Source organism: Oncorhynchus masou, chromosome 31 (genome assembly GCF_036934945.1).
Source record: "Oncorhynchus masou masou isolate Uvic2021 chromosome 31, UVic_Omas_1.1, whole genome shotgun sequence".
NCBI classification, from domain to species: domain Eukaryota; kingdom Metazoa; phylum Chordata; class Actinopteri; order Salmoniformes; family Salmonidae; genus Oncorhynchus; species Oncorhynchus masou.
In genome coordinates this window covers 26,793,101-26,860,258 of record NC_088242.1, presented here as the reverse complement: position 1 = coordinate 26,860,258, position 67,158 = coordinate 26,793,101, and the positions used below count along the sequence as shown (strand labels likewise).

The window sequence follows — 67,158 nt, the reverse complement described above, 5'->3', positions numbered from 1 at the left end:
CTAATTTGACAACTAAAATAACAGCAACTGTGTTTTTCAGCCATCTGAGGGAGGGAGAGGTCTGGAGGGACCACAGGTATACTACATCTTCTCCAGGAGTATGGCACAGGGTTTGATATGTTCTGGAGTGACTTACTGCAGTCGCAGTGAAATCTTAGTGGCCAGATGAAAAATCCCCAAATTCTTGTTTTCATTAAGTCTGTTTCCTGACCTACTCTTTCCTTTCCTATACTGCCATGGGCTTAATGGAGGAAAGGTTTGTGTGTGTTTGTGTGTGTACTTGCGTGCGTGTGCAAGTGTGTGCCTATTTATATGTTTACATTCACATCATGAAAGAAACTTCTCTATATCAACGTTCTGTTTTTCTAGTCTCTGAACAGCAGGGACATCAACAGTTAACATGTTGGGTAATTTTCTCCTTCTTTTGTTTTCCCAGAAAGCAAATATTTATGTAATGGAGCAGTCAGAGCAGCCAAAGCATAGACCCAGAGACCCTTGGCCATGCAGCCGTGGTATTTGAGCTCTATTAGGAGTTGAGAGCAGAGCTGGATTTGGTTATTATAAATCCCAGATGTTGCCTTCAGAAGGGAAGGTGGGAAGTGGAGGGGATGTACAGGAGAGGCCTGTATCCCTGGTACCCAGTCTATATCCCTGAGTCCAATGATCTGCTGTGGAACCTCTCTGGGTGGATGGTGCCTGTACGCACAGATCTAGGATCAGTTTACCTTCCTCAAATCCTTACCTTGGATTAGGACCAAACAAGCTACATGGGCTACTATTGAATATCACAGTCTTGGTTTCATTTTAAAACCCTCATCCACCCATTTTTCTCTATGTACCCAAGCCCAAGGACAATCGCATGTGGCTTTTTCTCAGGTCAGGGTGCGACGTTGATTAGCTTCCTCTGGGGAACAAGACCCCTGTAGGCACGCGGTTCCTCTAGCAACGCAGTAGTGAGGTAGGGATGGAGGTGTAGCTGTTGGTATTTGTTTGGACTGTGTCCCTATTTCCGTGAATTCTGATCTGGAAGGAAATGTGGCGGGGACCAGAGACAATGGGCTATTATAAGGTCCAGCTATATGCTCATGCAAGACTAAAACAGGAAAACGGACTGAAACACACACCCACCCACACTCTCTCTCTCTCAAAAGACCCACACACACAAACAGAAATCGTCTGACACATACCTCACAGTCTCCAAATAGCTTTGGATCTCTCCCACAATAGATCTTTCATCCTTTCGTACTCATCCTAAACAAATGGATTATCCCAGCCCCAACCCTCCTCTATTTGTTGTAAAGGTGACGTGTCTGAGTTCACAGGACTATGCTGAGACTTTAGGTCCCAGTTATCAGGGATCTTATGGAAAAAGCCAGTGTTGTCCTCTAAGCCTGTATCTGTCCATGTGATAACAGAGAGAAGGGGAGCTTTGCTACATAAAATGTATGTGTTTATTTAGTTTGAGCCGTATATCCGAGGAGCAGGGGACAGGAGGGGTCAAGAGTGTGTGTCTGTAGTGGATCAGTGTGTGTGTAGCAGACACATAAAGGCTCAGCCTCTCAGGCCAGTGGTCCACAGAATGTTTTATTTTTTATTTAACTTAGGCAAGTTAGGCAAGTTAGTTAAGAACAAGTTCTTATTTACAATGACGGCCTACCTCAGACAATACTGGACCAATTGTGCAACGCCCTATGGGACTCCCAATCACAACCAAATGTGATTCTGCCTGGATTCAAACCAGGGACTGTAGTGTTGCCTCTTGCACTGAGATGCAGTGCCTTAAACCGCCTCGCCACTCAGTAGCCCAAAAGTCGTGATCACAGACACTCCTTATAGCATGCACAGTGGTGCACGCACACACACACACACACACACACACACACTAGGCACACTCTTGACTCCTCCCTGCGTGTAAAGGACATGCAATATACTGAAATGTAATGTGTGTGTTTGTACGTCAGTCAACATTTGGATAACACTCTCTCCCATTCTGTTTTGGAGACAGTGTCTGTGTGTGTTTGTATTCACCTCAGGGTAATTAGTACTCAACATGTGGTGAAGAGTGGCATCTTAACAGTAGAGTGTGTGTTTGTGACAGTGGGCATGTAAGTGGAAAAAGAGGCATGCGGTCACCCATTCTGTGGTGGGGGTAGAGATTGGACCTTTTTCTATAAAAAATGAGGGCACTAAAAGGTTCTTGCTCTCCAGAATTATAGAAACAACCAACAGAAGTTTTGTTGCCATGAGAAACAAACAGCTGGACTTGTTATCTTCCTCCAATAGGTCCTTGTGGTCTGAGCTTTTCTGTGCTGGTTGGTATGTGTCTCTGCATCTGGTCTGTCAATTATGTGAAGATCCATGCTGGTCTTTGCTATTCTAACTAGTCCTCTCTGGTATCTGTACTGGTCTGTGCTGGTATCTCTTCTACTCTGTACTGGTCTTTGTATTGGTGTATTCTCAGAAAGACAGATGGTGGTGTAGGGATGATGCCAGGCCAGGGAGGCAGACAGAGACAGAGACAGGGCCTGATGTGGACTGACCTTGAGAGGAGACTGTGGTAGTCCTACTACTGTGCTGTGACAGCCGGTCTCTGCATGGCTCTCTGCCCAAACCTTCTACCCAGACCTAGCCACCACTGGGTAGCATTCCTTACTTACCATGAGGCCAGGTCCAGAGAGAGAATCTGCATCTCAAATGGTACCCTGTTCCCTATATAGTGCACTACTTTTGACCAGGGCCTTATATAGGGAATAGGGTGCCATTTGGGACAGAAACAGAGTGAGGCACAGGAAGCCTCCTTATATAGAGACCCAACTCTCTCCCCTCTCCACAGAGACACTGGTTTAACTGCATGTAAAATCCACATTGACCCTACTGAGAGGTTTAAACACATTTTTTTAATGTCTTAAGTAATTTTAAATATCTTGATAGTGCTTACTTACCATAAATGTTCCTTTCAACAGCTGTTTATAGATCGCATCTACTCTCCTAAAACAGCCACTCAAAGCACTGCTTGTTACTGTATACACAGATCTGCCACATGACCACACAAATGAACGGCAAAAATGCTATGAAAACACACACAGGGAGGAAAGCACACATGCATGCACACACAGACACGAAAGGAAGGAATGTTACATCTTAGGTTTGATTTATGATGTACAGGGCAGTTTGGAACTAATTCAATGTAATGCTGAGATTGCAGGAGGGACTCTGTTATACACTTACCATTTCTTGAGGAACTTAGTTTGAGTGTGTATGTGCAAGTGTGTGAGATTTTGTGTTTGTGTATGTGTGTATGGTATCTTCATTGGGAGCTGCTGGCATGGGGACAGTCAGATTGTGGATATGGAACTTGGCTTGGTGCTAAAGCCTGACTATAACTGAGGAGCCACGTATGCAGGGCCTTTACTGCCCAGCTAAAGACGATTCTGCCCCTGCCCTCCTCCCCTCTCTCACATACAAACACACACTAATTCGGACGCTTATAAGAAATCCCACCACGACCCCATCAAACAGTCAAAATGTCAATACAGGACTATGGCAGGGATGTGGCAGGAATTGCAAACTATCGAGAGTTAGAAAGGGAAAACCCAGCTGCGAGCTGCCCAGTGACAGAGGCCTACCAGACGAGATAAATTCCTTCTATGCTCGCTTTCAGGCAAGCAAAACTGAACCATTAATTAGAGCACCAGCTGTTCCGGACTACTGTATAATCTCCCTATAAATAGCCAATGTAGAAAATAGTACAAATAAAGAAAAACCCTGGAATGGGTAGGTGTGTCCAAACTTTTGACTGGTACTGTATGTATAGTTGAACTATAGTTTTGGCAAGTCGGTTAGGACATCTACTTTTTCCGACACAAGTAATTTTTCCAACAATTGTTTATAGACAGATTGTTTCACTTATAATTCACTGTATCACAATTCCAGTGGGGCAGAAGTTTACATACACGAAGTTGACTGTGCCTTTAAACAGCTTGGAAAAATCCAGAAAATGAAGTCATGGCTCTAGAAACTTCTGATAGGCTAATTGACATAATTTGAGTCAATTGGAGGTGTACCTGTGGATGTATTTCAAGGTCTACCTTCAAACTCAGTGCCTCTTTGCTTGACATCATGGAAAAATCTAAAGAACCAGACTTGTAGACCTCCACAAGTCTGGTTCATCCAAGGGAGAAATTTCCAAACGCCTGAAGGTACCATGTTCATCTGTACAAACAATAGTACGCAAGTATGAACACCATGGGACCACGCAGCCATTATACCGCTCAGGAAGGAGACGCGTTCTGTCTCCTAGAGATAAATGTACTGCAAATCAATCCCAGAACAACAGCAAAGGACTATGTGAAGATGCTGGAGGAAACGGGTACAAAAGTATCTATATCCACAGTAAAACGAGTCCTATATCGACATAACCTGAAAGGCCGCTCAGAAAGGAAGAAGCCACTGCTCCAAAACCGTCATAAAAAAGCCAGACTATGGTTTGCAACTACACATGGGGACAAAGATCGTACTTTTTGGAGAAATGTCCTCTGGTCTGATGAAACAAAAATAGAACTGTTTGGTCATAATGACCATCGTTATGCTTGGAGGAAAAAGAGGGAAGCTTGCAAGTCAAAGAACACCATCTCAACGCAAGGAGGCCTACAAACCTGACTCAGTTACACCAGCTCTGTCAGAAGGAATGGGCCAAAATTCACCCAACTTATTGTGGGAAGCTTGTGGAAGGCTGCCTGAAACGTTTGACCCAAGTTAAATTATTTAAAGGCAATGCTACCAAATACTAACTGAGTGTATGTAAACTTCTGACCCACTGGGAATGTGATGAAAGAAATAATAGCTTAAATCAATCACTCTCTCTACTATTATTCTGACATTTCACATTCTTAAAATAAAGTGGTGATCCTAACTGACCTAAGACAGGGAATTTTTACAAGGACTAAATATCAGGAATTGTGAAAACGGAGCTTAAATGTATTTGGCTAAGGTGTATGTAAACTTTTGACTTCAACTGTACATACACTATATATATAAGTATGTGGACACCCCTTCAAATTAGTGGATTCCGCTATTTCAGCCACACCTGTTGCTGACAGGTGATAAAATCGAGCACACAGCCATGCAATCTCCATAGACAAACATTGGCAGTAGAATGGCCTTACAGAAGAGCTCACTGACTTTCAACATGGCACTGTCATAGTATGCCACCTTTTCAACAAGTCAGTTCATCAAATCTCTGCCCTGCTTGAGCTGCCCCGGTCAACTGTAAGTACTACTTTTGTGAAGTGGAAACGTCTAGGAGCAACAACGGCTCAGCCATGAAGTGGTGGGCCACACAAGCTTACAAAACGGGACCGAGTGCTTAAAACTCGCCTGTCCTCGGTTACAACACTTACTACTGAGCTCCAAACTGGAAGCAACGTCAGCACAAGAACTGTTCGTCAGGACCTTCATGAAATGGGTTTCCATGGCCGAGCAGTTGCACACAAGCCTAAGATCACCATGCGCAATGCCAAGCGTTGTCTGGAGTGGTGTAAAGCTCACCACCATTGGACTCTGGAGCAGTGGAAACGCGTTCACTGGAGTGATGAATCAGGCTTCACTATATGGCAGTCCGACGGATGAATCTGTGTTAAGGCGAATGCCAAGAGAACGCTACCTGCCCCAATGCAAAGTGCCAACTGTAAAGTTTGGTGATGGAGGATTAATGATCTGGGGCTGTTTTTCATGGTTAGGCCTAGGCCCCTTAGTTCCAGTGAATGGAAATATTATTATAAATATTATTATATTCTTTACCTCTTTTTCGTGATATCCAATTAGCAGTTACGGTCTTGTCCTATCGCTGCAACTTATATATGGAAACACGACCCTGCCAAGCTGCACTGCTTCTTGACACACTGCTCGCTTAACCCCGAAGACAGTCGCACCAATGTGTCGGAGGAAACACTGTCAAACTGGCGACCATGTCAGCGTGCATGTGCCCTGCCCACCACAAGAGTTGCTAGAGCTCGATGGGACAAGGACATCCCGGCCAGCAAAACCGTTCCCTAACCTGGACAACACGGCCAATTGTGCACTGTCTCATGGGTCTCCCGGTCGAGCCACTCAGGAGGCCAGTGAAGGGAAATCTTAATGCCACAGCATACAATTACATTCTAGACGTTTCTGTGCTTCCAACGTTGTGGCAATCGTTTGGGTAAGGCCCTTTCCTATTTCAGCATGACAATGCCCCAGTACACAAAGTGAGGTACATACAAAAATTGTTTTGTCGAAATTGGTGTAGAATAACATAAATGTTGAAGTAATAATACTTCATCCTTTGAATTTGAATGATACTTATATTTTAATAGGAGTGTTTTGTCAATGAGATGCAGATGGAAACTGAGTCAAATGACTAATCATCCAATGGTTGGTTAGTCAGAATCCTTTTATTTATTGTGTCTAGTGGTCTTCCACCATGACATTGAATGGTCTAACCAAGAATATCTGGAAGTATTTACAATGTCTTATAATTAGATTGGTGGCTTTAGGCTGCTATGGAAAATACTCTCATCAAAATGTAATGACAGAGAGGGAAGACTACTCACTGAGCTGAACTTGAGCTTCCAAGTATCAGAGGGCACATTCAGCTCAAATACCTCCATGTTTCCAGAGGAAGAATAGGATTTATGAAGGTAGGACAACGTCATGTAGTATCTTTTATGAATTCCTTCACATTTGGACATATACCCTAAACCACCAAGTGGGTCACAATAGCAGAGGATGTGTACCGATATGTGGTTGCGTGTGTGTTACTACTGTTCCCCTACCCCTCTCCCGGAATATCACACCCAAACTATAAGAATGTAACCCAGCCTATTCTGCCCCCTCACTGGGTCGTAGCCATTGCCCTGCCCTCTCACTTCAGGGTTAGTCCTAAATGGTACCCTATTCCTTTTATAGTGCAGTACTTTTGACCAGGGCCCAAACGGCTCTGGTCAAAAGTACTGCACTATATAGAGGATAGGGTGTTATTTGTGATGCACTCCAGTCCCCTGTCTAAGGACCTCCAGAAGCCTGTTGATCCAGACACGCAGCGGACTGGCATTTCCTGTGGGCGGGGCCAGAGAGGCAGAGACATTCCTGGGCCAGGCACCTCCACTTCCTGTCTCTGTTCACACCCCGCAGAAAGACGTGTTTCCTGCCTCTCCCTCAACGCTCAATGACGCTCTGCAGAATCAGTATAGAAGACAGCTCAGACTGGCTGTAGGTGTAAAGCCTGCTCTAATCAAATGTATTAGGGTGAAAGGAAGTATTCATGATGGAGTGTTTCTAAAGTATCAGGGAGATATTAGATATCCACCCCATACAGCACTGTAATTGTAAAGCCTGCTTCAGAGTTACAGGGCAGGAGGCACTTATATGTTAGCCATAGCCTTCACTGCTCGGGACTTCATTGGTCTTGCCTTTCTCTGACTCAATCATTGCTATCCAGTAGCCTATATACTACTCTTTGTGGAAATGGTTTCACACTGTACATGATAGAGAAATTATGTCCATGGCATATCTCCCATGATGTATAGATGTACATCTAAACATACCTCCCATGCCAGTATGGTGTGTGATGGTGTGTCTCATGGGGGAGGTGTTATGTAATCTGGTGTGACTGTGCTGGACCTCCTGCTATGGGCAGCTGTCTGCACCAAAGGGTGGGTATGTATTCAACAGCTGGCCAGGGGGGAGGGGGGGACAGAAGAGTACAGTAGCCAGGGTCTCTCATTTCACATTTTATAATGATGAGAATAGAGAGAGGAAGGGTAGTGAGTGGGAGATAAAGAAATTGTTAGATGAGGGTAGAATGACTATATCAAACATTAGGCATAGGATCCTATAACAGGTTTTAAAATATTTTTGCCCTGCTAGAGACTGACTGGATCCAAAAGGTCCCTCATATAAAAGTTCCTATGCCTAAATAACGAGTATTTACCGCCTTAACCAGCACTCATGTTACAGTAAACAGAATGCTTCAATGGCTTATTGGTCTCGCATAATAGTGTATTTCTGTGTCCATAGCACCCTCTGCTGGTAAAGTTAGCTGTGAAGGAACAACTGACCATTTGAATGAAGTAGCGTTAAGATTTCCCTTCACTGGAACTAAGGGGCCTCTTTACAGTTGGCACTATGCATTGGGGCAGGTAGCATTCTCCTGGCATCTGCCAAACCCAGATTTGTCCCTCTGACTGCCAGATGGTGAAACGTGATTCACTGTTTACACTGTTCCAGAGTCCAATGGTGGCGAGCTCCAACCGATGCTTGGCATTGTGCACGGAGATCTTAGGCTTGTGTATGGCTGCTCGGCTCGCAACAAACAGTTATTGTGCTGACAGTGCTTCCAGAAGCAGTTTGGAACTCAGTAGTGAGTGTTGCAAACGAGGACAGGCAAAGTTTTACGTGCTATGCGCTTCAGCACTCGGCAGTCCAGTTCTGTGAGCTTGTGTGGTCTACCACTTTGCGGCTGAGCTGTTGTTGCTACTAGACTTTCCACTTCATAATAACAGCACTTACAGTTGAACGGGGCAGCTCTAGCAGGACAAAGTCTTGACGAACTGAATTGTTGGAAAGGTGGCATCCAATGACAGTGCTTCGTTGAAAGCCACCAAGCTTTTCACTTATGGCCATTCTACTGCCAATGTTTGTCCTTGATGTTATCGTCACAAATAATCCGGATAGGTATCAGTCTGGTGTTTTCTGTAATTACCTTAGTGATCACTGTTTTACAGCTTGTGTTCGTAATGGCTGCTCAGTGAAACAACCTGTCCTGATTTGTCATAGACGCTTGCTAAAAAACTTGAATGAGCAAGCCTTCCTTCATGACCTGGCCTCTGTAAATTGGTATAGAATCAGCTTGATCCCCTCTGTCGAAGACGCTTGGACCTTCTTTTTTAAATATTTTCAGTGGTATAATACACCCCATAAAGATGAGAAAAAAACAGGTTCAGCCCGTTTCGACAGTCATCTTCAATCAATCAATCAAATTTTATTTGTCACATACACATGGTTAGCAGATGTTAATGCGAGTGTAGCGAAATGCTTGTGCTTCCAGTTCCGACAATGCAGTAATAACCAACAAGTAATCTAACTAACAATTCCAAAACTGCAGAGTTACTCCAACTCAAGAATTCCATTTGGCGAAAGGCTCGGCACACACATACTCAGGCTGACTGGCTCTCGTTCAGGCAAATGAGAAATAAGTGCACTCAGGCTATCTGGAAGGCCAAAGTTAGTTACTTTAAGGAGCAGTTCTCTCTCTGTGGGTCTAACCCCAAAAAGTTCTGGAAAATGGTTAAAGACCTGGAGAATCAACCCTCTTCCTCACAGCTACCCATGTCCCATGATGTGGTTGTTACTGACAAGGAGCACATGGCTGAGCTCTTTAATCACCATTTCATTAAGTCAGGATTCCTATTTGACTCAGCCATGCCTCATTGCCCATCCAACATTTCCTCATCTCCCACCCCTTCTAATGCAACTAGCCCTGGTGCTCCTCCCTATTTTTCCCCTGCTACAAAATTTCACCAAGTCTGGGGTGCTAAAGGAGCTCCTTAAACTTGACCCCCCAAAAACATCTGGGTCAGATGGTTTAGATCCTTTAAGGTTCGAGCCCCTATCATTGCTAAGCCTGTCTCTCCTCTCAGGGGTGGTTCCCATTGCTTGGAAGGCAGCCACGCTGCATCCTTTATTTAATGGGGGAGATCAAGCTGATCCTAACTGTTACAGGCCCATTTCTATTTTGGGTCTGGCTCCCAAGTGGGTGGGCCTATGCCCTCCCAGGCCCAACCATGTTGGCACCCCTGCCCAGTCATATCAAATCCATAGATTAAGGCCTAATTAATTTATCTAAATTGACTGATTTCGTTAAATTAACTGTAATTCAGTCAAATCGTTTAAATTGTTGCATGTTGCTTTTATATTTTTGTTTTTCCCATGTTCCTGACTTTCCCTGGTCCTTATTTCCTCTGGCCTGTCTTCTGTTGGTTCACCTGCTCAATCCTTTTCTTTGTCCATCACTCCTTATTTCGTTTTCCTTGCTTCTCTCTTTCTTGATAGACCAAAGATAAGTTGAAGACAGCATCCAAGTAATTAAAGAAGACAACTGTACTTGTACATTTGAGATATAGTTATAATCAGTTCAAATTAGAATTTCACCACTGTTGCAACCAAAATACTGTATCCCTGACAAGTTCAACAAAAAGGAACACAAACGCCTCGCACAGACAGCAAACGAGGGGATTATTTGGGGGAGAAAATGAACAAGAAATTGCGCCACTCTCAGGGTTTAGTCAATACTGCAGCACAAAAAAGTACATCTACAATCAATGCCTCTAAACGTTTCAGTTAGAATACCAAATCCATGAAATTAAAACATTTTTATGGCAGACATTTTTGAAATACGACGTCATTACAAAGACAGGCCTTAACAGCACACAGTGTCCATACTTGATCAACCCATGACATTCATTAAAACTGGTATTTTATTTGACGAAGGAATTATTGTCTAACGGTAATGATGCTGTATGAAACTAACTCCACAGTTGTCTAATTGAAGGACAAAAATCTCCCTCACCCCCACCAGAGAGAGCTTACTGCTGGCGAGACATTCGATTCATAGCTGCAAAATGGCCGACCGTCAACCAACTGACTTTCCAGCGCTTTAAAAACGAATTCTTCTGCACATTAGCTAGGTTTACATTATCATAATACTTACATAGAAATCAAGAGCACCAACAAGTATATTTCTTTGTTAGCCACATAACGTTACTTCATTATTCGTTTAGGGGCTGTTGATTTTCAAGTAGCCTCGAATGACAAAAAACCCCCGAGGATTTCGCACTGAAGCACTTTAGCCACAGATGAAAGAGGAAATAATCTTAGCTTTAGTTAGCTAGCTCTATTTTATATGTGATTCCTGAGGTGAGTATATCTTCGTCACTATTTGTAAAGTTGTTGGTTAACTGCATGCATATTTTGCAATAATATGCATATTCCATAGATAAGAGGCTATTGCTAACAGTCTTGCAACGCAGCAATTTTCTGTCGACATCGGTGCTAAAATATGTCTAGCTAGCATGCTACAGAGTTGATGTCGTCGCGCGAGTAAGCCTCTGGAGGAGTTCTCTTGGCGCTCACTTCAGTCACGAGCAGACCAATGTAGCAATATAAATCCGGAGTCTGGGTAGCAATCCTGCAGAAAATAATGCTGGCATACTTGTATTTAAAAAAATTAATAATAATTTGGTGTTAGCTTGCTAGCTAGTTTAGCAACTAGGTACAGGGTGTGTAGTTGGTCGACACAGCAGATAGCTAATTTAGCTACATCTTTTACCTTGCTAGGTCGGTGCAAGACCTCGCGTACACTAAAATTAAGATGTTGGTCCATTTACCGTTAGTCAGTGAACTACCTGTGTTGCGTTGATAGATAACGTTAGCTCCTCGGTTTCGTGATCTGAGCCTGTTGTCCTTGTCGTGTGTCCATTTTTAGCCCGCCATAGTTTCATAACGATGGCTAACATCCATCGACAGGCAGCGTTTTGGTTGTTAGCCACGGTTGCTGAATGGCCACCATCGGCAGGGTTTAGCATTAGCTAGTTACATTGTAATCATTGTTGCACCTTCATACTTGCAAAGGTAGCTAGCGAACTATGTTGCTTATTCCCATGCACGAAAGGTTACGTGCGTGAACGAAGGATAGCTGTTGCAGCTAACGTAACTAGCTACAGAAGGCTGGCAGTAGTTACCCCGAGCTCCCGAAATCATGACAACTGTGGCTCATAGTGAGCCCCCATAGCCTCTAACGTTAACTATGCCACTGATAAATAAGGGCCAGATAGCTGCACATTCGCATCATGATCAGTTTTGTTGCCTTTACAGGTCATTTTCAGAGCATTGTGTCCATGGCGATGTGTCACCTTGACTCTTATCAACAATGAGTGTGCTGGCTGTTCATGTATTTTTTGTGATGTAACGTTACATGCCCCGTTTTTTATTTGAATGCTTACTTATGGGTTCCTTAAGAGAAACATCAACCCGTTTAGTATATCTGGCCTTTTAGAAACAGTAACTGCATTTTAATAGGTGTGTCAAGGCAGCCATACTTCAGATCCCTTACAGTGCTGTCATGGCATAGGCTAGCTACTGTTAAGTCATAGTTTGAAAACAAGGCATTAGAAAGTGTGTCCCTGCTTTGTCAACAGGACTGGGCCTTTAGCATTCGAAGCTTAGAACAAGACCTAAACACTCCATCCTTTTACTGGCTAACTCACAAGGCTTGGAGGGGAGGATAAGCCAGAAATTTCCTGCAGGTGTATTATGTGGATAATTACCCTATGCACAGTACAGCACCTGCCAAGCAATCTTCTGAACCCTAGGCTTGTAAATCATTGTGGCTCAAGCCAGTATACAGATTGTTCTAAGGACAGTTGCACTGGTTTGCGGTTTATAATGTGTTTCTTCTATTTCCTCTCACCCCAGAAAAGAGTATCAGGACAGGGAACAGTAGTTCATGGAAGACAAGAAAAGGAAGAAAGACGACAAAAGGAAAAGGGAAGCATCTCAGAAGGTAAAGATGTATTTCCACGCCAGCATGCAACTTTGCCCAGAATGATGCTCAGTTTAACTTGTTGCAGTCTTATTGTTTTTCTTAGAACTTTTGTTTTGACACAATAGTATTCTGATGAACCAGATTATAGGCTACATGATATCACCAAGTTGTGATGACCTGGCCAGCTGGGGTATATTCAGTATTGCAAAGTTGTATACAATACACACAACAATTCTCAATAAATGTAATGAATAATAGATTTTTGATTAGTGTTGTTATGCCTGGCACTCTGTCCAGACCACAGTACTCCAACCAGCCAGTGCCACACCACACATTTGACTCTTTCATTGTCCTACTTTGATGTTCATACAGTTATGTTTTTCTTTCACTTGAATGTCTTTAACAAATTAATTAATATCTCCATATTTGGCTTTTGATGTACTTTTGTCTTATTTCAGGTTGCAGAGCAAAAAAACAAAGGTGAGTGGTGTCTTTCTGTCCTCTGCTAGATTCACCTGGTTGCAATGTTCACAGCGTCGCACCTGTTTCTTTGTCTGCTTATGGCGGTCTTGTCGTTCTCATCGCGAGCATTTTTTTGTGACACCTAATGAGGAACTTAGTACTGTTCCAGTATGCAGATTTTTCGTCACTGATCATTTGTACTAATCACGATTTCGCAAGTGCTTGAATCTTTGGCTCATAGACTTGCCCAAAACTGTCTGAGTTTCTGTTCGGAGGGGTGGAGACTTTGCTAGAGACTTCGCTAGTCTCATTAGTACATTTTCTAATATTTCTCCCACCAGAACTTAATCAAGCATCTGATGCAATTACGCAAGATTTTGGTTCTGGGTGCCTGAGCTTTGTTTGTTTATGAGGTTGGCTTTGTGCTTTGTCACTCCAGTGACACACTATCCAGCAGATAAAGAGCACCGTTTCTTTCCCTCTTTCATCCTTCTCACAAGTAACTGAATATTGGAATATATTAAATCAAATCGTATGTCACATGCGCTGTACACAACGGGTGTAGGCCTTACAGTGAAATGCTTACAACCTTAACCAACAACACATTTTAAAAAATAAATGTGAAAAAAAAAGAAGAAATAAAAGTAACAAATAATTAAAGAGCAGCAGTAAAATAACAATAGTGTGGCCAGTACCCCCTGTACATATTAGGGAATGCATTTGGAAAATATTGACATGCATTTGAAAATACTCATACAAATATTGCAATACTCCATGCATTTTAACTCCAGGTCTGATTTGCTCTAGGGTTATTTGAAATGTATTTGGAATCCTTGTGTGATCCCAGGATATTTGGTAATACTGGCACTGAACACAAGGGGTGCTATTTTCGAACCCCAAAGGTTAGCAATGCTAACAAGTATATGTAAAATCCTATAGGGAATGCTAGCTAAATGCTCATGAACACATTGAAAACATTTTATGCAGTCTCTGACAAATAATTTGCAGGACAGACATCCCAGCTCTTAAAGTTATACAAGTAACGCAAAATTGCTACTCAGTTTGCTGTACGCACAAAGCAAATATTAGACCGTAAGCGTCTAGATCCAAGAGGGGATTCTCTGCTGTTACCAAGACTCTTAACTTTGCAAGAAGCTAGCTAACTAGCAATTAGCACATGTTAGACAGTTAACTTAGTTATAAGATATCTAGCTGGCAAAGTTGTAATTTCCATACTGTAACTAGATTTCCTGACGAGTGCTGCACAACAGTCAACGGTCTCGTTGTTATGTGCTTGAAAACATATACCATATGACTGGGGACTACCGGTAAGCTTCGAAATGAAAAATGTGAAGGGTGAAATGAACAACGCAATCTGCTTTATCTCCTAACTTAGGGCAGAAGTTGACTGCAGTTATTTACTTAAAAAGTAGCTACAGATATTCCGATAGATAAAGAATCTTAAATAGTTTCAACGGTCATCCCGTGGCTATTTCCAAATACCCCTGTCCAAGCCAATTTCAAATAACCCAAGCCAATTAATTCAAAATACTTCAAATGAAAGTAGTATATTTGGCTATGTATTTGATGTATTTGAACCAGGTCTGGTCTATTGTTTAGATGTATGTGGCAATTTGACTCTATTTAACTTTATTGAACTAGGCAAGTCAGTTAAGAACAAATTCTTATTTTCAATGACGGCCTAGGAACAGTGGGTTAACTGCCTGTTCAGGGGCTAAACAACAGAGTTTTACCTTGTCGGGGGTTTGAACTTGCAGCCTTCTGGTTACTAGTCCAACGCTCTAAAAACTTGGCTACCCTGCCGTACGATGATGGCTAGATAAAATGTTTTATTATCCACTAGGAAATATTATTTTAATTTCATATCACCATTTTTATGCTGAATGTCCCCTATACTCCTTACTAACTTCTCTCTGTCTTCTCCTTCACCATGCAGTGCCAGAATTGACCAAGCCCTTGTCCACCCAGTCTCCTGCTGCCCCCAGCCCTGGACCCACCCCCTCGGCATCCTCCTCCCCTGCCACCGCGGCTGCAGGCGGCGCCCCCCCTCAGGGCGGGAACAATGCGAAGCGGCCGGCGGTGGCCAACGGACAGCCCCCCACAGCAGGCACCCAGGCCCCCCAGCGCTACATGCCCCGCGAAGTGCCCCCGCGATTCCGCTGCCAGCAAGACCACAAAGTGCTACTGAAGAGGGGCCAGCCGCCGCTGTCCTCCATGCTACTGGGTGGAGGGGGCGGAGGGGGAGACGGCCTCAACGCAACCATGGCTGCTGCCTCAGGTTGGTGTCTGGCACGAGTCGACATGGGGCATCATGCGAAGTTAGGCTCTGTTTGAATACTTTAGAAGTGCATCCCACTTTACTCGCTTTGTCTTGGTAGACCGTTTTGGGGAAAACTGTTCTTTCTTTGTCCAAGTCCATAAAAATTGGGCGGCAGTCAATGTGTGTGTCTCTCGTGTCTTTGTTGTTTCCTGTCCAGATTCCAGTCCAGGCTATGTGGGTCCAGCTGCACCCTCACTGCCCCTCACCTCATCATCCTCTTCATCATCAATTGCTGCTTCTTCTACTTCTTCAAATTATGCAAATTCCACGTGGGGGACGGGCTCTGGCAGCCTGCCCTCCTCTCAGGGCAGGGAGAAGGTCATTGTGGACGGCTCGGACCTAGAGGAGTGGCCTAACATCGCCCCTGGCGACGGGGGCGGAGGAGGTGGAGCTTCAGGGCCAGGAAGCGGTAGTGAGTCGTCGGTGGAGGGCGGTGGTGGAATGCCGAACAGCTGTGCCTCATGGAAAGGTGGGGATCCTGGCAGTCCTTCACCCACTTCCTCGTTCTCAATGTCCAATGAATGTATGCTGTCCGGCAGTGTGGTGTGGGGGTCTGCTGCCTCACAGGGTCCTGTAGAAGGGAATGCAGCCCCAGGGACGTCATTGCCACCCATTCCCAAATCCTCCCCTCTGCCAGTGGGCCCTGATGGCTCGCTTGGTTGCAGTGGGGGGATCCCTGGTGCCAACTTCAACCCAAATGCCAACCCTTCTGCCTGGCCTGCCCTAGTGCAGCAGGATGGAGCTGGGGCAGCTTCCTCTGAAGGTGCCCCCCCCTCTTCCTTCCTCCAGAGCCAGGTTGGGTCTCTGTCTGCCAACAACCCTCCCACGGCCCTGGGGAACCCACCTCTAGCTTTGAATCAATCTGCTCATCAGCACCAACTTCACCAAATGCAATCCAGAGAAAGAGAGCACCCGTTGGACGGGGGCTGGGGTGGAGCGGCGCTGGAGACCGGAGCAGGACCAAAAAATGCGGGGACAGGGGAGGGAGCCAATATAGACTGTGGGGGAGGAGGCAACGGGGGAGACAACCTCTCTGCTTCCCAAACCTCTTCCTCCTGGGGAGGCCAGCCTTTCCCCGCTGCTAACTCCAAAACGGGTGCCTCAAGGACTGATGGTTGGGAAGGGGGAGCTGCTGAGGGTGGTGGAGGCTCGCGGTGGGGGTACAGCGCTCAGGGGGTAATGGAGGGAAAGCCTGGGGCGCTGGAAGTGGGGGTAACACTCAGACCGCCGGGGTATCTCAGGGAGGGTGGGGAGGAGAGCGAGGGTCTTCAGTTGGAGACTGGGGAGGTAATTCAGGTGGGATGGGTGGAAGTGGTGGAGTTGGCAATTCAGGAGGGGAGGCTGGTGGTGTCGGCGGCCGCAGCAGTAGCAGCAGCAGCAGCGGGGGCAGCATCGGCAACCCCCCTGCCGCCGCCTCTTCTTCTCCCAAATCATCCACCACTACAACAAGAGCTTTGGACAATCAGAAGGGAGTTGGAGTGGGGGACGGAGGGACAGAGGGGGACACAGGGGAGTGGGGGGGGGGGCGGGGTGGAAGAGGTCATTCTTCATCCAGCGGTGGAGGAAACTCCAGAGGTGGCGGCAATCACAATCAACACCATGGGTATGGCCACCACAGGTATTCCCATCCCCCACCACCCAACCCTGAAGTGGCCTTACAGGCAATGCTCAGCCGCAATGACCTGGACCCGCGCGTCCTCTCCAACACGGGCTGGGGCCAGACCCAGATCAGACAGAACGTGGCCTGGGACCTAGAACCAGGTAAAGGAGGTTCTGGGTTGTCTGCTTCATCCAAAAACTCTCCACCTCCCATTGGTCCGTCTTCTCAGTACTCCACTGGCTCTGCTACAACTACTGATTCTCCTTCCCTTCTCCCTGGCTCAGCTCCAAACCTGAACTCCAACCCTTCCCTGGGGACCTCTGGTGGCTCTGGGGAGGGCTGGGAGAGTGGTGGTAACAGCAGCAGCGGTTGCAGCAACTCCCTACCCAACCGAGGACCACCTCACCCGGGATCCAACATGAGGAATGTTTCTGGTGTCACACAATCTGCGTCAATGACCACTGGAGCAGGTATGGGAGGAGGAGGAGGCCTTGGACCAGGCCAGGGGAAGCCTACAGGAGGCTGGGGTGGGGTAGGACCAGGGGAGAGCCAAGGAAAAGGATGGGGGAACGAAGGATCAGAGTGGGGTGGAGGGAGGGAACGTAGTAGTAGAGGAGGTGGAGGAGGAGGGTGGGGAGATAATGGACAACAGGGTAACCAAGGTGGAGGAGGAGGAGGAGGTGGCTGGGGAGGCAGCCAGGAGGAGAAGGGGACAGGAGGAGGATGGAAGGAGATGGGGAGGGATGGAGGAGGGTGTGGTGGACAGAGGGAGAGGGGTGGGGGGGACTGGGGAGAGCGAGAGGCCAAATCAAGCAGTGGAGGAGGAGCATGGGGAGAGGAAAGGAAAGGTGGGGGAGACTCAGAAGTCGGTACGTGGGGTAGCTGGGACGAGGGAGCACCTAGGAGAGCCTGGGGGGCAGGAGGTACATGTGGAGGAGGGGCAGGTGTGGACATAGGGGGCAGCAAACCCCACCAGGGGCGTTGGGGTGGAGGGGGGTGGAAAAATGCACCCGTCACAGATGCCAAACAGCCAGACAGCCTCTGTGAAAGGCCCCATGGCACAAAAGCAGCAGCACCAATCACAGCCCCAGCAGCAGCCGCTACCACTGCAAGCACTGGACCCAGGGGACATGCAAGGAGGAGAAGGCTGGGGGAGACCATCGGGCCCCCAGGCCCAAAACCAAAGCAGCTCAGGCTGGACGGCCGGACCCATCCCCAGCGGTCCTAATGGAGGAGAGGGGCCGCAGTCCAGCGGTTGGGAGGAACCTTCACCACAATTCATTAGCAGGAAGATGGACATTGACGATGGGACGTCGGCTTGGGGAGACCCCAGCCAGTTTAATAACAAGACTGTCAACCTGTGGGAGAAGAACGGCGTTCCCACTGGTCAGCAGCTGCCAATGCACGGCCAGGGACCAGGACCACCGCCCCAACAGCAGCAGCCTGGGCCTCCAGCTCTACAGCAGCAACCTGGGCCTGGGAGGCAGCCCACTGGGATGGGAGGCAGGGACATCAACCCTGGCCATGGACCTGGACCTGGGAAAGCTCCAGGGATGGGTAAGAGACTAACTGTTAGGCTGATGTGCAGGACCGTTCGCATAGATTTTTTAAATATAAGATTTAAGCCTATTACCTAATAGACATGCGGAGTGGAATGCTTATAGAACTGTCTTTCCCATCAACCTATAGAGCACAGTACATAAATCACACCACTGTATCACTGATGGATACATCCCTATCCCTGCCCATGTGTGTAGCTCCATCGTCTGGCTGGGACGGTGGCTCTTCCTCAGACCCCCCGGTGGACAACGGCACCGCAGCCTGGGGGAAGCCCACTGAGACCCCCACCAGCTGGGGAGACCCTGGGGAGGAACCTGGGAAGAACACCTCTGGCTGGGGAAACCCCTCACCCAACCCCATCAAATCTGGTAAGGAAACTAACTACTGTAAAGCCTCAAAAAGACATGACGATGTCTGATTAGGTTCAGTGCATTCAGAAAGTATTTAGACCACTTTACCTTTTCTACATTCTAAAATTGAGTATATTGATTTTTCCCTTCATCAATCTACACACAATACCTCATAATGTAAAAAAAAAAAATAATAATAATTTTTTTGCAAATTACAAATAAACAAATGTACACATTTTCATAGTATTCAGACCCTTTACTCAGTACTTTGTTGAAGCACCTTTGGCAGCGACTACAACCTCAACTTCTTGGGTATGACACTACAAGCTTGGCACACCTGTATTTGGGAAGTTTCTCCCATTGCTGCACAGCTATTTAGCAGGTTTTCATCAAGGATCTCTCTGAACTCCCTCTGCTCTGTTAATATTTCCCTCGATCCTGACGAGTCTCCCAGTCCCTGCCGCTGAAAAACATCCCCACAGCGTGATGCTACCACCATGCTTCACCGTAGGGATGGTGCCAGGTTTGCTCCAGACGTTATTCTTGGCATTCGGGCCAAAGAGTTCAATATTGGTTTCATCAGACCAGATAATCTTGTTTCTCATGGTCTGCGTCCTTCAGGTGCCCTTTGGCAAACTACAAGCGGACTGTCATGAAGTTAGTGCCATTCTGCCCACAGAGCAGTGACGAGTTCTAGTGAGCAGCGACCATTTATGTCCATGGCCGTTATAATATTCTATTCACTCTGATCATGCTAAATTCTCAGAGTAAATTGTCAGTAACTTTTTAACCATTAATGGTGGAGACATAGGGTTTGTTTACAAAATGTCTCCCAAAAAATCCAGACACAATCACAGATTTGCAGTGTCGTCATAACACACAGCATATTATTGGTGTAATAATGCTACTCATTGTTATTTCCATAGCAGGTTCAAAGTCTATGCAAGAAGGAGGCTGGGGTGAGGGAGACCAGGGCTCGGTGGCGGCCTCGCGTCACCCCAGCTGGGAGGAAGAGGAGGAGGGAGGAGCAGGGGTGTGGAACAGTGTTGGGTCCCAGGGCAGCAGCTCGTCCTACAACAGTGGGGGCTGGGGCCAAGGTCACGGGGGCAAGAAGCCCAACAACAAGGTAGGACAGCATCCACAATGGGTTAGGTTAGGTTTTCTATGGTGGTTGCCTCATTCAGATACTTGAGAGGAGTTGGATTTTTGATGAGGCCTTTTGGTGGGAAAATGGCCTTTGTTTGTGCCAGAAAACCTACTGCCAGAAGTGTTATATCTGTATGTTTGTCTCTCAGGCTCCCCTGAAGAGTGGAGGAGGAGACTCCTGGATGAACCCCATGAACAAACAGTTCTCCAACATGGGGCTCCTGGTAAGTTTCAGAGAAAAGGCTAAGTTTAGAGCCCACAGGCATCCACTGTGTGTTTGAGATACTGTATGTAGTGAGAAATGTGTTGTTGTATCTATTACAATGAGCGTGACATGCCAATAGGTGTGGTGGGGTTGATTTATGATGGTGGTCGTGATGAGGATATGTGCTGTGTTTGCAGGGTGATGATCCTAGTGGGCGGCCTCTGGACTTGGCCCCTGGTCCTCCTCAGGATAAGAAGATGGAAGGAGAGAAGCGAGGGATGGGCCTGAATGACTACAATGGAGAGATGCGTAAAGGAGGGCAGAGAGCCATGGGAGGAGGAGGGATGGTCTACCGTTCACCTGGTTCCAAAGAGATGGGGCCTGGCGACCCTGGGCCTTACTATGACAAGGTTGGTACCTCAGACCATTGCAACGCTCTGTGGGTGTGTCTCAAATGGCATCCTATTCTCTTTATAGTACACTACTTTTGATAAGAGCCCTATAGGTATTGGTCAAAAGTAGTGCACTAAAGGGTACATGGTTCTATTTCGGACACAACCTCTGTGACTTTGACTTCTCCAAGTACCACTTGTCTCATTAACACTTTATTCTATGTCTCTTTCTTCCATCCCCTCCTTCTTTTGGTAACCTTCTTCCTGTTCCCTCCTTATTTTGGTGCCCTCCTTCTTTTGGTGTCCCTCTTCCGGTCCCTTCCCTGTCTCACCTACTTCTTCCCAAATATTGGGAAACTACTTTGATTGGCTGTCACTGTGATCAGCAGACCTTGCCTTTCACCAATCAGGATGGGTGCCTTGGGGAGGAGTACTCTCCACCCTCTGTCTACAAGCCCTCCCCCCTCTACAACCACACTATCCCCCCTAGACAAGTAAGGCTGTGTCCCTCTGTCTCCATTAGACCATCAGCTCATTGCTTCACCACTAAGCTGGTCCCAGATCTGTTTCTGCTTTAGCCAACTGACTATTGTTGTTATTCCATAAGATCTGGGACAGGCTACTTCACCACATCTCCCTGTACATAAAAACGTATCTTACTGTCCATCCCTCATAAATTGTGTTCTTTAAAAATCAATGAGTACATATCATTTAATAGAAGAAAAAAAATGTATGGAGCAATTGCGGGATTTTCCCTTGAAGCATCAAGTACAAAGTCCCCCAAAATCATTTCCTCTGTGTCAGTGTTGTATTGTCTCATTTCCCACCCTATCACCCCCATCGTTATGTCTGTCAAAGAGTCAGCCATGTTTGTAACCCACTCCCCTCTGTTTCCTTGTCAGGGTGGTCATAACATGTTTGGCAGCAGCGGTGGTGGGATGCCCCCGTCCAGACACCAGCCCGGTGTGCCACCCATAAACCCGTCCGCAGGGATACGAGCACAAGTGCCTCATCAGTTCCTGTCACCTCAGGTACACTTTTGTTTATTATTTATATGTATTTTTTTTTTTCCATTTGATCGGACTAGAAGTAGTCAGTTGTAAAGGTGAACGTAAAAACAAGGCTTTTTTCAAGGGACTCCCTTATGTAAATCAGTCTCCTATATGCCCAAACCTCTGCTCAGAACAAAAGATTTTTGGTCCGTTGGTTTCTTAGTAAGTTCTTTCTGTGAAATGTTGTTTCCAGAGATGTGATTTATTTCACCAGCTTGCTCTTGATCATAGGCTAATGGGAGTATTTAGGTGACTATACTCAATGGATTAAAAAAAAACCTCAGCAAATCGATGAGGAGTGCACTCACTGATTTTCTGTTTTGAAATGGAATGTGCTAGACAAGATGCTTTATATTCCACGTTCCCATGGTAACACGATGGTCCGTGTTCCAGGTGCCAGGTTCTGTGCTGAAGCAGATGCCGCCTCCCAGCGTGGGTGGAGTCGGAGGTGTGGGTGGGGTGGGGGCTGTAGGAGGGGGCGTGTTCCCCCCTCAGCTGTCCCCCCAGCACATCGCCATGCTGAGCAGCATCTACCCTCCGCACATCCAGTTCCAGCTGGTGAGTAGCTATACTCCTATGCAAAACTAGAATGATCACAGTAGTGGTCAGAGAACAAAGCCTTGAGGAACACAAAAACGTACCTTAGATTTGTTCTGATTAAAGCCATGTTGGTTGAAGCATCAATGTTTTTATATACAGTTGAAGTCTGACGTTTACATACATTTTAGCCAAATACATTTAAACTCCGTTTTTCATATTTCCTGACATTTAATCCTAGTAAAAATTCCCTGTTTTAGGTCAGTTAGGATCACCACTTTATTTTAAGAATGTGAAATGTCAGAATAATAGTAGAGAGAATGAATGATTTATTTCAGCTTTTATTTCTTTGATCACATTCCCAGTGGGTCAGAAGTTTACATACACTCAATTGGTATTTGGTAGCATTGCCTTTAAATTGTTTAACTTGGGTCAAACATTTTGGGTAGCCTTCCACAAGCTTCCCGCAATAAGTTGGGTGAATTTTGGCCCATTCCCCCTGACATAGCTGGTTTAACTGAGTCAGGTTTGTAGACCTCCTTGCTCTATGGGATCGAGGTCAGGGCTTTGTGATGGCCACTCCAATACCTTGACATTGTTGTCCTTAAGCCATTATGCCACAACTTTGGTAGTATGCTTGGGGTTATTGTCCATTTGGAAGACTCATTTGCGACCAAGCTTTGACTTCTTGACTGATGTCTTGAGATGTTGCTTTAATATATCCACACAATATTCCCTCCTCATGATGCCATCTATTATGTGAAGTGCACCAGGCCCTCGTGCAGCAAAGCACCCCCACAACATGATGCTGCTTCCCCCGTACTTCACGGTTGGGATGGTGTTCTTTGACTTGCAAGCCTCCCCCATTTTTCTCCAAACATAACAAAGGTGATTATTGCCAAACAGTTCTATTTTTGTTTCGTCAGACAGGAGGACATTTCTCCAAAAAGTACGATCTTTGTCCCCATGTGCAGTTGCAAACCTTAGTCTAGCTTTTTATGGCGGTTTTGGAGCAGTGGCTTCTTCCTTGCTGAGCGGCCTTTCAGGTTGTCGATATAGGACTCGTTTTACTGTGGATATAGATACTTTTGTACCTGTTTCCTCCAGCATCTTCACAAGGTCCTTTGCTGTTGTTCTGGGATTGATTTGCACGTTTCGCAACAAAATACGTTCATCTCTAGGAGACAGAACGCGTCTCCTTCCTGAGCGGTATGATGGCTGCATGGTCCCATGGTGTTTCTACTTGCATACTATTGTTTGTACAGATGAACGTGTTACCTTCAGGCGTTTGGAAATTGTTTTCAAGGATGAACCAGACTTGTGGAGGTCTACAAAAAAATTCTGAGGTCTTTGCAGGTTTCTTTTGATTTTCCCATGATGTCAAGCAAAGAGGCACTGAGTTTGAAGGTAGGTCTTAAAATACATCCACAGGTACACCTTCAATTGACTCAAATTATGTCAATTAGCCTATCAGAAGTTTCTAAAGCCATGACATCATTTTCAGGAATTTTCCAAGCTGTTTGAAGGCACAGTCAACTTCTGACCCACTGGAATTGTGATACAGTGAAATAATCTGTCTGTAAACAATTGTTGGAAAAGTACTTGTGTCATGCCCAAAGTAGATGTCCTAACCGACTTGCCAAAACTAAAGTTTGTTAACAAGAAATTTGTGGAGTGGTTGAAACACTTAGGTTGGAGTCATTAAAACTAGTTTATGTAAACTTCTGACTTCAAACTCTCTGTGTGTGTGTGTGTGTGTGTGTGTGTGTGTGTGTGTACACTGCTCAAAAAAATTAAGGCAACACTAAAATAACACATCCTAGATCTGAATGAATGAAATATTCTTATTAAATACTTTTTTCTTTACATACAGTGGGGCAAAAAAGTATTTAGTCAGCCACCAATTGTGCAAGTTCTCCCACTTAAAAAGATGAGAGGCCTGTAATTTTCATCATAGGTACACTTCAACTATGACAGACAAAATGAGAGAGAAAAAATCCAGAAAATCACATTGTAGGATTTTAATGAATTTATTTGCAAATTATGGTGGAAAATAAGTATTTGGTCAATAACAAAATTTTCTCATACTTTGTTATATACCCTTTGTTGGCAATGACAGAGGTCAAACGTTTTCTGTAAGTCTTCACAAGGTTTTCACACACTGTTGCTGGTATTTTGGCCCATTCCTCCATGCAGATCTCCTCTAGAGCAGTGATGTGTTGAGGCTGTTGCTGGGCAACACGGACTTTCAACTCCCTCCAAAGATTTTCTATGGGGTTGAGATCTGGAGATTGGCTAGGCCACTCCAGGACCTTGAAATGCTTCTTACGAAGCCAGTTCTTCGTTGCCCGGGCAGTGTGTTTGGGATCATTGTCATGCTGAAAGACCCAGCTACGTTTCATATTCAATACCCTTGCTAATGGAAGGAGGTTTTCACTCAATCTCACGATACATGGCCCCATTCATTCTTTCCTTTACATGGATCAGTCGTCCTGGTCCCTTTGCAGAAAAACAGCCCCAAAGCATGATGTTTCCACCCCCATGCTTCACAGTAGGTATGGTGTTCTTTGGATGCAACTCAGCATTCTTTGTCCTCCAAACACGACGAGTTTTTACCAAATAGTTATATTTTGGTTTCATCTGACCATATGACATTCTCTCAATCTTCTTCTGGATCATTCAAATGCTCTCTAGCAAACTTCAGATGGGCCTGGACATGTACTGGCTTAAGTAGGGGGACACGTCTGGCACTGCAGGATTTGAGTCCCTGGCGGGGTAGTGTGTTACTGATGGTACGCTTTGTTACTTTGGTCCCAGCTCTCTGCAGGTCATTCACTAGGTCCCCCCGTGTGGTTCTGGGATTTTTGCTCACCGTTCTTGTGATAATTTTGACCCCACGGGGTGAGATCTTGCGTGGAGCCCCAGATCGAGGGAGATTATCAGTGGTCTTGTATGTCTTCCATTTCCTAATAATTGCTCCCACAGTTGATTTCTTCAAACCAAGCTGCTTACCTATTGTAGATTCAGTCTTCCCAGCCTGGTGCAGGTCTACAATTTTGTTTCTGGTGTCCTTTGACAGCTCTTTGGTGTTGGCCATAGTGGAGTTTGGAGTGTGACTGTTTGAGGTTGTGGACAGGTGTCTTTTATACTGATAACAAGTTCAAACAGGTGCCATTAATACAGGTAACGAGTGAAGGACAGAGGAGCCTCTTAAAGAAGACGTTACAGGTCTGTGAGAGCCAGAAATCTTGCTTGTTTGTGGGTGACCAAATACTTATTTTCCACCATAATTTGCAAATAAATTCATTAAAAATCCTAGTGTGATTTTCTGTAATTTTTTTTCTCCTTTTGTCTGTCATAGTTGAAGCGAACCGATGATGAAAATTACAGACCTCATCTTTTTAAGTGGGAGAACTTGCACAATTGGTGGCAGACAAAATACTTTTTTGCCTCACTGTAGTGGAATGTGCTGAAAACAAAATCACACACAAATTATCAATGGAAATCAAATTTATCAACCCATGGAGTTCTGGATTTGGTGTCACACACAAAATTACAGTGGAAAACCACACTATAGGCTGATCCAACTTTGATGTAATGTCCTTAAAACAAGTCAAAATGAGGCTCAGTAGTGTGTGTGTGTGTGTGGCCTCCACGTGCCTGTATGACCTCCCTACAACGCCTGGGCATGCTCCTGATGAGGTGGCGGATGGTCTCCTGAGGGATCTCCTCCCAGACCTGGACTAAAGCATCCGCCTACTCCTGGACAGTCTGTGGTGCAACATGGCGTTGGTGGATGGAGCGAGACATGATGTCCCAGATGTGCTCAATTGGATTCAGGTCTGGGGAACGGGTGGCCCAGTCCATAGCATCAATACCTTCCTCTTGCAGGAACTGCTGACACACTCCAGCCACATGAGGTCTAGCATTGTCTTGCATTAGGAGGAACCCAGGGCCAACCTCACCAGTATATGATCTCACAAGGGGTCTGAGGATCTCATCTCGGTACCTAATGGCAGTCGGGCTACCTCTGGCAAGCACATGGAGGGCTGTGCGGCCCCACATAGAAGTGCCACCCCACACCATGACTGACCCACCGCCAAACCGGTCATGCTGGAGGATGTTGCAGGCAGCAGAATGTTTTCCACGGCGTCTCCAGACTGTCACGTCTGTCACGTGCTCAGTGTTAACCTGCTTTCATCTGAAGAGCACAGGGCACCAGTGGCGAATTTGCCAATCTTGGTGTTCTCTGGCAAATGCCAAATGTTCTGCACGGTGTTGGGCTGTAAGCACAACCCCCACCTGTGGATGTCGGGCCCTCATACCACCCTTATGGAGTCTGTTTATGACCGTTTGAGCAGACACATGCACATTTGAGACTCCGTCTCATGCTACCACTAGAGTGAAAGCACCGCCAGCATTCAAAAGTGACCAAAACATCAGCCAGGAAGCATAGGTACTGTGAAGTGGTCTGTGGTCACCACCTGCAGAACCACTCCTTTATTGTGGGTGTCTTGCTAATTGCCTATAATTTCCACCGGTTGTCTCTTCCATTTGCATAACAGCATGTGAAATTTATTGTCAATCAGTGTTGCTTCCTAAGTGGACAGTTTGATTTCACAGAAGTGTGATTGACTGGGAGTTACATTGTGTTGTTTAAGTGTTCCCTTTATTTTTTTGAGCAGTGTATATACATACATACACACACACACACATATACATACCCTGACTACACCGCTCGCTCCGCGTGCGTTGCAAAATAAATGTAGGAATCTATGTTATTCAATTATTGCACCCACACTGCTCGCGCTTGTCAATGAGCGTCTGCTTTGCCAAGGGCTAAAATTAAGTCATTCCTATTTCTGATGCAGATCGCACTGCAAGTCCTGCCTCTCCCATCTCCTCATTGGTTTATAGAATCAGGTACCCATGTGCCATTGGTTATACCCATTGGTTATAGCCATCCTCATTGGTTATACCCACGTGGGTGATTTGAAAGACGAACTGTTGCCTGTTGTCGTGCTAATACTATTACATTTACATTTAAGTCATTTGGCAGACGCTCTTATCCAGAGCGACTTACAAATTGGTGAATTCACCTTATGACATCCAGTGGAACAGCCACTTTACAATAGTGCATCTAAATCATTTAAGGGGGGTGAGAAGGATTACTTTATCCTATCCTAGGTATTCCTTAAAGAGGTGGGGTTTCAGGTGTCTCCGGAAGGTGGTGATTGACTCCGCTGTCCTGGCGTCGTGAGGGAGTTTGTTCCACCATTGGGGGCCAGAGCAGCGAACAGTTTTGACTGGGCTGAGCGGGAACTGTACTTCCTCAGTGGTAGGGAGGCGAGCAGGCCAGAGGTGGATGAACGCAGTGCCCTTGTTTGGGTGTAGGGCCTGATCAGAGCCTGGAGGTACTGCGGTGCCGTTCCCCTCACAGCTCCGTAGGCAAGCACCATGGTCTTGTAGCGGATGCGAGCTTCAACTGGAAGCCAGTGGAGAGAGCGGAGGAGCGGGGTGACGTGAGAGAACTTGGGAAGGTTGAACACCAGACGGGCTGCGGCGTTCTGGATGAGTTGTAGGGCAGGGAGCCCAGCCAACAGCGAGTTGCAGTAATCCAGACGGGAGATGACAAGTGCCTGGATTAGGACCTGCGTCGCTTCCTGTGTGAGGCAGGGGCGTACTCTGCGGATGTTGTAGAGCATGAACCTACAGGAACGGGCCACCGCCTTGATGTTAGTTGAGAACGACAGGGTGTTGTCCAGGATCACGCCAAGGTTCTTAGCGCTCTGGGAGGAGGACACAATGGAGTTGTCAACCGTGATGGCGAGATCATGGAACGGGCAGTCCTTCCCCGGGAGGAAGAGCAGCTCCGTCTTGCCGAGGTTCAGCTTGAGGTGGTGATCCGTCATCCACACTGATATGTCTGCCAGACATGCAGAGATGCGATTCACCACCTGGTCATCAGAAGGGGGAAAGGAGAAGATTAATTGTGTGTCGTCTGCATAGCAATGATAGGAGAGACCATGTGAGGTTATGACAGAGCCAAGTGACTTGGTGTATAGCGAGAATAGGAGAGGGCCTAGAACAGAGCCCTGGGAGACACCAGTGGTGAGAGCGCGTGGTGAGGAGACAGATTCTCGCCACGCCACCTGGTAGGAGCGACCTGTCAGGTAGGACGCAATCCAAGCGTGGGCCGCGCCAGAGATGCCCAACTCGGAGAGGGTGGAGAGGAGGATCTGATGGTTCACAGTATCGAAGGCAGCCGATAGGTCTAGAAGGATGAGAGCAGAGGAGAGAGAGTTAGCTTTAGCAGTGCGGAGCGCCTCCGTGATACAGAGAAGAGCAGTCTCAGTTGAATGACTAGTCTTGAAACCTGACTGATTTGGATCAAGAAGGTCATTCTGAGAGAGATAGCGGGAGAGCTGGCAAAGGACGGCACGTTCAAGAGTTTTGGAGAGAAAAGAAAGAAGGGATACTGGTCTGTAGTTGTTGACATCGGAGGGATCGAGTGTAGGTTTTTTCAGAAGGGGTGCAACTCTCGCTCTCTTGAAGACGGAAGGGACGTAGCCAGCGGTCAGGGATGAGTTGATGAGCGAGGTGAGGTAAGGGAGAAGGTCTCCGGAAATGGTCTGGAGAAGAGAGGAGGGGATAGGGTCAAGCGGGCAGGTTGTTGGGCGGCCGGCCGTCACAAGAAGCGAGATTTCATCTGGAGAGAGAGGGGAGAAAGAGGTCAGAGCACAGGGTAGGGCAGTGTGAGCAGAACCAGCGGTGTCGTTTGACTTAGCGAACGAGGATCGGATGTCGTCGACCTTCTTTTCAAAATGGTTGACGAAGTCATCTGTAGAGAGGGAGGAGGGGGGGGGGAGGATTCAGGAGGGAGGAGAAGGTGGCAAAGAGCTTCCTAGGGTTAGAGGCAGATGCTTGGAATTTAGAGTGGTAGAAAGTGGCTTTAGCAGCAGAGACAGAGGAGGAAAATGTAGAGAGGAGGGAGTGAAGGGATGCCAGGTCCGCAGGGAGGCGAGTTTTCCTCCATTTCCGCTCGGCTGCCCGGAGCCCTGTTCTATGAAAGTTTAGATGCCAATCACCATATGTTAAACGATGGAAAGGCCTGAAAGGAGGAGAGATGACTATAAATGATTTGGTTGACCATTTTATGTGTGGATTAATTGTTGGAGTAGGGAACCTTGTGCATTGCAGGTAAAATAACAACCTAATGTTTATATCCCTGGACAAATTAGCTAGCAACTGCAAGCTAGCTAAATAGGACAAATTAGCTAGCAAGTGCAAGCTAAATTGCCATAAATGGTTAATGCTTTTCGACCTGTACCCAAATGAATGTCATTGGTTCAGAGTTTGTTTTGATATTTTAACCTGCGTGTCGTAATCACGTTTGTTGGAGGGGGACAAAATATATTTATGCACGATGGCGTACACGCTCAGCCGGTTTGAATTCCATGTTAGGTTGGAGTCATTAAAACTTGTTTATGTAAGCTTCCGATTTCAACTGTACCTATATAGACTAGAGGTTGACCAATTGTTATGATTTTAACGCTGATACCGATTTATTGGAGAACCCCCCAAAAAAAGCATGCCAATTGAAAAATAAAATAAATGTAATAATGACAATTACAACAATACTGAATGAACACTTATTTTAACTTAATATAATACATAAATAAAATCAATTTAGCCTCAAATAAATAATGAAGCATGTTCAATTTGGTTTAAAAAATGCAAAAATAAAGTGTTGGAGAAGAAAGTAAAAGTGCAATATGTGCCATGTAAGAAAGCTAACGTTTAAGTTCCTTGCTCAGAACATGAGAACATATGAAAGCTGTTCGTTCCTTTTAACATGAGTTTTTAACATTCCCAGGTAAGAAGTTCTAGCTTGAAGTTATTATAGGAATTATAGGACTATTTCTCTCTATAAGATTTTTATTTCATATACTTTTGACTATTGGATGTTCTTATAGGCACTTTAGTATTGCCAGTGTAACAGTATAGCTTCCGTACCTTTCCTCGCCGCTACCTGGGCTCGAACCAGGAACACATCGACATCCGCCACCCTCAAAGCAGCGTTACAACTACTCCAAGTCTCAGAGCGAGTGACGTTTGAAACGCTATTAGCGCGCACCCCGCTAACTAGCTAGCCATTTCACATCGGTTACACCAGCCAAATGTTTTGCTGTGCCATGTTCACTACTGTCTTGGTATGTTTGGACCATGATAGTTCGTTGGTGATGTGGACACCAAGGAACTTGAGGCTCTCTACCCGCTCCACTACTGCCCCGTCGATGTTAATGGGGGCCTCTTCTGCCCGCCTTTTCCTGAAGTCCACGATCAGCTCCTTTGTCTTGCTCACATTGAGGGAGAGGTTGTTGTCCTGGCACCACACTGCCAGTTCTCTGACCACCCTATAGGCTGTCTCATCGTTATCGGTGATCAAGTCTACCACTGATGTGTCGTCAGCAAACTTAATGATGGTGTTTGAGTCGTGTTTGGCCACACAGTCGTGGGTGAACAGGGAATACAGGAGGGGACTAAGTACACACCCCTGAGGGGCCCCAGTGTTAAGGATCAGCGTGGCAGACATGTTGTTGCCTACTCTTACCACCTGTAGGCGGCCTGTCAGGAAGTCCAGGATCCAGTTGCAGAGGGAGGTGTTTAGTCCCAGAGTCCTTAGCTTGGTGATGAGCTTCGAGGGCACTATGGTGTTGAACACTGAGCTGTTGTCTATGAACAGCATTCTCACATAGGTTTTCCTTTTCTCCAGGTTAGAAAGAGCAGTGTGGAGTGCGAATGAGATTGTGTCATCTGTGGATCTGTTGGGGCGGTATGCGAATTCGAGTGTGTCTAAAGTGTCCGAGGGGATGCTGTTGATGTGAGCCATGACCAGCCTTTCAAAGCGTTTCATGGCTAACGACGTGAGTTCCACGGGGCGGTAATCATTTAGGCAGGTTACCTGCGCTTCCTTGGGCACAGGGACTATTGTGGTCTCTCTTGGTATTGGGGAGAGTTTGAAAATGTCAGTGAAGACAGTTGGTCCTCACATGCTTTGAGTACACGTGCTGGTAATATGTCTGGCCCAGCGGCTTTGTGAATGTTGATCTGTTTAAAGGTTTTGTTCACATCGGCTAGAGAGAGCATTATCACACAGTCATCTAGAACAGCTGGTGCTCTCGTGCATGCTTCAGTGTTGCTTGCCTCGACGCGAGCATAAGAGGCATTTAGCTTGTTTGGTAGGCACGCGTCACTGAGCAGCTCGCGTCTGGATTTCCCTTTGTAGTCCGTAATAGTTTAAGCCCTGCTACATCTGACAAGCTTTTTAATCCTACTACACCGGCTCTATCTTAATCCTTTATTGACACTTTGCTTGTTTGGTGGTTTGTCAGAGGGCATAGCGGATTTGTCCGAAGTGTCCGGATTAGTCTCCTGCTCCTTGAAAGCCGCAGCTCTAGCCTTTAGCTCTATTTTCAGGTATCTCCAGCGATGTTCGATCGGGTTCAAGTCCGGGCTCTGGCTGGGCCACTCAAGGACATTCAGAGACTTCTCCCGAAGCCACTCATGCGTTGTCTTGGCTGTGTGCTTAGGGTCGTTGTCCTGTTGGAAGGTGAACCTTCATCCCAGTCTAAGGTCCTGATTGCTCTGGAGCAGGTTGTCATGGATCTCTGTACTTTTCTCCGTTCATCTTTCCCTTGATCCTGACTAGTCTCCCAGTCCCTGCCACTGAAAAAAATCCCCTCAGCATGATGCTGCCGCCACCATGTTTCACCGTAGGGATGGTATTGACCAGGTGATTTTATTTTAACCTTTTCTTTAACTAGGCAAGTTGGTTAAGAACAAATTCTTATTTACAATAATGGCCAAACCCGGACGATGCTGGGCCAATTGTGCGCCGCCCTATGGGACTCCCAATCACGGCCGGATGTGATACAGCCTGAATTCGAACCAGGGACTGACCGCTTTACCATTCAGGAGTGGTGATGAGCAGTGCCTGGTTTCCTCCAGATGTGACTCTTAGCATTCAAGCCAGATTGCCGATTGCTCAGTTTGGCCGGGCAGCCAGCTCTAGGAAGAGTCTTGGTTGTTCAAAGCTTCTTCCATTCAAGAATGATGATAGTCTCTGTTCTTGGGGACCTTCAATGCTGCAGAAACTTTTTTTTTGGTACCCTTCCCTAGAGCTGTGCCTCTGAGCTCTACGGACAATTCCTTCAACCTCGTGGCTTGGTTTTTGCTCTGACATGCACTGTCAACTGTGGGACCTTATATAGGCAAGTGTGTGCCTTTTCAAATCATGTCTAATCAATTGAATTTACTACAGGTGGACTCCAATTAAGTTGTAGAAACATCTCAAGGATGATCAGTGGAAACAGGATGCACTTGAGCTCAATTTTGAGTCTCACAGCGAAGGGTCTGAATACTTATGTAAATAAGGGATTTCTGGCTTTATTTTTAATACATTTGCAAAAATGTCTAAACCTATTTTTGCTTTGTCATTCTGGGGTATTGTGTTTCGATTGAGTTTTTAAATAAATAAAAAAAATCAATTTTAGAATAAGGCTGTAACGTAACAAAATGTGGAAAAGGGGAAGGGGTCTGAATACTTTCCAAATATACTGTAGGCCCAATTTTGTTTTTAAAACATATTTTGAGATCTTACAGCTTTATCAGACATCAACCTCTGTCCATACCCCTCCTCTCTCTATCTGCTGTGTTCAAACTGCCCTCCTCTTCTTAGGGTGTTGTAACAGGTGTTTACAGTCGTCTATCCCTCTCCCCCAGGCCTGCCAGCTCCTCCTCCAGCAGCAGCAGCAGAACCCCCAGCAGCAACAGCTCACCTCACCACAGCAGCTCCAACAGCTCTTACAGAACCAGAGAAAGTTCCCCCAAAACCCACGCCAGCAGGCTGACCCACAACAGGTAATACTTTTACTGTTACTACTACTATTATATTGGAGAGATGACAGGTCTAATACAGAATCATGTCTGTCCAATGCAATATATTCCCAAATACACTGAACAAAAATATAAACGCAACATGTAGTGTTGGTTTCATGAGATTAAATAAATTATCCCAGAAATCTTACATACGAACAAAAATGTATTTCTCTCAAATTTTGTGCACACATTTGTTTATATCCCTGTTGGTGAGCATTTCTCCTTTGGGAAGATGATCTTTCTACCTGACAGGTGTGGCATATCAAGAAGCTGATTAAACAGCTTGACCACTACACAGGTGCACCTTGTGCTAGGAATAATTCATTCCTCAAATGTGCAGTTTTGTTACACAATACAATGCCACAGATGTCTCATGTTTTGAGGGAACGTGCAATTGGCATGCTGACCGCAGGCATGTCCACCAGAGCTGTTGCCAGAGAATGTAATGTTAATTTCTCTACCTTAACCCTCCTCCAAAGTAATTTTAAAGAATTTGGCTGTACATCCGGCTGGCCTCACAACCGCAGACCACGTGTATGGCATCGTGTGGGCTAGCGGTTTGCTGATGTCAACTTTAAGAGTGCCCCATGGTGGTGGTGGGATTAAGGTATGGGCAGGCATAAGCTACGTACACAATTGCATTTTATTGATGGCAATTTGAAAGCACAGAGATACTGTGAAGAGATCCTGAGGCCTATTGTTGTTCCATTCAGCATGAAAATGCACAGCCCCACGTTGCAATGGTCTTTATACAATTCCTGGAAGCCTGTATAGTCACCAGACATTTTACCCATTGAGCATGTTTGGGATGCTCTGGGTCAATGTGTACGACCGCGTGTTCCAGTTCCCGCCAATATCCAGCAACTTCGCACAGCCATTGAAGAGTGGGACAACATTCCACAGGCCGCAATCAACAGCCTGATGAACTCTATGCAAAGAAGGTATCATGCTGAATGAGGCAAATGGTGGTCACACCAAGGTCTGTTGCGGTGACCGTATTACCGGCTGTCACCAGTCATGAAGGCAGTCAAATTCCACATGACCGTTTAGTCCCGGTAATTAGGCTTCTCCAAGCTCTGATGCTGCTGCTGGTCATTAGTACTCTACCAAACTTGCCAACTGCCTGGTACTCAGCACTCTATTGTCCCTCAAATCACTCTGACATCAATGCAAATGTCTTTGAAAATCTAATCAAACACTTCATGAGAGCCCATGAGCTCATGTTGAGCAACATTTCTATAGGCTATGTAGTTGCGGGAGAAAGCCGAGTGATGGCCGGTAATAAAAATAGGATCCCATCAGCTTTCTATAGGATAGGCCTACTATATTTCTTTCTAATATTAAGTACATTGCTTATATTTACGAAAGGAGAATACCCTACCTGGCTGGCATGAAAATAAACCACAGGGAGAAGTCCTCCGTTCGCTATTTAAGTGCATAGATGACATGTATTTTTTCCTCTGCATGGTTTTGATACAGGTGCATGATAATGGACAATTCTAAATCAAAACACATGTCACATATATTACTTAGTATATGTAAAGACGAGATTAAATCAAGAATAGTGTGATGGGTGACAATATTAGCCAATCACTTGTGAATGATGCCCAGCATAAGAAACAATGCCTATTCTTGTCAACTTGTTTGAATCATATTCGCTCACCTCATGTTGCCTCTTTCGAAGATAATTCCTAAAAATCCAAATAACTTCACAGATCTTCATTGTAAATGGTTTAAACGCTTGTTCAATGAACCATAAACAATTAATGAGCATGCACCTGTGGAACGGTCGTTAAGACACTAACAGCTTACAGACGGTAGGCAATTAACATCACAGTTATGAAAACTTAGGACAGTAATGAGGCCTTTCTACTGACTCTGAAAAACACCAAAAGGAAGATGTCCAGGGTCCCTGCTCATTTGCGTGAACGTGCCTTAGGCATGCTGCAAGGAGGCATGAGGACTGCAGATGTGGCCAGGGCAATAAATTGCAACGTCCGTACTGTGAGACGCCTAAAAAAAAGCACTACAGGGAGACAGGATGGACAGCTGATCGTCCTCGCAGTGGCAGACCACGTGAAACAACACCTGCACAGGATCGGTACATCCGAACATCACACCTGCGGGACAGGTACAGGATGGCAACAACAACTGTCCGAGTTACACCAGGAACGCACAATCCCTCCATCAGTGCTCAGACTGTCCGCAATAGGCTGAGAGAGGCTGGACTGAGGGCTTGTAGGCCTGTTGTAAGTCAGGTCCTCACCAGACATCACCGGCAACAACGTCACCTATGGGTACAAACCCACCGTCGCTGGACCAGACAGGACTGGCAAAAAGTGCTCTTCACTGACAAGTTGCGGTTTTGTCTCACCATGGGCGATGGTCGGATTCGCGTTTATTGTCGAAGGAACGAGTGTTACACCGAAGCCTGTACTCTGGAGTGGGATCGAGGTGGAGGGTCCGTCATGGTCTGGGGTGGTGTATCACAGCATCATCAGACTGAGCTTGTTCTCAGCGCTATGCATTACAGGGAAGACATCCTCCTCCCTCATGTGGTACCCTTCCTGCAGACTCATCCTGACATGATACTTCAGCATGACAATGACACCAGCCATACTGCTCGTTCTTTGCGTGATTCCCTGCGAGACAGGAAATTCAGTGTTCTGCCATGGCCAGCGAAGAGCCCGGATCTCAATCCCATTGAGCACGTCAGGGACCTGTCGGATCGGAGGGTGAGGTACAGGGCCATTCCCCCCCCAGAAATGTCTGGGAACTTGCAGGTGCCTTGGTGGAGTAAAATCTCAGAACAAGAACTGGCAAATCTGGTGCAGTCCATGAGGAGGAGATGCACTGCAGTATTTAATGCAGCTGGTGGCCACACCAGATACTGGCTGTTACTTTTGATTTTGACACCCCCCCCCCCCCCCATTTGCTCAGGGACACACTATTCCATTTATGTTAGTCACATGTTTGTGGAACTTGTTCAGTTTATGTCTCAGTTCTTGAATCTTATGTTAATACAAATATTTACATGTGTTAAGTTTGCTGAAAATAAACGCAGTTAACAGTGAGAGGACACTTTTTTTTCTCCTTTTTTTTTGCTGAGCCACAAAGGGCATGCTGTCGTGAAATTCGAGGCATTATCAAGTGCTTGTCAAATTGTAAATGAGACTATTGGAGTGTGTACACCCTTCGCAAAAAACAAAGCCGAACTAGTCCCTTTCAATCGACTTTTTCAAATCATCATTAGTCTCATCATGCAGCCTTACAATGTATTAAATGACAAAACATATAGCCCAACATTTGTAGAACTAAAGTTACATTAACTCTACATTAAGCATATTGGAGTAGCTGTTTCTTTAACTGCTCAACACAGAACAGCTGCATGTGTGCACTCCCTCAAATCGTCTGGAGAAAATATTTATATTTTATTCAGACCACCAGGGGTCAATGTTTTTAGATGGGATATCCAGTAAGCCTCCTTTTGTAAAAGTAGGATCTCAACGTTATCTCCTCTCCTTGGTAGAGCAACATGCTCAATGCCTGTGTATTTGAGGGAGGAGATGGGATGGTTAGCTTCAACAAAGTGAGCTTCTACTGGATAGTCAAATGTTCTTACACCTGATTGGGGCTGCGGTGTTCAGCTATGTGTTGTTTTAATTGCCTTTTCGTTTGTCCTATGTAGGCTTTCCCACATGAACAAGTGATAAAATAGATTACTGCCTTGGTCTTGCATGAGATACACCTAACAGGGATTTTTAGACCTTATAGCCACATTGTAGTTCCCATTTGGAATGGGTGTCAAGAGTGTCTGAGTGGGCAGGTCAGATCTCACCAAGCAATCTCCAATATTGTGACCACGCTTCTAGACCACCAGTGGAGGTTCCTTGAAGAGTTGCGTGATTCTTTTTTTATATATATTGTTTTGTCTGATTGCAGAATATGCCAGTGCTTTTTCACAATTTCTTTAATGTCCTCCATACACTTGGTGTACTTGGTGAAAAAAGCTGTTGTGTTGTTTTTCTTCTTTGGTTGGGTTTTTAGCATTTCCTCTCTTGGTTTTTGAGAGATTTTCATCATTGCAGCATCAAGAGTTTTGTCCTTGTAGCCTCTCATTTGGAATTTCTGTCCTTTTTAGCATTGCTGTCAAAATATGTCTGGTGACCACAGATTTGTTTAACCCTGCATAATTTGCTAAATGGTAGACCTTTCTTTAAGGGAAGGGGATTCATACTATCCACACATAGCAGGGTATTGCGGTCTGTGGGCTTTGTGTAGACGTCTGTGTGTAATGCTCTTTTATGATCCATAAGTTCAGGTAGTTTATTTCTCATCAGTCTGAATGGTGAATTTTTAATTATTCAGAGCGAGTTTGGAATTAATTTAGTTACTGCTGATTTCCTTCCCAGAGCACAAAGACATCTATGCATCTCTTCCATAGGAGGATTTTAGAAAGTAGGGGGTGTGTCTGTTGGATGGAGCAAGGGTAGAGTCTCTCTGCTTGAAGGGAGTGTTGTAGTGCCTGCAAGCCTCCAGTGTGTGGGATGTTGGTGTACAAGCTCTCCACATCAAAAGTGGCCAGCAGGGTGCCCTCGGGTATCCTTCCTCAGCCCTCTATCAATGAGATCTTGTGACTAGTGTCTGAAATAAGATGGGAGATTCTCAACCATCGGTTTAATATGGTGATCCACAAACTTAGAAATGTTGGACATCAGTCGATTGCTGCTACAATGGGTCTACCTGGGGGAGGAGACTTTCTTTTGTAATTTAGCGACTGTATAAAAAGTTGCTATCTTAGGAAATTTAACACAGAAATTCACATAATATTTTGGTGATTTGGCCTGATTCCAAAAAGCTTTCCACTGTGGATGAGATATTATGCTGGAATTCTAGGTTAGGGTTATAATTCAGAAGTCACCTTTAGATTGAAAGTCGTGACAACTTTCACATGGTCACATGTTTTTAATGATAATCAAAGGATCTGACTTTAAGTCCTTAAGAGCCATTCTCTCGTCTCTATTCCGGTTATCATAGGATTTGTGTTTCTTCTTCAGTAGGTCACCTACATCACTTTTAACAATCCTGCAGAAGGTTTCTATGGATGCATTGCATTTGGAGGGAGGTACGAATGAACTTTTTGCTCTATCCAGTAGCAGCTCACTTTGTAGAAGCTAACCATCCCATCTCCTCCCTCAAATACACAGGCCTTGAGCATATTGCGCTACCATGGAGAGGAGGTAACATCGAGATCCTAATTTTTCAAAAGGAGGCTTACTGGATATCACATCTAAATACTTTGACCCCTAGTGGTCTGGAAATTTACTTTGATCTCAGGCCCCAAATGAACAACTCTCTCTTATGAGCAAGTCTTATAAATGGATATTTTCTTTCCACAGCTCATCAGCTTACACCCAATATGTTCCCTCTGTTGATGATGCTTATTATGCATTACATGTAACACTTTTTTATTAAATAGGAAACAATTAAATATATGTGAAATTTAATTAAACAATGTATGTTTATGCTAATATTATGCACAATATTTAATTGTTTCCATATGATAATAGCCTAATATATTCAATATGTTATAAACTATTGTTTTTTTTAAAGTTTTACTCAATTCATTATAATTCACTTAATAATGATGGCACACCCCTGACTGTTGTCATTGGTTGCGCTGTTTCTCTACATAACCTGGTTCAAGCATTCTTGACATTACTCTGAAGAAGCACAGTGATGCTGAAACAGTGGTGACTTACCCAATAAATTACTGGGCATTTATATATAGTGTGCGACTATTTTTTATAGCTTATAGTTTTTTCACTGTTAGTCAGCACCTCTACATAAAATAATTTTCTCTGGGTGTACGCCAGCTCATGTTTTTTTTTTTTTTTTTTAATCAGACAACCCTATAGAATAGTTTGACCTATTTACCAAATCGTCTTGTTGTGTGTTCTATGCGAGATAAATATTCCTCTTGAGGCGCATTCTAATTGCGAGAGCCATAGGAGGGAAACCTGTATTCTGACAAGAAGTCAATGCTCAACAAAGCAGTTTTGTCCTTTGTTGAAAGAGGGGATCCCAGATTTCCATTGCTACCACGTTTATTTGTCTGCTCCTTCCAATTGCGCGAGTGGCATCGTTTTACAAATATGTTAGGTGCAGCTGCGCAACAAAGCTCTTAAAGTGGCAATGGCATCTTAAAAGAGCAATAACATAGGCCTACTTTGTAATAAACCCCCCAAAATAATTGAGTGAATAATAATTTATGTATTTATAATAACATTATTAATAATAATTACAATCAGGATATGTCTAATGGTGTAAATGCAGATGGACAAACCTTAGGTTGAAGCATATCTACATTTTATATCCACTATGCTGCATCATTTAGGCTACAGGTGATGATGCTTATTGCCAATAGCACATCTGATAATATTGACACTCCCCCTCCCCCATACTCAACTGGCGGTCCGGACACAGAGCGGGGTCAGTATGGACTGCGGGTCCCGACTACAAAAATATATACAGTCGGATATATACATACACCTTAGCCAAATACATTTAAACTCAGTTTTTCACAATTCCTGACATGTAATCCTAGTAAAAATTCCCTGTTTTAGGTCAGTTAGGATCACCACTTTATTTTAAGAATGTGAAATGTCAGAATGATAGTAGAGAAGTATTTATTTCAGATTTTATTTATTTCATTACATTCCCAGTGGGTCAATTAGTATTTGGTAGCATTGCCTTTAAATTGTTTAACTTGGGTCAACCATTTAGAATAGCCTTCCACAAGCTTCCCACAATAAGTTGGGTGAATTTTGGCCCATTCCTCCTGACAGAGCTGCTGTAACTGAGTCAGGTTTGTAGGCCTCCTTGTTTGCAGACACTTTTTCATTTCTGCCCACAAATGTTCTATGGGATTGAGGTCAGGGCTTTGTGATGGCCACTCCAATACCTTGACTTTGTTGTCCTTAAGCCATTTTGCCACAACTTTGGTAGTATGCTTGGGGTCATTGTCCATTTGGAAGACCCATTTGCGACCAAGCTTTAACTTCCTGACTGATGTCTTGAGATGTTTCTTCAATATATCCACAAACTTTTCTTTCCTCATGATGCCATCTATTTTGTGAAGTGCACCAGGCCCTCCTGCAGCAAAGCAGCCCCACAACATGATGCTGTCACCCCCGTGCTTCACGGTTGGGATGATGTTCTTCGGCTTGCAAGTTGAAAAACTCCCTGCCCCATCCAGAATCCCCCTTTTTCCTCCAAACATAACGATGGTCATTATGGCCAAATAGTTCTATTTCTGTTTCATCAGACCAGAGGACATTTCTCCAAAAAGTATGATCTTTGTCCCCATGTGCAGTTGTAAACCATAGTCTGGCTTTTTTTATGGTGGTTTTGGAGCAGTGGCTTGCTTGCTTCCTTGCTGAGCGGCTTTTCAGGTTATGTCAATGTAGGACTCGTTTTACTGTGGATATAGATATTTTGTACCTGTTTCCTCCAGCATCTTCACAGGGTCCTTTGCTGCTGTTCTGGGATTGATTTGTACTTTTCACACCAAAATACATTCTTCTCTAGGAGACAGAACGCATCTCCTTCCTGAGCGGTATGACAGCTGCGTGGTCCCATGATGTTTATACTTGCGTACTATTGTTTGTACAGAATGTGTTACCTTCAGGTGTTTGGAAATTTCTCCCCAGGATGAATCAGACTTGTGGAGGTCTACGATTGTTTTTCTGAGGTCTTGGCTGATTTCTTTTGATTTTCCCATGATGCAAAGAGGTACTGAATTTGAAGGTAGGCCTTGAAATACAGCCACAGGTACACCTCCAATTGACTCAAATGATGTCAATTAGCCTTCTTATGCCATGACATCATTTTCTGGAATTTTCCAAGCTGTTTAAAGGCACAGTCAACTCAGTGTATGTAGACTTCTGACCCACTGGAATTGTGATCCAGTGAATTATAAGTGAAATAATCTGTTTGTAAACTATTGTTGGGGGGGGGGAAACACTACCACCACTACTACCGTTACCAGCACCACTGCTGTTACTACTGTTTACCGTCACCACTACTGTTACTGTTGGGGCGGCAGGTAGCCTATTGGTTAGAGCGTTTGGCCAGTAACCGAAAGGTTGCTGAATCGAATCCCAGAGCTGGCAAGGTAAGAATTTGTCGTTCTGCCCCTGAACGACCCACCGTCATTGTAAATAAGAATGTGTTCTTAACTGACTTGCGTAGTTAAATAAAGGTTTATTTTTTTAAATAGTTAAATAAAATAATACTGTTACAACCACTACTACTACTGCTACTGCACCCAAAATGAGTACAGGCACCTACTTCAGTCCAAGTCGAGCACTGCTACTACTTCTACTATATACCAGAATGTACGGCAGCAGGCCGACCCACAACAGGTACTCCTACTACTTCTGGTACAGCAGCTACTAATACTACTGCATTGGAAACAACACAACCCCACTTATTTCATGCTATGACTCGGGTAAACCTCTGTACTTGAGGAATTACTTTCACAGCATCGCATAGATAGTCAGACTGTGGTAATGCGCGCATGTTGCTGTGTTTTCTTACAGGGTTTTCAATCCCACTAATCTGTCATCTCTCTCTCCTCAGCTGGCCAGGATCGTGGCTGTTCTCCAGCAGCAGAGGCAACAGCAGCAGCAGGGCGTCGGTGGGGTGGGAGTGGGCTCCAAACTGTCCCCCTCTCACCTGGGAGGGGGAGGCCCAAAACTGCCTATGGCAGACTCCCTGCCCCATCCAGGCATGGGGAGCTCTCTGGACCTGCACCAGAAAACACAGGGCTACTCTGGTGAGTGGTGTACACACAGACATGAATGGAGATAAAGGATGGATAATAATCTCTTGTCACATACTTGAGATTTCCCTTTTTACCTAAGAGAACATTCCTAAAATTAACACCTAACTAGAATATATTATTGTCAATACAAACCACTAACAATGTAGACTGTCTTGTGGATTTTCATTGCATACTGACTGACGCTCTGCATGTAATTGAGTCATTGTACATGCCACCTGCCATCAGCTCTGACACCTTTCTGCTCCCCCCCACCTAGGGTACAGTGGAGGAGTGAACATGTCTGGTCTGGACATGGGGGGCTCAGTGGTGGGGGGCCCAGGGGGCATGAAGGACGTGGGGGGGCAGCAATCCCGCTTCAAATGGATGATGGAGGGTCACTCTCCTGCCCCTTCCCTTCCTGAGAGCCTCCACAAAAACGGTGAGAGCGAACGCCCTTATTCTGTAGTGAGTGTACTGAATTAATTACAGTATGACATGCCAACATTGTCAACCCATCAGCTGCTTTTTCATCTGACTTTATTTTTTTATTCTCTTCATCTCATGGTCTTCTCTTCCCCCTCTCTTCCATCCCCCTCTCTCTTTCAGGTCCTATGTCCACCCCTATGAGGAGGGGGGGCTCGCCATATTCCCAGTATGACATGATGGGAGGGGAGGGGCTAGGTATGCCCACACAGGGGGACAACTGGCACCGTACTCCTGGGAACAAGATGGGCTCCAAGCCCCAGGGCACGTCCAGCTGGCCTCCTGGTGAGTGGCCCTTCTAAATATCAACTGAATGTGCAGGGATTGTTCTATCCCACCACTAACACACCTGATTTGATCAAATCCCCTGAATCAGTTAGTGTTGGGCTGGAACAGAAGCCTGCAACTCTCTGTGACTAGGGTTAACCTGTTATGGCTGCAATCCCGATACCGGGATCGATATGACAACTACCAGTGAAAATAGAGGGCGCCAAATTCAAACCACAGAAATCTCATAATTACAATTCCTAAAACATACATGTCTTATATCATTTTAAAGCTATTCTCGTTGTTAATCCCACCAAAGTGTCCGACGCACTAAAAACGATTATGTTAGGTCTCCACCAAAACACAATAAGCACAGCCATTTTCCAGCAAAATATAGCATTCACAAAAACCAGAAATAAAGAAAATGAATCACTAACCTTGAATTATCTTCATCAGATGACACTCATAAGACTTCATGTTAGACAATTTATGCATGTTTTGTTTGATAGTTAATTTATATAAAAAAATCTGAGTTTACATTGGCGCGTTAGATTCACTCGTTCCAAAAATATCAAGTGATTTTGCATAGCCACATCATTCAACAGAAATACTCATCATAAAAATAGATGGTAATACAAGTTATACACATGGAATTATAGATATACCTCTCCTTAATGCAACCGCTGTGTCAGATTTCAAAAAAACTTTACGGAAAAGAAATGCAATAATCTGAGACGGCGCTCAAAAGTAAAAACACCACAGCCGCAAAGATTGCGTCAACATAAACATGAAATTACGTGATAAATATGCCCTTACCTTTGATCTACATCAGAAAGCACTCCAGGAATCCCAGGTCCGCAATAAATGAAAATGTCCGTTATTTCTGTCCAAATACCTTCTGTTGTTAGTGCGTTTGGTATACATATCCAAACGCTGATTCTGGTCATTATTATATCGGACAAAAACTTCAAAAAGTGATATTACCGGTCGAAGAAACATTTCAAACTAAGTACAGAATCAATCATTAGGATGTTTTTAACATATAGCTTCAATAAAGTTCCAACCGGATTATTCCTTCTTTTCTACGTGAGCAATGGAACGCAAGTGACTACCATGAGGAAAAAGGCTGATCACAAAATGGCTGCTTGATGGACATCTGATATATTCTGTTCTCATTCACTCCCACATGGAATCCCTAGGCAGTGCAACATCATTCATATCTCAAGGGGATTTCATTGGGGACTCTGGTGAATACATACAAGCTCAGATTTCTGACTTCCTGTTTTGATTTCAACTCAGGATTTTACCTGCCAATATGAGTTCTGTTATACTCACAGACATCATTCAAACAGTTTTAGAAATTTCATAGTGTTTTCTATCCAATACTAATAATAATATGCAAATATTAGCAACTATGACTGAGGAGCAGGCCGTTTGATATGGGCACCTTTCATCCAAGCTACTCAATACTGCCCCTGCCATTCTAATCCAGAATTCCTGTATGTTTGTCTGTCATGTCAGAGTTCCAGCCTGGCGTGCCCTGGAAGGGGATCCAGAGCATCGACCCCGAGTCTGATCCCTACATGACCCCAGGGAGCATGATGGGAATCCCTGGGCCGTCCAGCCTCAACGACACAGAGCACCAGTTGCTAAGAGACAACACAGGTACCTACCTAGATTGAAGCAGAGTTACTCCTGTTTCTATGACTAAGTCCACATTCCGAGCACTAGTTGCTGAGACCGGCTGACCTGACATTACTTATTACTTAACAGTAACACATTACATAAGTATATTGTCAACCCTCTGTGTTCTCACAAAGTCAAAAACTTGCACATAACACTGAAATCATACCCATCAATACATGCATCAGTCAGTTAAACATCAGGTTGTGATAATAATACATGTGTGTTGATGCTAGCTAAGCTTGTGGTGTTTGTTTCAGAACCCAACCCCTCCCTGAACACCTTGCTGCCTTCACCTGGTGCCTGGCCCTACAGTGCCTCAGACAGCCCCCTCAACAACGCACACAACTCAGGTAGCAGACTGGAAAACACTCACAGTATTGCTGTAAATGTGTTATGTATGGTTTATGAATGTCCTAATGTGCCTTTCACTGAAAGTGTTACACATTCACTCAGTAGTGTTTCTCTGCTTTTTTCACTCCTATACTGTTTCAGCTGTTGTATCATTCAGTAAATCAAGTTTCAACTGTCTTCGTTTAGTTTTTCTGTGTGTTCCATCCTCCAAGTGTGCGGTTATAACAGAGGCAGTTCTGACTCTAGTTCATTTCCTGTTACTCACAGCAAATTACACAGAGTATAAGACCAGCTGGCCCCCTGAGCCCATTGGACACAACAAGATGTGGAAGACCAATCGCAACCAACAGTCCCAGCAGCTACCACGCCCACCCCCGGGACTCACCAATCAGAAGCAGGCCTCGCCGTCCCGTGGCCCATGGCAGGCCCGTGGCTGGGGCAGCTCGAGTGGGATCCAGGAAACCAGATATGGACCTGGTAATGTCATAACACAATGTTGTAGAGAATGGAGGGGCCTGTGTTTCTGAGTCTTTCCACCCTGTACTGTTCTGTGCTGCCCTGCTGCCTGGGAAAGCATTCAGCAGACTAAATGTACCCAGGATGTCCCTTGCCTTGATCTGATGCACCATCCCAAATGGCACCATATTCCCTATGGGCACTGGTCAATACTAGTGCACTATAAAGGGAATGTGGTGCCATTTGGGATGCAGAGCCAGATAAATTACATATTTTATTCTGGGTGCTGCAAGCTTAAAGTACAGTAGGGCTTATTTATCATTCATTGCTCCAGAGCTGCCCGTCGCAAGTACAGAGGTCGTGGTTTTCTAATATCTGGAACTGATTCCTCTGTGCTTTGATTCGAGCAGGCTCTGCTTGGAGTGATGGGGGGACCTCCAGAGGAAGCTGCTGGCTGGTGCTCTGCAACCTCACTCCACAGGTACACACACACACACACACACATCATCCCTCATCAAGACTCCCGACACACACACACACACACACCATCCCTCATCAAGACTACCGACACACACACACATCATCCCTCATCAAGACTACCGACACACACACACACACATCATCCCTCATCAAGACTACCGACACACACACACACACACATCATCCCTCATCAAGACTACCGACACACATCATCCCTCATCAAGACTACCGACACACATCATCCCTCATCAAGACTACCCACACACATCATCCCTCATCAAGACTACCCACACACATCATCCCTCATCAAGACTACCCACACACATCATCCCTCATCAAGACTACCCACACACATCATCCCTCATCAAGACTACCCACACACATCATCCCTCATCAAGACTACCCACACACATCATCCCTCATCAAGACTACCCACACACATCATCCCTCATCAAGACTACCCACACACATCATCCCTCATCAAGACTACCCACACACATCATCCCTCATCAAGACTACCCACACACATCATCCCTCATCAAGACTACCCACACACATCATCACTTCTCCTTCACATATCCCCCTCTACCACATAAGTCATCCCTAACCCATGTCCGTCTGTTCCCTCCTACAGATTGATGGCTCCACCCTCCGTACCATCTGTATGCAGCATGGCCCCCTGCTGACCTTTCACCTCGGCCTGACCCAGGGCAGTGCTCTGATTCGCTACAGCACCCCACAGGAAGCAGCAAAGGCCCAGAGCGCACTACACATGTAAGCCCCTCCTCTCAGCTTGTCAATCAGCCTCAGTGGTGTAGTTTTGTAGATCAGGGCTTCTCAAACTTTTTCACTCGGCGTGCCCCCCCTTTCAGCATTGGGGGAAACACCCAAACCCCCCCACATCTATTTCTATGGGCACAAGCACTGTTCATGACAAGCTATTCAGACCCCTGTTTTGGTGGAGGGAATGTTCCTGGTTTAAAGATTATTTCCTGCAGTTGTATACATTTTTGTCATGTCTAATGTGTGTTCATTTGATAGTTGTAATTTTATTGTCACTCAAATATCTATGGCCTAAAAAAATCAAACATTCGCTAACATGGGCTAGTTGATCTAGACATGTAAGGTATGCAATGACTAATGCACGCCCCACAGTTTGGAGCCACTGTTGTAGATGAACAATCTCCAGCTCCATAGATGGACATACAATAGACTGAAAATCAAGGACATTCCATGCTGGCTGTCTGGTGGGCATGGAACACACTCATTTCGTATGAATGGGCTGGGGAAAACCTGCTTAGACTTAATGACGATTACTATGATAAAATGTGAACACTAATAGATAATAGCCGGTGAACACAAAACTAACATTCAATCACTCCTTACTCTCTCCTCTCTCTCCAGGTGTGTCCTGGGCAATACCACCATCTTGGCCAAGTTTGTGAGCGAAGAGGAGGTTGCTCGCTATTTTGCACATTCCCAGGCGGGAGGGGCAGGGTCCAGCGGAGCAGCCGGGGCCCCAGGGTCCAGCGGAGGCCAGGGAGGCCCCAGAGGGTCAGGTGCCATGGGGGCCAACAGCAGCGGGGAGAGGGAACGAGACAGAACCAGAGAAGGAGAGGGATCTGCCCCCGGAGGAGGAGGTAACGGAGGGGGAGGGGGCAGCTCGGGGCCCGTCAGCTCTGGCTGGCAGAGTTTAGACGGTACAGGAGGCTCCCTGGATCCTACCCCCACCCAGGGGCCCGGCCTGAGTATGTTTGCCCAGTGGAGCAGCAACGGTTCTGGGGGAGGAGGGGTGGCTGGGGGTGTAGAGCCCGGGAGACAGGGTTTGTGGGGAGGGATGGGGGGTGGAGGGTACCCCAGCAGTAGTATGTGGGGGTCCCCTGCCATGGAGGATCGACACCAGATGGGGAGTCCTGCTGCTTTGCTGCCTGGAGACCTGCTAGGAGGAGGGGCTGATTCGATCTGAATGACCACACCTAATACATGAACGCATACATTATGAAAAAACATGCACTTACACAAGTTCTACCACACACACCCAGTGGCCAGTATATTAGGTACATTCATCTAGTACCGGGTCAAACCCCCCTTTGCCTCCAGAATTCTTCGGGGCATGGAAACAATTGGTATCTAGGGACCTAACGTGTGCCAGGAAAACATTCCCCCACCATTACACCACCAGCCTGTACTGTTGACACCAGGCAGGATGGGGCCATGGACTCATGCTGCTTACACCAGATCCTGACTGCCCTCAGCATGACACAACAGGAACCAGGATTCGTTGGACCAGGCAATTGTCCAGTGTTGGTGACCGTGTGTGTGTCCACTGGATCCGCTTCTTCTTGTTTTTAGCTGATAGGAGTGGAACCCAGTGTGGTCGTCTGATGCAATATCCCATCAGTGACAAGGACCAATGAGTTGTGAGTTCCGAGATGCCGTTCTACACACCACTGTTGTACTGCTCCATTATTTCCTTGTTTATGGACCGCCTGTTAGCTTGCACTTTTCTTGCCATTCTCCTTCGACCTCTCATCAATGAGCTGTTTTCACCCACAGGACTGCTGCTGACTGGATGTTTTTAGTTTGTCGCTCCATTCTCACTAAACCCTAGACAGTGTTGTGCGTGAAAAGTACAGGAGGCTTCTGAGAGACTGGAACCGGTACGCCTAGCACCGACAATCATACCACGCTCAGTCACTAAGGTCACTTGTTTTTCCCATTCTAGCGTTCAATCGAACAGTAACTGGAATGCCTTGATGCCCGTCTGCCTGCTATATATAGCCAGCCACGGCCACGTGACTTACTGTCTGTAGGAGCAAGCCCTTTTCGGGAACGAGCTGGTGTAACTTATAAACTGGCCACTGAGTGTGCATATACGTTAACACACCGATGAAATGAGTTCATACTACACTGGTCACAAACTTGCAGGTCCACTGACGGTAACTGTCACACATTATGTCACGAATAGATGGTGACATGCCAACACTACCCGCACACAAAATCTCTCACACACACACACACATACATTCGCACACCTTTTACCTTTAAATGAAGACTTCAACAGCAAGACTTGAACAGACAGAGGTGGAATCTGTTGGACTGACAGACTCACCTGGATGATGACTCTTTCTACACCCATGTAATACAAAAACAGAACTCACACTGAGCATACTGAGCCCCTATCACTCAGGCATGCCCTGTAGAGGAACTAACAACGTGACAACACATGGAGGTCTTCCTATGTGATGTGTAAAAACTTATTACAACAACTCTGTACTACACAAACCTACAGGACGTTACAGCGCCGGGCCAGTTGGGCTTACAGTACCTACCTGACCCAACCCGTTCTGACATTCGGAATCACCTTCTCTCTATTTCTCACCAGTTACACACTGCTCTGATGTTTAACAAGCAAACATGTATCTTCTTGTATGTCATTTCTTTCCTGTTTGTAAAAAAAAAAAAGTGGAACAGTGGAAAAATCCAAGATGTCTTTTCTTTTTGTTTTTCCTTCAAAATGCTGACCTCGTTATATATTTTTTCTTACTCAATCAAGTTGGTTATTATGTCATGATGATCACTTATTACTAGCTGTACAATGTTCCCTCCTGCCTGCCTGTGTGAATGTGCTAGGCGTGATGGTATGTTGATGATGATATTGTGAGGCTGTGGGTGGTCCACCGCTAAGGAGAAGCGATGCAACAACCAATGGTTGCGTGCCACGTCATCGACTGACAAATTGCTATAACCAATGATGTGGTTAGCTGATACAACGCCTGAATAGGTATTTTAAGTAAGGTCTGTCTGTCTTCAGCAACGTCTAAACATAGGAACGCGCCCTGTGTCTGTCGTTGCCGTGGTGAATGTGTTTTTGTCAAAGAGATTCATTCATGATTAACAAGCGAGTGATTGTGAGAGATAGTGTGTGTGTCTGCAAACACTTGGTAGGCGGACATTTTTTACATCAGGTGTTCCGTGTGTATGTACTTGATGCAGGTGTGTGTGTGGAAAGTTCAAGAACATAGGCACTAATGCATATTTCTCTTAAGTTGTGGTTTTAGCAGAAATATTATTTTTTTGTCTGAATTGCAGTAATATTTTTTTTTAAAGAAGCAAACAACTGAAGGCAATTATATTAAGATGCCAAAACCTACCATACCAAGCTGAGCTGGAGCGGTGTTTTGCAAACACGTTAAAGTTACCAATTGTTTTATTTTTTTGTTGTGTATCAATTTAAATTAAGGCGGGCTTTATCACTCCTGTTCAGGTTCTTTTTGTTTGTTTTCAGATTTGACAAAGGAGATAATTAATTTAAGCAAACACAATAAAGGTTGAATTCAACTCTTCGGGTGTCATTGTGTTACATTTTAAAACCACACCGCTACCTTGGTGCTTTTTTTTCAACGACTTGCTCATGATAATTGACCATCCAATGTTATACCTAGAAGTTGAGCTTCCTCAACTTGCTCAATGTTCACACCCTTTATGTACAACTCCAGTTGACGTTTAGGTCTTTAGAGAATGTTTTGAACCAAATACAATGCTATTAGTTTTAGATGTATTTAAGACCAGTTTATTAATCACCCATTCTGATGATGACTGTAACTCCTTAATTAGAATTTAAGGGATCTCACTGGCTTTGGATGCTGACATGGAGAGTGTGGAATCATCTGCATACATTGTAATTTTAGCTTTGCTAGACCAGTGGCAAATCATTAGTAAAATATAGAGGAGTAGGTCCAGGACAACTGCCCTGAGGGACAACGCACTGTACATATCTGATGTTAGAGAAGATTCCATTGGAGAACACTCTGGGTTCTGTTGGATAAATAACTCTCCAACCAGTTCTCACAGTTAATTGGCATGAATAATTTTACAAATCATTCCAGTGTTGTGCGTGAAAAGTACAGGAGGCTTCTGAGAGCCTGGAACCGGTACGCCTAGCACCGACAATCATACCACGCTCAGTCACTAAGGTCACTTGTTTTGCCCATTCTAGCGTTCAATCGAACAGTAACTGGAATGCCTTGATGCCCGTCTGCCTGCTATATATATAGCCAGCCACGGCCACGTGACTTACTGTCTGTAGGAGCGAGCCCTTTTTCGGGAACGAGCTGGTGTAACTTATAAACTGGCCACTGAGTGTGCATATACGTTAACATAACTCTTCAACCGGTTCTCACAGTTAATTGGCATGAATCATTTTACAAATCATTCCAGTGTTGCATTTGGATTCATCTCCTCATACACATCAGATGAACATGTTCAACAAGAGAGTCCTGGGAAAACATTTTGTGTGGTCTCTTATAAATTACTTTAGGCCCAACCTTTGGCACTTTGGTTTTCCTTGTTATTGCCACAATAGTATGGTCACTACAGCCAATGGGAACTTTGCTTTGGAGCAAAGCTCTGCAGCATTAGTGAAGATATGATCAATACAAGCGGATGTCACAGATCCAACACTATTGGTTTACACTAGTTGGTTGAGTGATAACCTGGGTCATATTACAGGCATCAGTCACAGTTAGAGGCTTCCTCTTGAGAGGACAGCTAGTTGCTAACCAGTCAATGTTCAGGTCACCCAGAAAATAGACCTCTGTTAACATTACACACACTATCAAGCATTGGACACATATTATCCAAATACAAATGATCCAACCTCAGGAGGCTAAAGAAATTTGGTTTAACACCTAAAACCCTCTCAAACTTTAACAGATGCACAATTGAGAGCATCCTGTCGGGCTGTATCATCGCCTGGTACGGCAACTGCACCGCCCACAACCGTAAAGCTCTCCAGAGGATGGTGCGATCTGCCCTCCTGAACACCTACAGCGCACGATGCTATTGGAAGGCCAAAAAGATCATAAAGGACATCAACCACCCGAGCCACTGCCTGTTCACTCCGCTATCATCCAGAAGGCGAGGTCAGTACAGTTGCATCAAAGCTGGGACCGAGAGACTGGAAAAACAGCTTCTATCTCAAGGCCATCGGACTGCCAAACGGCCATCACTAGCACATTAGAGGCGGCTGCCCATAGACATCGATTAAAACTTTTAGAAATGGATCACTAGCCACTAATAATGTTTCTGTATTGAGCATTACTCATCTCATATGTACAGTGCCTTGCGAAAGTATTCGGCCCCCTTGAACTTTGAGACCTTTTGCCACATTTCAGGCTTCAAACATAAATATATAAAACTGTATTTTTTTGTGTTGAATCAACAACAAGTGGGACACAATCATGAAGTGGAACAACATTTATTGGATATTTCAAACTTTTTTAACAAATCAAAAACGGAAAAATTTGGCGTGCAAAATTATTCAGCCCCCTTAAGTTAATACTTTGTAGCACCACCTTTTGCTGCGATTACAGCTGTAAGTCGCTTGGGGGTATGTCTCTATCAGTTTTGCACATCGAGAGACTGAAATTGTTTCCCATTCTTCCTTGCAAAACAGCTCGAGCTCAGTGAGGTTGGATGGAGAGCATTTGTGAACAGCAGTTTTCACTTCTTTCCACAGATTCTCGATTGGATTCAGGTCTGGACTTTGACTTGGCCATTCTAACACCTGGATATGTTTATTTTTGAACCATTCCATTGTAGATTTTGCTTTATGTTTTGGATCATTGTCTTGTTGGAAGACAAATCTCCGTCCCAGTCTCAGGTCTTTTGCAGACTCCAGATTTTCTTCCAGAATTGTCCTGTATTTGGCTCCATCCATCTTCCCATCAATTTTAACCATCTTCCCTGTCCCTGCTGAAGAAAAGCAGGCCCAAACCATGATGCTGCCACCACCATGTTTGACAGTGGGTATGGTGTGTTCAGGGTGATGAGCTGTGTTGCTTTTACGCAAAACATAACGTTTTGCATTGTTGCCAAAAAGTTCAATTTTGGTTTCATCTGACCAGAGCACCTTCTTCCACATGTTTGGTGTGTCTCCCAGGTGGCTTGTGGCAAACTTTAAACAACACTTTTTATGGAAATCTTTAAGAAATGGCTTTCTTCTTGCCACCCTTCCATAAAGGCCAGATTTGTGCAATATACGACTGATTGTTGTCCTATGGACAGAGTCTCCCACCTCAGCTGTAGATCTCTGCAGTTCATCCAGAGTGATCATGGGCCTCTTGGCTGCATCTCTGATCAGTGTTCTCCTTGTATGAGCTGAAAGTTGAGGGACAGCCAGGTCTTGGTAGATTTGCAGTGGTCTGATACTCCTTCCATTTCAATATTATCGCTTGCACAGTGCTCCTTGGGATGTTTACAGCTTGGGAATTTTTTTTGTATCCAAATCCGGCTTTAAACTTCTTCACAACAGTATCTCGGACCTGCCTGGTGTGTTCCTTGTTCTTCATGATGTTCTCTGCGCTTTTAACGGACCTCTGAGACTATCACAGTGCAGGTGCATTTATACGGAGATTTGATTACACACAGGTGGATTGTATTTATCATCATTAGTCATTTAGGTCAACATTGGATCATTCAGAGATCCTCACTGAACTTCTGGAGAGAGTTTGCTGCACTGAAAGTAAAGGGGCTGAATAATTTTGCACGCCCAATTTTTCAGTTTTTGATTTGTTAAAAAAGTTTGAAATATCCAATAAATGTCGTTCCACTTCATGATTGTGTCCCACTTGTTGTTGATTCTTCACAAAAAAATACAGTTTTATATCTTTGTTTGAAGCCAGAAATGTGGCAAAAGGTCGCAAAGTTCAAGGGGGCCGAATACTTTCGCAAGGCACTGTATAAACTGCACTCTACACTATTCTATGGTATCTTAGTCACTTTAATTGTGTGTAAATATTGCATCACCCATCTCATATGTATATACTGTACTCTATACTATGCCACTGTATCGTAGTCCAATGCCTCTCTGACATATATGTATATATTCTTAATTCATTTCTACTTAGATTTGTGTGTATTGGGTATATGTTGTGAAACTGTTAGATAATACTGCACTGTCGGAGCTAGAAGCACAAGCATTTCGATACACCCACAAACACGTATGTGACCAATACATTTGATTTGATATTGATACCTTTAGCACTTGGTGGCCTATAATGGCACCCCTAAAGAAGAGGCTTTAGACGAAGCAGGTGAACTTGCAACCACAACACTTCCAAATCATTTGACATGAGATCCTCTAAACTTTTACAGGAATAATGCTCTGAACATATACAGGCATTCCTGTGTCTTCTGTAGATGTTATATCCCTGTATTGCTACTGCTGTATCGTCAAAGGAATGATCAAAGTGAGTTTCAGAGATGGCCAGTATAGGAATGTTATGTGATGTTAACAAGTTATTGATTTCATGAACCTTATTTCAAAGGCTACTTGTGTCAGACTCACTGAGGCTCGCTTATCAGTGAAAAGAAAATAAGTAAAATAACAATTTAAACATTGTTTGACTGACTGTTAGTCAAACAATCAGGCACTTGTGAGTGTCAGTTGGTGTGTGTGTGCGTGTGTGTGATGGGTTGAAGCTACTGACCCAAAAGCTTGGCTCTCACTCCTCCCAGGCTTTTGCGAGGAAGGGTGGACAATGAGCTTGTCGTAGCGGGTGTAAGCCTAAGCAATGTCCCCACACTCTCTGGCAGGTTTCATAGCTGGGATAAGTTCCTTCCACCTCTGGGGCAAAGCTTCAGAGAAGTCCTCGTTGAGTAAGATGTTGGTTCCTCAAGTTCTTGGCTCTCTCCAGAACAGCCATCTTGTCCTTGACCTTAGGAACTTGACCACTATCAGCCTGGGACTGTCACCTGGGCTGGTTACAGGTTTTCCAGACCTGTGAACACACTCCACCTCAATCGTCCTATGATCCATCTGCAGCTTTTTGGTGAAATCTTTTCTCACTTTCTCCTCGGACTCCATCCAGGTCTCATGTGGAGACTCTGGTATGTCATCCACAACAATGTTATTCCTCCTGGATTGTCCCTCTATAGTCTGTTTTCACAGTCATCTGTAATAGAATCCCACAGAAAATGTTCTCATTTGTTTTTTTTCCGCCATTCAATTTTCCAATAGGGGACTTTAGAACCACTTCAACCGAGGCCTGTTTCATGTAGGTTTTCCCCTGGCGTGACATTTTGACGACCATGTTAAATCAATCTCAGACAAGGTAACTTTAATCAATATATCTGGCTCTATTTACTCTTAGATTCGAAAAAAGCTAATTAGCATCAAAGTACAGTTGAAGTTGGAAGTTTACATACACTTAGGTTGTCATTAAAACAAGTCATTAAAACTTGTTTTTCAACCACTCCACAATTGTCTTGTTAACAAACTATGAGTTTTGGCAAGTCAGTTAGGACATCTACTTTGTTCATGACATAAGTCATTTTTCCAACAATTGTTTACATACAGATTATTTCACTTATAATTCACTGTACCCCACTGGAAAGTGGGTCAGACGTTTACATACAATAAGTTGACTGTGGCTTTAAACAGCTTGGAAAATTCCCGATAATTATGTCATGCCTATAGAAGCTGGAGGAAACGGGTACAAAAGTATCTATATCCACAGTAAAATGAGTCCTATATCGACATAACCTGAGAGGCCGCTCAGCAAGGAAGAAGCCACTGCTCCAAAACCGCCATATAAAAGATAGACTACTGTTTGCAACTGCACGTGGGGACAAAGATCGTACTTTTTGGAGAAATGTCCTCTGATCCGATGAAACAAAAAATAGAACTGTTTGGCCATAACCATCGTTATGTTTGGAGGAAAAAGGGAGAGGCTTGCAAGCCGAAGAACACCATCCCAACCGTGAAGCACGGGGTGGCACCATCATGTTGTGAGGGTGCTTTGCTGCAGGATGGACTGATGCTCTTCCCAAAATAGATGTCATCATGAGGAAAGAAAATGATGTGGATATATTGAAGAAACATCTCAAGATATCAGTCGGGAAGTTAAAGCTTGGTCGCAAATGGGTCTTCCAAATGGACAATGACCCCAAGCATACTTCCAAAGTTGTGACAAAATGGCTTAAGGACAACAAAATCAAGGTATTTGGACTGGCCATCACAAGGCCATGACCACAATCCCATATAAAATTTGTGGGCAGAACTGAAAAAGTGTCTGCAAACAAGGAGGCCTACAAACCTGACTCAGTTACAGCAGCTCTGTCAAGAGGAATGGGCCACAATTCACCCAACTTATTGTGGAAGGCTACCCAAAATGTTTGACCCAAGTTAAACAATTTAAAGGCAATGCTACCAAATACTAATTGAGTATGTTAACTTCTGACCCACTGAGAATATGATGAAAGAAATAAAAGCAGAAATAAATCATTCTCTCTACTATTATTATGACATGAATACTAGGCTACCCTTATTTTACCAGATCCTTTTCTCGTTCAGCCTATTTAATACCCTCAAAGCCAGATTAACTCATTGCAGAATGTATCCACAATCATATTTATTTGACAAGAATGCACCTATGTAACAGTATAACTTTAGACTGTCCCCTCGCCGGGCGCGAACCAGGGACCCTCTGCACACATCAACAGTCACCCTCGAAGCATCGTTACCCATCGCTCCACAAAAGCCGCGGACCTTGCAGAGCAAGGGGAACCACTACTTCAAGGTCTCAGAGCAAGTGACGTCTCCGATTGAAACGCTATTCAGGGACACATTATTCCATTTCTATTAGTCACATGTCTGTGGAACTTGTTCAGTTTATGTCTCAGTTGTTGGATCTTATGTTCATACAAATATTAAGTTTGCTGAAAATAAATGCAGTTGACAGTGAGAGGACATTTATTTTTTTGCTGAGTTTATATGCACACCCTCCCCCTCCATAAAATAAATTGATTATTACCACTATAAAGAACTAACTGTAGCAACCCTGTGTTTACACGTGGATATCGGCTTTACCTTTTCAGGCTGGTTTTGTGTTACAGTCAATGCCACACATGGCTACGGGTCAGAAGGTTGAGGGTTCGCCGACCACCACGAGCAAGCTCACTCTCCCTACCTGTTTCATTACACTAAGATCAGAGCCGGGTGCAGACAATGATCAGCTTGTGGGAAATAAGATTTTCAGCATTTTGATGCTATATTTATAATTATATAAAATATATGCAAGGAATTTTCATTGTGACTAGTTGTCTTTAAGTCACATAAAAGGTCATTTAATAATTGAAATGGAAAATACTTAGGCTATTGAAGTGTTAGGTTCTAGATCGAAGAATAGCTGCTCGGATCGGAGGCAGAACAAGTCTTCATCTTTTTGTAATAACTGCTGTGAGGATAAGGCCTATGTGGCCATACTATACAGGACAACTTGGGGGAATGATGATCGACAACAGACAGCCAGGGCCTGAAATTGACTTTTTGGTCCACCAGCCAATGTGGCAGTTTAACAATCTACCAGCCACTCAGATTTTTACCAGCCAAAATATATTTATGCCATAATTACACCTGCCTGTGAGAGAGAGAATCTGACTGGTAGCCAATATGTCTCTAGCAACCGAGCTTGTGAACAAAACAATTTAAATAGCTAAGAAACACAAGGACAAAGTCTCACTTTAGTTTACTTTAGGGGTAAATTTGATCAACTTTTATGCCTGTGCACAGCGCTTCTAAAAATGAATCTTACTTCAGCACTTCAATCACAGTGCGCACAGCTCCCAAGCCAGGCAGTGTTGCGCAGAGGTGGGATATTATAGGATTCGTAGTTCTTTGTGTGATTAGCTAAAATCTTACTCACAAATGCCCAAATCTACCTGCACTTGGCGGGTGGCGGATGTTAATTTTAGGCCCTGCAGACAGCACATCAGTATCAAAAGTAAAAAATACAACCAGACTGGCCTGAGACTGTGTCTTTCTTTAAACCGTAGAGAGTGGACCCACAATTGATCCAAATGGAATGGAACATTCAAATAACGGTGCTTTTGTGCCATTATTCAAATTACATTTTTAATGTAGTTTAGAGCCTAGAGATGAATTGTACTCAATTGTTCATTGGAATGTGGTGGTATAGGCTAGTCTAGGTAGTATAATTTTATTGTCCCTAAACAAGATCAATAGGGGAGCTTTTTGAGCTGCCTATCAGCTCTATCTTGTGGATTTATATTGAAAATTGGTGCAGATTTGAATGATTTTATGTGTGGTATGATTGTTAGTACACCTATTGCGGATATGGACAAATGATCCAACTACCACTATTGTCACTATGGGTAGAGGGCAGGATAGACAATTGACTGGTAGACTACATTGACCTGTGGTATAGTAAGCACACAGAAAAAAGTAGTGCATAAGGTTAGCACCAAATCATCTTGATAGGAGAGGAGCAGATGAGGAAATGTGACTACATGGAAGAGATATAGTAAAACCTTCCGGGGGAAAACACCACCCTCCCGTGCCAAATATTTTTTTTAATTACGTTTGACAACCCTCCCCTTTTTTGGACCAGCCCTCTTACCCCAGTAAATATCAAACTGCCCTTAAGGTAGGTTTAATATGTAATACTAGGTCAACTCCAGCAGAATGAGAAATACACTTAACTCAAAACAAGGAAGTCATGCCTAAACACAGTTATATCAACATCATTCTTGTCAATTTAACAGGTCTGTGTTGCTGCTGTCAATTGTGAGCAGCATATTTACCACTGCATTCAGCCTAAATCCCAGAATAAGCAGGACAACATTACACAGGTTTAAAAAAGGTCGCAGAAACAGTACACCACAACACTTTAAAACGTGTTACCGAGTCTAGATGTTATCAAATTAGGAGAAGAACAAGTTAAGGAAGCAGCGTAGGCAAAACGGGTGAAGGTAGAGTGGATTTATAAAGATAAAATGAAGAGTTCCAAAGTGTCCGAAGTTGAGGGACAATGGGACATTGCTAGAGGGATGGATGGCCATGGAATAAACATAAAAATGGGGTGATGTGTGCTTCTGCACCCCTTTCAGGTTGTTGTCACAAATATCCTGCCCATGTCCAGACATACTCGGGGGGGGGGGGTGATGAGTGATCACAGCATGAAAGACGAGTGATCACAACATTAAAGACGATGAGTGATCACAGCATTAAAGACGATGAGTGATCACAGCATTAAAGACGAGTGAACACAACATTAAAGACGATGAGTGATCACAGCATGAAAGACGAGTGATCACAACATTAAAGACGATGAGTGATCACAGCATTAAAGACGATGAGTGATCACAGCATTAAAGACGAGTGAACACAACATTAAAGACGATGAGTGATCACAGCATGAAAGACGAGTGATCACAACATTAAAGACGATGAGTGATCACAGCATTAAAGACGATGAGTGATCACAGCATTAAAGACGAGTGAACACAACATTAAAGACGATGAGTGATCACAGCATTAAAGATGATTGATCACAGCATTTCCACCAATTGAGACATACACAATACAACTTAAGCATTGAGGACAGAATTTGGTTGACAACATGATGGTTTACACTATGTCAACAATGTGTAAATGATGGAAGAATCTTAACCCACCTGTAGGTCCATTAAAGTGTGTGTGGTCACTTAGGCCTGCGCATCAACCAGTACTGGGACCAGTGGAGACTGGAGATGCTTGCTCTCTAAGTGCTGCTTGAATGTCTTCAGGTCTACGTCTAAATGTCATGTACAAAATGGAGGAAATTAATCTGTGGTTTAGATTGAATTCAAAGTTGACACAAATGATAAACAAAGCAATACGATGTAACAAATGAATACACATATAAAAGACTGTACCACACATGCCAGTACAACAGCCTACACATAGAGAGGAACCTAAAGGCACATACAGTACCAGCCAAAAATACTCACTCAACAGTCAGGGCATGTGTGGACCACTGCTGCTATGACTGTAGTCTTCTAGTCCGCAGCTGCTCCCTTCTTCACAGCAGCCACATTTAGCATCAGTCAAGAAGTCTCAACTTGAGAGTGGTGCATGCGTTATATATCAATACCATCAAAATGGTTTGTTGTATTTATTGTGTTTATTGTATTGTTGTATTGGTTTGACAAAATGGTTTGTCAGATGACGCAAATGCTAAACGACAGCACAGACTGGAATATATTCCAGGATTCATATGATGGCATTGAGGAGTATACTATCAGTCACCTTCATCAATAAGTGCATCAATGACATTGTCCCCACAGTGACCGTACGTACAGTGTATTCGGAAAGTATTCAGACCGCTTGACTTTTTCCACATTTTGTTATGTTACAGCCTTATTCTAAAATGGATACAAATATTTTTTTACCTCGTCAATCTACACACGATAGCCCATAATGAAAAAGCGGAAACAGTTTTTCAGAAATGTTTGTAAATGTATTGAAAAAAACAAAACAGAAATAGCTTATTTACATAAGTATTCAGACCCTTTGCTATGAGACTCAAAATTGTGCTGAGGTGCATCCTGTTTCCATTGATCATTCTTGAGATGTTTCTACAACTTGATTGGAGTCCAACTGTGGTAAAAACAATTGACTGGACATGATTTGAAAAGGCACAAACCTGTCTATATAAGGTCCCACAGTTGACAGTTGACAGCGCATGTTAGAGCAAAAACCAAGCCATGAGGTCAAAGGAATTGTCCGTAGAGCTCCAAGACAGGATTGTGTCGAGGCACAGATCTGGGGAAGGGTAACAAAACATTTCTGCTGCATTGAAGGTCCCCAAGAACACAGTGGCCTCCATCATTCTGAAATGGAAGAAGTTTTGAACCACCAAGACTCTTCCTAGAGCTGGCCACCCAGCCAAACTGAACAATCGGGGGAGAAGGGCCTTGGTCAGGGAGGTGACCAAGTTCCGCTGTGGTGATGGGAGAACCTTCCAGAAGGACAATCTTCTCATTGACTCGGTACCGGTACGCCCTGTATATATAGCCTCGTTATTGTTATTTTGTTGTATTAGTAAATATTTTATAAACTCTTATTTTTACTTAAAACTGCATTGTTGGTTAAGGACTCATAAGGAAGAATTTCATGGTGTTTGGCGCATGTGACAAATAACATTTTATTTTATTTGGTTAGAATTTTGGCATCAATAACATGACAAGTAATTTTACCCAAAAACAAATCTGTGAATACCAATTAATTTAAAATCCACCATATGAGGAATAACCTTGCCTACTAGCTATAACAGTAACAGTAAATGGACCAATGTCTTCCCGCAGTAAAGCAAGCACACTGTTGACTTGAGGGGATGCTAATCAATCCATCTCCGAAACCTCTCGGAAAGCCAGACCAAAATAATACAGCTAGCTAAGGTAGCTACAAGTCAATTTGTACTTGAATTAGGCTACCCACCCCTCACCCACAGATACAAGCAAACATTATCTAGAATGCTTGCTTCACCATCTAAGTTAGATAGCTAGTTTAACTATCAAGTTAAACTGTTGGTTTATTAAAGCCAAAGAAAGCTAAACAAATGTGTATGAATTTCACATGCATTTAAATAGACTGCTAATGTAGCCATCTAGCCAGGATAATGTTGCTAACTACCCCATTCATAGACGCTAATTGCTTTAGCGTCTGTTGACGATGGTGTCTTCTGGTTGGTTGAGTTTTGTTAAGATCCCTAAAGCTCGTTCTGAACGTTAAAGCATATGGCTTGGAGTGCGGTTTTGGAAACATACGGATCGTATTTTTCATATTAGCTAGAAATATATACAGTGCCTTGCGAAAGTATTCGGCCCCCTTGAACTTTGCGACCTTTTGCCACATTTCAGGCTTCAAACATAAAGATATAAAACTGTATTTTTTGTGAAGAATCAACAACAAGTGGGACACAATCATGAAGTGGAACGACATTTATTGGATATTTCAAACTTTTTTAACAAATCAAAAACTGAAAAATTGGGCGTGCAAAATTATTCAGCCCCTTTACTTTCAGTGCAGCAAACTCTCTCCAGAAGTTCAGTGAGGATCTCTGAATAATCCAATGTTGACCTAAATGACTAATGATGATAAATACAATCCACCTGTGTGTAATCAAGTCTCCGTATAAATGCACCTGCACTGTGATAGTCTCAGAGGTCCGTTAAAAGCGCAGAGAGCATCATGAAGAACAAGGAACACACCAGGCAGGTCCGAGATACTGTTGTGAAGAAGTTTAAAGCTGGATTTGGATACAAAACAATTTCCCAAGCTTTAAACATCCCAAGGAGCACTGTGCAAGCGATAATATTGAAATGGAAGGAGTATCAGACCACTGCAAATCTACCAAGACCTGGCCGTCCCTCTAAACCTTCAGCTCATACAAGGAGAAGACTGATCAGAGATGCAGCCAAGAGGCCCATGATCACTCTGGATGAACTGCAGAGATCTACAGCTGAGGTGGGAGACTCTGTACATAGGACAACAATCAGTCGTATATTGCACAAATCTGGCCTTTATGGAAGAGTGGCAAGAAGAAAGCCATTTCTTAAAGATATCCATAAAAAGTGTTGTTTAAAGTTTGCCACAAGCCACCTGGGAGACACACCAAACATGTGGAAGAAGGTGCTCTGGTCAGATGAAACCAAAATTGAACTTTTTGGCAACAATGCAAAACGTTATGTTTGGCGTAAAAGCAACACAGCTCATCACCCTGAACACACCATCTCCACTGTCAAACATGGTGGTGGCAGCATCATGGTTTGGGCCTGATTTTCTTCAGCAGGGACAGGGAAGATGGTTAAAATTGATGGGAAGATGGATGGAGCCAAATACAGGACCATTCTGGAAGAAAACCTGATGGAGTCTGCAAAAGACCTGAGACTGGGACGGAGATTTGTCTTCCAACAAGACAATGATCCAAAACATAAAGCAAAATCTACAATGGAATGGTTCAAAAATAAACATATCCAGGTGTTAGAATGGACAAGTCAAAGTCCAGACCTGAATCCAATCGAGAATCTGTGGAAAGAAGTGAACTGCTGTTCACAAATGCTCTCCATCCAACCTCACTGAGCTCGAGCTGTTTTGCAAGGAGGAATGGGAAAAAATTTCAGTCTCTCGATGTGCAAAACTGATAGAGACATACCCCAAGCGACTTACAGCTGTAATCGCAGCAAAAGGTGGCGCTACAAAGTATAAACTTAAGGGGGCTGAATAATTTTGCATGCCCAATTTTTCAGTTTTTGATTTGTTAAAAAAGTTTGAAATATCCAATGAATGTCGTTCCACTTCATGATTGTGTCCCACTTGTTGTTGATTCTTCACAAAAAAATACAGTTTTATATCTTTATGTTTGAAGCCTGAAATGTGGCAAAAGGTCGCAAAGTTCAAGGGGGCCGAATACTTTCGCAAGGCACTGTATATATATATATATATATATATATATATATATATATATATATATATATATATATATTTAAGTTTAAATTGCTACACACCTTTACAGGGCCTTCAGAAAGTATTCACACCACCTTGACTTTTTCCACATTTTGTTGTGTTACAGCCTGGATTAAAAATGTATCAAATTGGTCACTGATTTTTGGTCACCCATTTTTGGTCACACAACACCCAACAATGTCAAAGTGGAATTATGTTTTTCAAAATGTTTACAATTCAATTATAAAACTAATATAAGTATTCAACCCCTATGCTATGGCAAGCCTAAATAAGTTCAGGAGTGAAAATGTGCTTAAACCTCCTGGAGTCGATGTAAGCGCCCCGCATAATAATAAAAATCCCCATCAAAATCCATCTGTTTAAGCGAGAGATATCTGTTTTTTCTGCATGTGCTGCGTCTCAATCCACCGCATCCTCCACGACCCCCAAAAGTGTCACAGGACTCGTCTGATGTCAGTACCGCCGATCTGCCAGTTTCTGTCTGTAGCGTCCAAACATTTTGGGCTACACAATGAAGGCACACTGAAGGGAGCCAAGTGACAGTTTAAAAAATGAATGGTGGTATACACTGAGTATACCTAACATTAGGAACACCTTCCTAATATTGACTTGCACCTCTTTTGCCTTCAGAACAGCTTCAACCCTTCGGGGCATTGACTCTACAAGGTGTCGAAAGCATTTCACAGGGATGCTGGCCCATGTGGACTCCAATGCTTCCCACAGTTGTGTCAAATTGGCTGTATGTCCTTCAGGTGGTGGACCATTCTTGATACAGTACATATTAGAAACGGTTGAGTGTGAAAAACCCAGCCGCGTTTCAGTTCCTGACACAAGCTTGTGCACCTGGCATCTACTACCATACCCTGTTCAAAGGCACTTCAATATTTTGTCTTGCCCATTCACCCTCTGAATGGCAGACGTACACAGTTTATGTCTCAATTGTCTTCAGGCTTAAAAATCCCTCTTTAACCTGTTTCCTCCCCTTCATCTACCCTCATTGAAGTGGATTTAACCCCCTAGATTGAGTCGATTAAAGATAAAAATCTGTCAGTTTAAGCTAGAGATATGTTTTCTTGCATTGGATGCGTCTCAATCCGCCACATGCGCCATTGTTGCACTTCTACATCAGAGTTGAAAGGTGGCAGAGTTAGAGCGGTGTTTGTCAGACCATGAGACATTCCGAAATTGGTCTCCTCACGAAAATATCTGTAGTGTCCAAACGGTTTGTCCACTCTATGGAAAGGGGAGACACTCACAAACACAATGGTGGTCTCCGTTTTGCTCTACGACCCCCAAAAATGTCAGGGAAATCTTCTGTAGTCTGTATCGTCGATGTTCCAACTTCTGCTTGTAGCGTCCGAACCGTTTCGGCTACAAACTAATGTGTCACAGGACTCGTCTGAAGGTAACCGGTACGGTATTTTAAAAATGAATGGAAGTATGAAGGTAGTTTTGTGTCTACCCCAAAAACGGGTTAAATATGTCTAAAAAATGCATGGTCTCCCTCTGTAGCCCACACATACAATTGTCTGTAAGGTCCCTCAGTTGAGCAATGCATTTCAAAAACAGATTAAACCACAAAGACCAAGGAGGTTTTCAAATGCCGAGCAAAGAAGGGCACCTATTGGTGCCAAGACAAGTAAAAAAAGAAATACAAATATATCCCTTTAAGCATGGTGAAGTTCTTAAATTACACTTTGGTTGGTGTATCAATACACCCAGTCACTACAAAGATACAGGCGTCCTTCCTAACTCAGTTGCTGGAGAGAAGGAAATCTCTGGTGTCTTTAAAGCAGTTATAGAGTTGAATGGCTGTGATAGGAATAAACTGAGGATGGATCAACAACATTGTAGTTACTCCACAATATTAACCTAATTGAGAAGAAGGAAGCTTGTACAGTATACAAATATTCCATAACTTGCATCCTGTTTGCAATAAGGCACTGATGCAATATTGCAAAAAATGTGACAAAGCATTTAACTTTTTGTCCTGAATACAAAGTGTTATGTTTGGGGCAAATCCAATACAACACATTACTGAGTACCACTCTCCATATTTTCAAGCATAGTGGTGGCTGCATCTTGTTATGAGTATGCTTGTAATCGTTAGGGATTGTGGCGTTTTTCAGGGTAAAAATGAAACAGAATGGAGCTAAGCACAGGCAAAATCTTAGAGGATTCAGTCTGTTCTCCAGCAGACACTGGGAAATTAATTCACCTTTCAGCAAGACAATAACCTAAAGCACATGGCCAAATCTACACAAAAGTTGCTTACCACAAAGACCGTGAAAGTTCCTGAGTGGCCAAGTTACAGTTTTGACTTAAATCTACTTGAAAGTCTATGGCAAGACCTGAAAATGATTGTCTAGCAATGATCAACAACAAATTTGACATAGATAGAGGAATTTTTAAAATAATATCGGGCAAATGTTGCGCAGGTGTGAAAATCTTTTAGCGACTTACCCAGAAAGACACAACTGTAATCGCAGCTGAAGGTTCTTCAACAAATAATTGACTCAGGGTTGTGAATTATTATGTAATTAAGATATTTCTGTATTTAATTTTCAATAGATTGGCAAATTTTTCTAAAAACATGTTTTCTCTTCATCATTATAGTGTATTGTGTGTAGATGGGTGAGAAAACAAAAAGTTATCCATTTTGAATTCAGGCTGTAACACAACAAAAATGTGTAATAAGTCAAGGAGTATGAATACTTTCTGAAGGCACTGTATAGGGTTAGGTTTAGTGTTCCCACACAGCTATATCTCCATGTTACATCATTTGTTTACGGAAGACATAGGCAGCCACCAGTGTTAATTTGCTATCCAGCGTGCTCAGAACACCTGTGTGTAAGCATAACTGGGGAGGAAGTGCAGTTCGTTAACTGGAGGCACACACAGCATGTGGATCTGTGCAAAACTGCTACAGTAACTATATATTTTTATTTGAAAGATTATTTCTCACTGATATGAAAGATAAGGTAGACATCAGCATATGTTTTTTTAAACGGTTTAAAAACAATTATTATTGCTGTTTATAAACTTTAAAACACAGCATCATAATTGTAGTTCACATGGAGCTAACAGTGGGTGAATGTACTCACTAAAAACCCTACATACGGAGAAGACAGGTTTTTGAGAGCTAGTGGCTAACTAGCTAGCTAGATGACAGGTATTGTGTACATTTAAATCTTGCCCAAGACAGATTTCAGAATCGTCTATTTAAACAAATTTAGACAATTTAATAATTACCAAGTGTAGCTAACATCGAATAGTTCATCCAGAATCTCGGTCTGACTCTGATGCCAAGGCACCAGAACCGGCTGGTAACCCAGTATGCACTGGAAGGGAGAGAGGTTAGTGGAGGAGTGGCGAAGCGAGTTCTGTGCCATCTCGGCCCAGGGCATGAACACCACCCACTCCCCTGGCTGGTCCTGGCAATAGGACCGCAGAAACCTGCCCACATCCTGGTTAACTCTCTCCACCTGCCCATTACTCTCGGGGTGAAACCCTGAAGTAAGGCTGATCGAGACCCCCAGACGTTCCATGAACGCCTCCCAGACCATAGACGTGAACTGAGGACCCCGATCAGACACTATATCCTCAGGCACCCCGTAGTGCCGGAAGACGTGTGTAAACAAGGCCTCCGCAGTCTGTAGGGCTGTAGAGAGAACAGGCAGAGGGAGGAGATGACAGGACTTAGAGAAACGATCCACAACGACCAGGATCCTCCGGGCTGAGCTTCTTCGAGAAGAAGGCACAGGGGCGGAGCTTCGGTGGCGTACCCGAGCGCTGAGGGAGCACAGCTCCTATCCCAGCCTCGGACGCGTCCACTTCCACTATGAACGCCAAAGAGGGATCCGGATGGGCCAGCACAGGAGCTGAGGTAAGCAGAGCCCTCAGGTGACTAAAAGCTCTGTCCACGTCACCCGACCACTGCAAACGAACCGAGGCACCCCTTCAGCGGTGAGGTAATGGGAGCCGCTACCTGACCAAAACCTTGGATAAACCTCCGGTAGTAGTTGGCAAACCCTAAGAACCACTGCACCTCCTTTACCGTGGTGGGAGTCGGCCAATTACGCACGGCTGAAATGAGGTCACTCTCCATCTCCACCCCTGAGGTGGAAATGC

General features: G+C 44.3%; 1 protein-coding gene across 1 annotated transcript; it reads left to right on the top strand.

Moving 5' to 3' along the window:
- The first annotated feature begins 12,523 nt into the window (after window positions 1–12,523).
- tnrc6ba (trinucleotide repeat containing adaptor 6Ba) lies at window positions 12,524–50,057 on the top strand. The gene is given in 23 exon segments (XM_064950536.1): window positions 12,524–12,598; window positions 13,039–13,060; window positions 15,000–15,341; window positions 15,541–16,557; window positions 16,560–17,977; window positions 17,979–18,540; window positions 18,741–18,911; window positions 19,820–20,019; window positions 20,189–20,263; window positions 20,442–20,654; window positions 21,023–21,130; window positions 21,539–21,667; window positions 22,082–22,246; window positions 33,011–33,148; window positions 41,810–42,005; window positions 42,271–42,432; window positions 42,600–42,761; window positions 44,265–44,408; window positions 44,687–44,779; window positions 45,048–45,257; window positions 45,647–45,717; window positions 46,351–46,490; window positions 47,121–50,057. Coding segments are annotated over 23 exon segments (6,357 nt in total). The 5' UTR covers window positions 12,524–12,541; the 3' UTR covers window positions 47,683–50,057.
- Window positions 50,058–67,158: the final 17,101 nt, after the last annotated feature.